General features: G+C 34.9%; 9 protein-coding genes across 14 annotated transcripts in view; 5 read left to right on the top strand and 4 right to left on the bottom strand.

Moving 5' to 3' along the window:
• Positions 1-1,231: 1,231 nt before the first annotated feature.
• Positions 1,232-14,337, top strand: LOC111449893 (THO complex subunit 1). Of its 2 annotated transcripts, none has more exons than XM_023089978.1 (23): positions 1,232-1,401; positions 2,059-2,142; positions 3,061-3,135; positions 4,142-4,235; positions 5,470-5,615; positions 5,732-5,803; positions 6,700-6,772; positions 6,874-6,939; positions 7,117-7,163; positions 7,606-7,677; positions 7,830-7,955; positions 8,075-8,140; positions 8,231-8,272; positions 8,874-8,990; positions 9,069-9,151; positions 10,211-10,277; positions 10,788-10,859; positions 11,075-11,125; positions 12,335-12,394; positions 12,478-12,627; positions 13,264-13,556; positions 13,891-13,966; positions 14,101-14,337. In XM_023089978.1, the coding sequence occupies exons 1-21, from the start codon at positions 1,399-1,401 to the stop codon at positions 13,522-13,524; spliced, it is 1,827 nt and encodes a 608-aa protein (XP_022945746.1). In that variant the 5' UTR covers positions 1,232-1,398; the 3' UTR covers positions 13,525-13,556; positions 13,891-13,966; positions 14,101-14,337. The 2 variants fall into 2 exon arrangements, with proteins under 2 accessions (XP_022945746.1, XP_022945747.1); XM_023089979.1 differs by having other exon boundaries at positions 14,059-14,337.
• Positions 14,338-14,753: 416 nt separating this feature from the next.
• LOC111449249 (cilia- and flagella-associated protein 20) lies at positions 14,754-17,730 on the bottom strand. Of its 3 annotated transcripts, none has more exons than XM_023089066.1 (6): positions 17,644-17,730; positions 17,279-17,359; positions 17,141-17,172; positions 16,069-16,310; positions 15,617-15,853; positions 14,754-15,207 (listed from the first exon to the last, which is right to left on the bottom strand). In XM_023089066.1, exons 2-6 carry the CDS (start codon positions 17,329-17,331, stop codon positions 15,199-15,201), a joined length of 573 nt encoding a protein of 190 aa, XP_022944834.1. In that variant the 5' UTR covers positions 17,332-17,359; positions 17,644-17,730; the 3' UTR covers positions 14,754-15,198. The 3 variants fall into 3 exon arrangements, with proteins under 3 accessions (XP_022944834.1, XP_022944835.1, XP_022944836.1); XM_023089067.1 differs by lacking the exon at positions 17,644-17,730 and adding an exon at positions 17,589-17,643; XM_023089068.1 differs by lacking the exon at positions 17,644-17,730 and adding an exon at positions 17,506-17,530.
• A 568-nt stretch (positions 17,731-18,298) lies between these two features.
• On the top strand, positions 18,299-22,789 carry LOC111450030 (probable choline kinase 2). 2 transcript variants are annotated; one of them, XM_023090169.1, is made up of 9 exons: positions 18,310-18,471; positions 18,649-18,723; positions 19,545-19,959; positions 20,475-20,596; positions 20,718-20,913; positions 21,517-21,634; positions 21,712-21,759; positions 22,097-22,197; positions 22,435-22,789. In XM_023090169.1, the coding sequence occupies exons 3-9, from the start codon at positions 19,609-19,611 to the stop codon at positions 22,531-22,533; spliced, it is 1,035 nt and encodes a 344-aa protein (XP_022945937.1). In that variant the 5' UTR covers positions 18,310-18,471; positions 18,649-18,723; positions 19,545-19,608; the 3' UTR covers positions 22,534-22,789. The 2 variants fall into 2 exon arrangements, with proteins under 2 accessions (XP_022945936.1, XP_022945937.1); XM_023090168.1 differs by lacking the exon at positions 18,649-18,723 and having other exon boundaries at positions 18,299-18,471.
• A 1,253-nt stretch (positions 22,790-24,042) lies between these two features.
• Positions 24,043-26,609, top strand: LOC111449899 (alpha-galactosidase 1-like). Its single transcript, XM_023089983.1, has 12 exons — positions 24,043-24,186; positions 24,261-24,319; positions 24,410-24,464; positions 25,097-25,165; positions 25,239-25,314; positions 25,396-25,466; positions 25,693-25,776; positions 25,853-25,905; positions 25,987-26,069; positions 26,158-26,248; positions 26,330-26,371; positions 26,449-26,609. The coding sequence occupies exons 1-12, from the start codon at positions 24,044-24,046 to the stop codon at positions 26,607-26,609; spliced, it is 987 nt and encodes a 328-aa protein (XP_022945751.1). The 5' UTR covers position 24,043.
• Positions 26,610-27,750: 1,141 nt separating this feature from the next.
• Positions 27,751-32,603, top strand: LOC111449362 (alpha-galactosidase-like). The gene is made up of 16 exons (XM_023089223.1): positions 27,751-27,914; positions 27,990-28,205; positions 28,385-28,443; positions 28,526-28,582; positions 28,681-28,715; positions 28,809-28,912; positions 29,086-29,161; positions 29,249-29,307; positions 29,575-29,640; positions 29,719-29,802; positions 29,973-30,037; positions 30,529-30,611; positions 30,856-30,946; positions 31,055-31,104; positions 31,192-31,332; positions 32,238-32,603. Exons 2-16 carry the CDS (start codon positions 28,006-28,008, stop codon positions 32,319-32,321), a joined length of 1,254 nt encoding a protein of 417 aa, XP_022944991.1. The 5' UTR covers positions 27,751-27,914; positions 27,990-28,005; the 3' UTR covers positions 32,322-32,603.
• A 1,253-nt stretch (positions 32,604-33,856) lies between these two features.
• On the top strand, positions 33,857-37,915 carry LOC111449363. Its single transcript, XM_023089224.1, has 8 exons — positions 33,857-34,293; positions 34,395-34,482; positions 35,288-35,373; positions 36,232-36,310; positions 36,488-36,547; positions 37,323-37,444; positions 37,530-37,601; positions 37,700-37,915. Exons 1-8 carry the CDS (start codon positions 33,857-33,859, stop codon positions 37,800-37,802), a joined length of 1,047 nt encoding a protein of 348 aa, XP_022944992.1. The 3' UTR covers positions 37,803-37,915.
• A 913-nt stretch (positions 37,916-38,828) lies between these two features.
• LOC111449361 (katanin p80 WD40 repeat-containing subunit B1 homolog) lies at positions 38,829-48,212 on the bottom strand. Of its 2 annotated transcripts, none has more exons than XM_023089220.1 (19): positions 47,927-48,212; positions 47,350-47,629; positions 46,967-47,097; positions 46,439-46,556; positions 46,070-46,296; positions 44,763-44,865; positions 43,952-44,022; positions 43,753-43,827; positions 43,521-43,664; positions 43,185-43,407; positions 42,173-42,997; positions 41,801-41,860; positions 41,600-41,718; positions 41,233-41,361; positions 40,753-40,827; positions 40,534-40,646; positions 40,168-40,284; positions 40,003-40,071; positions 38,829-39,574 (listed from the first exon to the last, which is right to left on the bottom strand). In XM_023089220.1, exons 2-19 carry the CDS (start codon positions 47,375-47,377, stop codon positions 39,511-39,513), a joined length of 2,691 nt encoding a protein of 896 aa, XP_022944988.1. In that variant the 5' UTR covers positions 47,378-47,629; positions 47,927-48,212; the 3' UTR covers positions 38,829-39,510. The 2 variants fall into 2 exon arrangements, with proteins under 2 accessions (XP_022944988.1, XP_022944989.1); XM_023089221.1 differs by lacking the exon at positions 47,927-48,212 and adding an exon at positions 47,737-47,907.
• An 8,660-nt stretch (positions 48,213-56,872) lies between these two features.
• On the bottom strand, positions 56,873-57,770 carry LOC111449500 (ferredoxin-thioredoxin reductase, variable chain-like). Its single transcript, XM_023089413.1, has one exon. It carries the CDS (start codon positions 57,682-57,684, stop codon positions 57,136-57,138), a length of 549 nt encoding a protein of 182 aa, XP_022945181.1. The 5' UTR covers positions 57,685-57,770; the 3' UTR covers positions 56,873-57,135.
• Positions 57,771-59,503: 1,733 nt separating this feature from the next.
• LOC111449496 (sphingoid long-chain bases kinase 1-like) overlaps positions 59,504-60,948 on the bottom strand; it is a 5,789-nt gene continuing 4,344 nt past the window's right edge. Inside the window, exons 8-9 of the mRNA XM_023089409.1 lie at positions 60,341-60,948; positions 59,504-60,165 (exon numbers count right to left, since the gene is read on the bottom strand). The exon at positions 60,341-60,948 is cut by the window's right edge and continues 324 nt beyond it. Coding sequence (XP_022945177.1) covers positions 60,016-60,165; positions 60,341-60,948 — 758 coding nt within the window. The 3' untranslated portion in view covers positions 59,504-60,015. The remainder of the gene's footprint in view (positions 60,166-60,340) is intronic.

Raw genomic sequence — 60,948 nt, 5'->3', positions numbered from 1 at the left:
TAAATTGTATTAAATTAGAGTTTTTATACTAAATTACTACCCGTGTTTAGGTATGTGGACTTGTTATAGTGCAGTGCTGCACCCTAAACAGCGAGAATTTAATAGCTAAAAGCATCATTAGCTTACGCTTCGACCTGAGTAGCATGGGGCATGTGGAATCCCGTGTGAATCAACAAGGACCACCTTGCAGGGCTAAATACTCATAAATGACCGATAGTGAAATAGTACCGTGAGTGAAGAGTGAAAAGAACCCCCATCAAAAAGTGAAATAGAGCATGAACCCGTAAACTTCTAAGCAGTGAGAAGAGACCAGGACTTTGACCATATACTTGTTGATGAAAGAGTCGACACTCATAGGTAGTGACTTGGTCAAGGGAACCCACCAGAGCCGTAGCGAAAACTAATCTTTGTGGGACCTTATAGACCCGAACTTGGGTGATCAATCCATGACCATAATGAAGTTTGGGTAAAAATAACCGACTGATGTTGAAGAATCAACGACAACGTGTGGTTATTTGGATGAATATTATTATTATTTTACATTTTGTTATATAAATAAGCCATTAGCATGCTCGAGTTACATCTTAATTTAAAATATTATTTTAAAAGTCAACGCTCTAATTATTTATAAAATTATCAAATTAAATTAATTAAATTATACCGATCACATTGAACAATAGCAGTTTTTAATTACTGTAGTAATTACTTACAAATAAATGTGTGTATAATTATATTCAAATAATTTATTTCAGAATAATTATTAATGTTGATGGTTAAACAAAGTAAATAACTTAAAATTATAAAAATTAAATTAAAGTTTAAGCTATATTATTATTTTATCAATAAATTATTATAATGTTATAAGATCTATAAACATCTCATTTAATATAATTTATTTCATGATGCAACATTTAATTTTTTTAAATATAAATTAGACTAAATATTTATTATTAAATGTTTTTATAATTTTATTAAAAAGATAATTATTAAAATTTATTATAAAATAAACTAGAAAACCTTATAAAACTAAAATTAATTTAAAAATCAAATAATTTAATAAAATAATAAAATAATAAAATTATATGGAGTTATAATAACATTTACCATACAATACACAGTTATTTAATTCTTAAATATTTTATTTAAATATTTTTTTCGACAACATATTTAAAAAATTTAAAATTTTAGAAACTATAATTTATGCTAAATTTATAAATAAATAAAAAAAAAAGAATAAGAAATTTGCGAAAGAACGCTTTCATCGCGTTCTCTTCGTTCATAGGAGAGGACTTCGAAGCTCGGCCGACACTGAGAGTCGACGTGTTTTCTGCCAGCTGATGATTCAGTCTCCAGAACGCATAGGAATCACTCGCCACTGCCAATTTCTGAATCTTCGTCATGGTAAACTTACATTTTACGAGCCTGGATTTGTTCTTAAGGTCTTTGTTCTAGTGTAAATTGTAGCGCGGGATTCTTCAGCCCTTTTAGCGGCCTGGATGGCAATGGTTATTGTTCAGAACGCATCACTCTCAAATTTTCTATGAAATTATTGTTTAGTAAGGCACGGAAATGTTTGTTTCAATTGATGATTTTGAGTGGAGGGTTTTCTGGTTCGGGAGAATGCATGTTATTAGCTGTTAGGATTATCTCGGACGGGTTTCGAACTGCTTTTATGGTTAACCGGAAATTTTTATTTTGAATGCGAGGGTGGAAGCATGACTTTCCATGTTTATACTGTTTGAAGTTCATAACCAGGCTGTAATCGATAAAATTTCAGTTGAAAAACTGAAGTTATAGATTCCTTTACTTTCAAATAGGGCAGTGTACTAAGGAAATTGAATAGTCAGGCTGTAATTGATTATATCAGCTGCAAACAATCAATTCTTTTAGCGGAACAATTCGATCCGTGTTTGGTGATATAGGAACTTAGATGAGTTTATTAGTATTTGGGCATTTTGATCCAGAAACTATTCAAATCAATTCTGGTCTTGTATATATATGTATATATTTTAATAGATTGTTCTCCAAGCATCATGCAGCTGTGTTCTTATTTTCCAGGAAGAGTTCCGGAAGGCCATATTACAAACGGGGCCACCAGAAAATTTTGCTCTGCAGACAGTTCAAGATGTTATCAAACCTCAGGTAGCTACACTAAAACGTCGGACTAATTGTATGGCATTAAAATAATACCTCACAAGTTCGTATAGAGTTCATTGAGTATTGAATGTTTTAAAGTCAGATGGAAAGTGCAAGTTCGACCATAAATTTAGAGTTGAAAAGTTTTTTGGTTTTTTTGGGGAGTGAGTGTTCTGTTCTAGTTTTTTTCTTCTCATTGCATCATTATTATCACTATATATAAGAGACTGAAAGGATTTAATGATCGAAAGAGTATATACACACACGAAAAAGAAGAGAAGGCTGTGGATAAGGCATCTCCTCTGGCCTCCCAGCACTCAAGAATTAGGGCTTACAAAAGGCCCATCCGCAATAAGGATACTCAAGAATGGTGACTTCCTTCCTTCCTTGCCATTTTCCTGCAAGAAATCATTTTTCTTTCTCCCAGCAAAATTCTTGTTAGAGTTGACTGACCCCCTGGGGGCATGAGGACCCTCTCCACTTGAATGGTTAATCTAAGGGCCCAATGACCTTGTTTTGAGCACCATTCTTTTGATCGATAGGTATCCTAAAAGTGAAGACTTAAGAATTTTTAAGCTTGACATCATAATTCCTAAATATCTAGAACAAAGTCTTTGACTTGAGAGAGCATGTTGGATGAAGTTTGGCCTTTGGCTAGGTTCAAGGCCTCTTTTTTGGTGCCTGTTTCTAAGGAGTTACTATCCGTTATCACTTATTCTTATCAACTTGGAGCTGTCGTTCATTACTAGTTTAAAGTTTTCGTGTAGCCTTATTTTGTTTTGGTTTTGTATTTGTAGGTCCCTCTATATATGTTCATTGATTTTAAATGAAGGCTTGGTTTATTGTTTGAAAAAAAAAAAAAAAAACTATTTCCCCTTAGATCTTTCTTTTACTTAGATTAATCCTTTATCTTTCATATGACAGAAGCTCACAAAATTGGCTCAAGATGAAAATCAGTTGCTGGAGAATATTCTAAGGCGATTACTTCAAGAATTGGTGGTAAGCTAAACTTTGGAGCTTGTTTAATTGAGTGGTTAAAGGAGATCTTGAAAGCTAGAACTATGCTCTGTTTTCTTGTTAATCTAACTATCTCGGGAGGTCCTACTATATAGAAATTGAAAATATGTAAATTACATACACAACAGTTTGACTCATAATCAAGACCCTTTTTTTTAATTTGTTATTTATTTTTTATGTTTATGTCTAGTGATTTAGACAAATTTCAAATCCTAAACCATGGGAGAGTCAACATAGAGGAGGTACAGAGAAGGTTTCTTAATACGGCTCTTAGCCTCTTGTGTTGTATTGTTTGCAATAAGAATGGAAAAGCCAGGACCATTTATTCATCCTTCGTCAATACAGTAATTTCTGCTGGATAGTCTTGTTTTGCGAATTAAACATGGTCAGATCAATCATATTATGCCCAAGAAAACTTGTAAGATTGTTTCGTGGCCACAAGTTGAGAAAGCAGGCAAAAGCATTTGGCTGAGCGCAGAAAAGTCTTTGGGAGCTGCTGTGGAATGGAGCAATCAGATTATTTGAGAAATTTAGAGATGGAAGGAAACTCTTTTTGTTTGTTTTGTGTGTGATTATATAGTTCTATAACGGACATTATTTGTTAAAAAAGGAAGGTTGATTAATTATTCTAGGTTTCTTCTAACATCTAGACATTAACACCAAGGAATAAAACCAATTTCTTTTACTTGGTACTTCAAGTTCAAACTTTAAAAAGAAACAGTTTTTGTTCATTATGGACACGTCTTTCTTGTCTCCATCCTTATATTAAATGGAATATTTATCAGTTTCTCTTGAAATAAAAGTGTATTAATTCAATGGGATAAAATGGAAATGATGAGAAGAATATTAGCGGAAAGTTATCCATTGGTCAGGATGAGTGTTTTATTCTGTTTCTAGATTTCAAATGTGGATACCATTCTTCTGCCTCACACTTATATTTTCTAGTATTGTTGGAGATAAGTCTATTTTCAATTGGATATTCGTGCAGTCATCTGCAGCTCAATCAGCGGAGCCAATAATGCAGTATGGGATGTCTATTGATGACAACGAAACTTCTCAGGGTCATATTCCGCGCCTTCTAGGTATTACATTATTATAGACTCAAACTTTTTGTTGTAACCTAAAGATCTAATTTTCATTTATTTTTCTGATAGGAAATAATATTTATAGATATGATTTTGATTTTTTTTATGATATGATTTATTAATTATTGTGTATTTAAAAGAAGTAGCAGATTTTAATTGCTGATTTTTTTCTATTCTAAAAGATTGATACCTGAGAATCACAAAAACAGATAGACGATGGCAAGGATGTGTTTTTTTTTTCTTCTTAAAAAACCACTTCACGATGAAGAAAAAAAAGTACAAGAAGACCATAAAAATGTAGAAGCGTGAAATGAAGGAGCCTCCAAAAAATAGTTGCAATGACAAGAATATGGCACAATCAATTCTTAACTTTTAAAGATAGTTAAGTCTTCAGATTTTTCCTTAAAAAAAGACACATATTTCAACCATAAATATGATATGATGCAAGTAATGAAACCAAGATTTCAAGATCTCAAGATCTTCAAACTGCAATTTAGAGTCCAAGAAGCCATGCAATGTTCGCCATTCCTTGGTTCATATCATGAATAAATGCTTATTATGTACTTTAACTTCCATTGGAACATGGGTTTATCAGTGCAAAACATCAGAGCTTAATGACATTTTTGTCCTCTAGGATTTTCCTTGCAGAAATTGTTAATGATGTTGTTTGCTAACAACACATCCTTCACAAACTTCACATGGTGCTTTCATCGGTAGAGGACCAAGCACCATAATTTTCCACCTCTTGAAGTTTAGATGATAATAGGAAAAATCCCAAGCCATTCAACATCCTTCCATTTTGTGTGGAAGCATGAATGAGTGATCTTATGTAGATAAATTGAGAACCTACCATGAGTCGTCGTGTTAGCTTGGCAATTAGCCCAATGTGCATCATGATTTCGACATACTCCACCCTTAACAAATCTTATATGTTTCTATCAGGAAAACATGATCTTATATGCTTGAGCACCTGGACTCCATATCTTGGATCCTGTTTCTTTAAATCCTTAATTTTCAAGACTGATAGCTGGATTGAGACGAGATTTTTGAACATTAATGGATGCATCTTTGTTTGGAATTGTCCACAATTATGTAGTTTTGACTATGTATTTTACTTGTAGTCTGAAGGTTTTACTGCATTGGAACTGCACTAATGATGAAAATGTTTGTATCTAATCCTTCAGCATTCGGGCACATTTTAATTACTTTAATGTTTTCATTCTTGCCTTAGACATTGTTCTGTATCTTTGTGAGAAAGAGCATGTCGAAGGAGGTATGATATTCCAGCTGTTGGAGGATCTGACTGAAATGTCAACATTGAGGAACTGCAAAGATATTTTTGGTTACATTGAGAGTAAACAAGATATATTGGGAAAGGTTTCCTCTTGTACTGAAATACAACTTTTCCATTTTTCTTTTAAGTAAATTTTAAACTCCCAGATATTCTTTGTCCCTTTATTTGCTTTGAAATGGCATGGCTCTTTTGTACACAGCAAGAGCTTTTTGCTCGTGGAAAACTTGTCATGTTGAGAACGTGCAATCAATTGCTTCGCCGTCTATCAAAGGTACTAAATTGTATTGCAATTGCATTATTTTTAATCTTTGAAGTCTCATTTTGAAAATTTTCTAGTGGTTCACATGCACAGAACTTGAGGAAGAAGTTCTTTTCTTTTCTCCTTTTCTCTCCTTTCCTTTTTAAGACGCAAGAACAAACATTTAATTGGTTTCTTGAGACTTCTCTACTCATCCCTCCCAACTAATCCGATTTGTGTGAACAAATTGTAAATTCAAAACCTGGAAACCGAACAAGTGCCATGAAACTTCGTTAATTTTAGCTTTCTCTGGGAGGGGGTTTCCTCTTTCCCCTGCCAGTTAGTTGTATCTTCTTTCCACGTATAAACTCTCAAGTTTCGTATTTAAAAAAAAAAAAAAAAACTTAGCTCATTTGAACACCTCCTACTAATATTTTGCCTATTTTTTAAAAATTCTGCTATTTCTTTCCAACCAAACACTCCACAAAGTAGTTTTGGCAGCATTGACACCTAGTTTTAGCACCTTGTTAAGTTAGTGATGAATGGTAGTGACAGTGCTCCGCTATCAGATATTAACTATAACATCCTTGTGGGATACAATCTGGGAAATGTGATTGGTTGCCATCAGAACAAGCGAACAGGATGATGATTAGACCAAAAAATGGAGCATGAACATATTTCAATACAAAATTAATTCTAGTCTATAGATTGTTAAACTTATCCTTTAGGTCAACTTATATTTATTTGCTCATAATTTTTTTTAAAAAAAAAAACTTTTATTTATATGTAGGAAAATTTCTGTTCTCTTTGATTAATGGTCACCGCTTCTTATCAGAAAAATACTTTTCCAATCAGCAGTATAGTTGAGCCATCTCTCTCTCTTTTACAAAAGAACTAATTATGGTACAAATTTTTCGATTTTAATTTAGGCAAGTGATGTGGTGTTTTGTGGACGCATTCTGATGTTTCTAGCACATTTTTTCCCTTTATCTGAACGTTCTGGTATGTATTTCAGAACCCATCTTCATTTTGTAATGTTATTTTTTTTTTAATATTTATTGAATATTTTTCATATATATTGTTCTCTGGATCTATTGTTGCAGCTGTGAATATAAAAGGAGTGTTCAACACCTCCAATGAAACAAAATATGAGAAAGAACCCCCAGATGGTATGCTATTGCAGCATTTAATCTTTTCTTTAATGGCAATATTCTTTCCATTCTAGAAAATCAAAGTACTAGAGTTTCTTTTTCTCCTTTCATGCTTTTATTTATTTATCTATTATTTTTATTATTTTAAATTTACATTAACATTCAAGCGTGTGATATTTCATTTCTTTGTTTCAGGCTTTTCTATTGATTTCAACTTTTACAAGACCTTTTGGAGTTTACAGGTAATGTTGGAACATAAAGTGCTGGTCTGTGGGTTTTTTTTTGTCATTTGTTTGAAGATTGCCTCTCATCTTTCAAGTAGAGTCTGGAAGTCCAATCCATATAGAATTTCTGACAACCTTTTGACTAAATGACTAATTGATAATCTTTTAAAGTTCTCTTGGTAAATACTAAGAGTATTGGCCTTGTAATGTTAGTTTATTTGTCCTTTGAATTTTGATTGAACCAACATCCTTTTTTTTAAACAAATTAAATAATTATGATTTCTTTTAAAGGTATATACATAATTCATAATGATCTAATTAATTTCATTCCGATAATATTACTATCTTACAGTTTCATCTTATTATAAAATTTCAGCTGATAATGCAATTATTTTTGTGAAATTTAACGGTCTCAATTCTTGGGTAATTGTAACAAAATTTGATGTGTATTCTTGTCCAGGAATACTTCTGTAATCCTGCCTCCCTTACTCTTGCTTCAACAAAGTGGCAAAAGTTCACATCGAGTTTAACGGTAAACCTTTTTGTTCTTGTCTATTTAGTTTCTTACTAATGTAGAATTAGCTCGTGTTTTTTGTTTTAAAAACTTGTGGATTGTGATACGTTTTAGTTTTCAAATACATATATCTGATAAAGTGCATTTATTTTGGATTTTGAAACATAAAGGTTGTGTTGAATACCTTTGATGCACAACCTTTGTCTGATGAAGAGGGAGATGCGAACATGTTGGAGGAGGAGTCAGCAACCTTCAGCATAAAATATCTTACTAGTAGTAAACTGATGGGTTTAGAAGTAAGTTTGATCTATAGATCATATGAATACTACACAAGTTTTAAAATTTTTACTTGTCAGACAACTAGCTTGGCTGTGTCTCCATTTGCTATTTCCCTTCTTTTTTGTGTGTGTTGCAGTTAAAGGATCCAAGTTTTCGACGCCATGTTCTTGTGCAGTGCCTTATATTGTTTGATTATCTAAAGGTAGTTTGTACAGTATGTTCTAAAATTCTTATGCAGAATTGGTTTTCGATAAGTTTGGAGTAGTCCTAATTAGTATTTTTCTTATTATAGGCCCCAGGAAAGAATGAGAAAGATGTTCCATCTGAAACCCTGGTTAGTAACATATGCTATTTTTAAGCAGTTCTACCCTTTCCACTATCTTGCAAACCTTACTTGAATCTTAAATTACAAATTTCTCTTGTTGATTCTAGCCTTCTGATCAATTTCTTGGATATTTAATTTAAAAAAAAAAAAAAAAATTAGAAACCATTCCAAGTTAAATGCTATTTTGTTTTGTTTTTCACCCCCATTTACCAGCCAACAAAATCTCTGATGAAGTGTGTATTTTTCCATGAGAACTTTTCAACATCAATGTCTGAGGCGTTGAGAAATATCAATTTTTTTTCCTTTTTTATAATTATTATGGTTAATGGAAAGGTGACAGCTAGATGCTGATACTGAATTGGTTAAAGGAACATCAAAATTTTTATTTTATTTTTTCCTTTTGATTCATTTCTTCTAACATAAAATGGTTGGATACTTTTCCTATACCTCCTGTTTATTCCCTGTCAAAATTTATTATTATTCCTTCTTAAATGTTTTTTCTAAATGCATTACTGTATGCCTTTTTTTTTTCTTTTTTTTTTTTTTTAATTTAGAGAGAAGAAATTAAATCTTGTGNTTTTTTTTTTTTTTTTTTTTTTTTTTAATTTAGAGAGAAGAAATTAAATCTTGTGAGGAGCGTGTGAAGAAGTTGCTTGAGGTGACACCGCCAAGAGGGAAAGAATTTCTTCAGAAGATTGAGCATATATTAGAACGTGAAAATAATTGGGTGAGTCCTGCTTATCATATTCTTGTTTTCCGCAATAACCATTTTATAGCTTAAACGTTATCCCAAATGTACTTGTAGGTGTGGTGGAAACGTGATGGCTGCCCTCCTTTTGAAAAGCAACCAATTGAAAAGAAAACCACCCATGATGCAACTAAAAAACGGTATGGCTTCTAGTCAATGGGCTTAATTCACTTAAATATTTGGAAGTAGCGGAACCAAGTCTTAATTATGTGCGGGCTAAATATTATACAATACTAAGGTTTCATTTTCAAAGCCAGATCAGTTGTCAGGGTTTGTAAGTCGAAATTACGAAACAGTTGAGGGGACAAAATATTGAAAGCTATTTGTTCAAAATAAGTTATTTATTCTCTGTTTTTCTATAAAACTTACTTGAACTGTCTCATAAAAATCAAATTATTTCTGTCGTGAAAGTTAGAAGGGTTGGTGTATGATCAAACCACAGCATGAGTCATGAAGGAAAAAATAAAAAATTGTTGCTTAGATGTAGATGACAGGAATAGTAATTTAGTTTAATTTTTCTATTTCTCTTCCCCAAGTTTTTTATTCTTTCATACAAGAGCGAATCATAGGGATTGCCTCTTTATTTTCTTAAACAATCGTGGGAGTCTAGGTTGACTTATTTGCATCTCAACAAATTTTGCAAGACCATTACACGACATTACAAATTTTGATGGTGAGAAACTTTTAGAAGTTCAATATTTTGTGGATGATCATTAAAGTTTGTAACACGACGTTGGATGCATTTCAATTTGATACTTGCTGGTTTAATTAGGAGGTTATATTGTTAGAGGTTTGTTTTGTTTTGTTTTGTTAAATGTTTCCATGACATTCCATATTTTTCAATTTACAAGATTGAATGTGCATTTGGAAGCGGAACAACTACGGGCTTTGCCTTTTGGATGTAGGATGTTCAGTCTTACTTATTGCTGTAAACGGTTCTTTACATGTATGTATACATGTTATGTTTGAATGAATAGGCTGGTTCTTGGTTGATCTTTTTCAAATGATAAAGAATGCTAAATATTAAGAATTGAGGTTGATTCTTGTTGTTTTCTTCTTATTCTTCTTTTATATGTTTTTTTGTTCTTTCCACTTTTGGCTTCCCCCCTTCTTCCTCCTCCAGGCCCATTCTGTTTCCTGTTTAAAATGATTCATGCCTATCTCTGTTACTCATCGTTTTGCCTTGAAACTTTTTTCAGTAGGCCAAGGTGGAGATTAGGGAATAAAGAACTCTCTCAATTGTGGAAGTGGGCTGATCAGAATCCGGTGAGCAGTTATCAGTTACCATTGGTTATTATTGCTCGGAATTAATATTTACTAAAATGATTTTGTTCAAGCCTTTGTTTTTTATTTGAGGAAAATTCTCCATAATTTAACATAATTAGCTATCAAAGGAAGAGGTTCTATTGTCCAAATATTAAGGCCTTAATTTTCAAAATCTAAGTCTGCACCTGGGGAATTATAAAGATTAATTAGGTTAATGCTAAAGGTTTGAGAGAATCATTATTTCTATTCTATCCACTAAAGAGATATATATACATACAAGCGTACACGATCAACTTAAGTAGGAGGGGGTAAAAAGACAATAAAGGACAACACAACTAATATTTTTACAATTATACTAACATAAGAACTCTAACAATAAATGAGCCCAAAATTACTATTCTAATTTAGTTATAAAAAACGTAAATTGTGGTCTGGTCAAAAGATTTACAAGGCCATTCACTTCACGTATCTATAGAGTATGAATACTGACATCATTTTTTATTTCCTCAGAATGCTTTGACTGATCCTCAACGTGTCCGCACTCCTGCAATTTCTGAGTATTGGAAACCCTTGGCAGAGGATGTAAGCATATTAAGAACATTGTTTTACCTGAGCTGAATGAACTATTCTTACCCATTCCTTATGGTTTGAAATAAAATTATATTGATATTAGTTTCAATTTTCTTTTTTCTGTGGCAAAAAGCTGTATATGTATATACACATATATGTACGTATATGAATATAAGTATATTTATATTTCTCCTAATAGGCTGAACTTCATTCTTTCTGTGTTAAAGATGGACGAGTCTGCTGGAATTGAAGCGGAATACCATCATAAAAGTAACCGAGTAAGTTTTGGTCCATACTATTAAATTTGTTACCTTTTGGTTCGCTTTTATATTTTTTATATGCCATGCATTTTTTTCCCTCAATGAACTTGTGAGATCCCATATCGGTTGGGGAGGAGAACGAAACACCATTTATAGGGGTGTGGAAACCTCTCCCTAGCAGACGTATTTTAAAAACCTTGAGCGGAAGCCCGAAAGGGAAAACCCAAAGAGGACATTTTTTGCCAGCGGTGGGTTTGGGCTGTTACAAATGTTACCAGAGCTAGACACCAAGCGATGTGCCAGCAAGGAGGTTGTTCCCCGAAGTGGGGTAGACACGAGGCGGTGTGCATTAAGGATGCTGGGTCCCGAAGGGGAGTGGATTTTGTGTGGTCCCACATCGATTGGAGAAAGGAACGAGTGCCAACAAGGACGCTGGGGCCTTAAAGGGGGTGGATTGTGAGATCCCACATCGGTTGGGGAGGAGAATGAAACACCCTTTATAAGGGCATGAAAACCTCTCCCTAGCAGGCGCGTTTTAAAGACTTTTAGGAGAAACCTGAGAAAACCCAAAGAGAACAATATCTGCCAGTGGTGGGCCTGAGCCTGGGCCTGGGCCGTTACAGAAATTTTAGAGTTTCATTAGAAAAAGAAAAATAATAGTAAAGTCATTATCTTTCTGTGCAGCTGATTGAATTTCTTAGGGTAGGTGGGTGTTAGAGGGGATAAAAAGACATCGGATTGTTTTAATTATTAGTTAAAAGAAAATACGGAATCATAGGACGAAGGGTTTTCAAATTGATTCTGGGTTTTCATTTAGGGAAGGCTAAAATGAAAAAGAAAGTGAAATTTGGATTAACACCATAAAGATAGATGCTAAAACTTTGTACGGAAATTGTATTGGTGATTCAGTAGAATATACCGTATAGGACAGAGATTTTCAAAACAATTTTGAGAATGTCATCTCAAATGTGCTCCAGGGGCTTCTTAACTTCTCAAAAAATGACTGTTCTGCTTTAAAACCGTTCTTTGTTGGATTGTCTGGACCTCTCAGCCTCAGTTTTTTGGCTTTTAATTTGTGTACTGGTATGTTTACTGTGTTTATTCGTTTCAAAAAGTTAAAGAAGTGCCAAGATTTTGTTTATTCCATAACTCTCAATTTTGTAATGCTTAAGATGCTAACTCGACCAATTGTATAACTGATCATTAAGATGTTTCTTCCTAACTCAGGTTTATTGCTGGAAAGGCCTTCGATTTTCAGCTCGGCAGGACTTGGAAGGATTTTCTCGAGTATGCTTTAAATTGCACAAAAATCGTTAGCATTTCATGTAATGAAGAAAATTTGATACTGAATATTTAACGTGGAATTACAGTTCACCGACCATGGCATTGAAGGAGTCGTGCCTTTGGAACTCCTGCCACCTGATGTACGATCCAAATACCAAGCTAAACCAAATGAGAGATCTAAACGTGCTAAGAAGGAAGAAACGAAAGGGGCCGTGCGTCAAGCTGAAGAAAATCAGGTAGAAATAAAATAATTTCATTTTAGTCCTACATATCGGGGTACAGGCCCTTCTGAGGTGATGTATGTTGATGAAAAACTTATGGTGTGAAAGAAATGATAGAATCTTTGGGGCCTCGTTCTCATCTTTCTTCTAATTTCTTGGATTTGATTCTACTCTTTCAACATTAATTTCCCATCAGAAAACTCCCTTTATTTCATTCACCAATGAAATTTGTCTCGTATCTAAAAACTTTATATGACGAGAGGGCTAGATAAATAAGGTGTTAAAAAAAAAGGAGTAAAATCCTTAACCTTGTCTTTGAAGACGCGATGGACGCCTGAACCGTATAGCTTAGAGGAGTGCCTTCTTGATGTAGACCACATAACATCCTTTTCTTTAGTGAAAGGATAATCCATAAAGATCATTGTGTCATTAGGAAGAGCAATGTGCACAATGAACGCCGAGAGGTTTTTCGTCCAATAACAACGAGAAAAGCGAAATAGTGAATAGATGCGTCATGGTTTCGTCACTAATGATTGTGGGTTTCTTGTGGATTTCAGTTCACTTTGATTTTTAGTTTTGATGTTTACTGTAGAAGTTGTTATTATTTTCTATTTTGTTTTAACATTTTTCATCAATGGATTTTGGCAAAAGATGGCAACACCAGCTAGTGAGAATGATGGTGAAGGAACCAGAAGTGACCCTGATGGACCATCAGTGGCGATGGATGCCGATACAACCGTTGCTGCTGGCAGTGTATCTCAAGGCGGTACTCCCACTCCAGAAGAAAATAAACAAAGCTCTGACACCGATATTGGTCAAGAGGCAGGCCAGTTGGAAGCCGATGCCGAGGTAGAGCCGGGTATGATCGATGGCGAGACAGATGCAGAGGTTGATTTGGATACTGCAGGTTGATTAGTGCGGCAGCCCTTCTAATATCTAGCAAGGTGCATATCCTTCTATTATATCTAGCAAATTGCATACCTTCCAAGTAACCATCGAAGAATTTAGGGTCCCATTTTCTGGTCTTCCTAACAAGCAAATTAATTATTTATGTTCTTCTTTCTGGTGGGTCTGAAATGTTGAAGTTTGAACTTCACTCATGAATAGGATTATAACTCCTGCCCTTGATATTGACATTATTTGCTGCTAAAATTTCATCCGTTACTTCATGGCAAGTAAGACAAAGTTTGTGGTTTCACTAATCCCTTCAATATGAAGTTTGCTGACACATTTTTACCCATTAACCCTATGGCTGATCTTTTCACGTTCACTTCCCAGTGATTCTTACGCGTAAAGTTGCTGTTTTGTTTGGCTGTTTCGGCTGCTACAAGACTGCTCATGCAGTCGAGTTGAGGTACGATTTTGACGTAAATTCACGTTAAGGAAAACGTTTAAATGTAAAGCCTCCAGTATGGCTTAATCTTGCATCCTCTGTTTGAAATGCAGGGCTCTCTTAATGTCTAACAATTGTATGTTAACAAATTTCAGGATTATTAATGACCAGGAAGAGTTGCAGGTTCTTTTGTTGCTTAGTTGAACAGTATGAGAGGCTTTGAGGCTCTGAGGCTCTTTGTAGACAGTAACATAATTTATTACGGCTAAAATTTTCAAAGTGATTCTTGCATGTATTTCTGCTGTATCATTTGTAGGTATTATGTTTCACCCTTATTTCTGTTAGCACATCACAACGATGAGTTAGATAAATCAATTTGTGATGGGAAAAAACATATGATGAGATGAATTGCTTAAATTTATCTTATAGTAAATTAAGTAGTTAAAAACCTAGTGAACATGTAGGAGCTCGTTCTCGCTGTGGTGTGTCCCAAAACTATCGTTATCTCTATGGGAAGAGTTTCACGATCTTTTAGGAGCTTTGGGTTTTGAGCTTATTGTACGTCATCATGAAAGCATATTTAGAGATCGATTACTCTAGTTTATAAGAACAACTTATGAAAGGCTTCTAGTAAGGAGTAGAGTACGTCAACTCGAGTTAACTCAATTAGTTAAGACATGTCTTCCACGAGGTTAGAGATTTGAACCTCTTATCTCACTTCAATTAACGAGAAGGAATAAGAGGCCTATGTTCCCCATTAATTATTAATTGTAATTGTATGAGAAAATAGTATCAAGTCGTAAAATCTCCCAATAACATGCAATGAATTGCAGAACTACATACTAATAAGTGCAGTGCATATAATGTTATGCTTACAAGTCATCAATTGAACCAAATTCTTAAAATGGATTCGAACGACCACGAGTGTATCCTTATCGTCAAAAGATCCGACAACCATTCAATTTAGACTAAGTCTCACAGTCCAGCCAAAAGAACAGGAACAAGCTCATGAACGTGTTACTAATTAGCCCTGTTCACGTTTGCATTATCATTTAAAACAGAGAGCTGCAATTAGCCCTGTTCACGTTTACATAAGTCCACAACTTCACTAAGCTCTATAGGAATTTAGATAGAACAAAACACTTGATGTTCATTTTTTTTTTCTTTTTGGTTGGGTGTAATTCGAGCGGAGAAAAGAGTTACAACTTCAAGATCCCCAAGATGCACTGATGCTTGCTACGACAGAAACCTTGTTAAGCTTTCTGCAAGAAAATAATGGAGGGAAAAGAGAAAAAAAATGGTTAAATTATAATATAGTCTATCAATTTCTTGTACTTTCAAAATTACAAATTTAATCAATGAACTTCCGTATTTTTAAAAACTTTAGTTTTGTCAAAGAGTTAATTAAACACAAAATTAAAAGTTCAAATACTCATTAGGCACGAACTTTGACTTATCAGACAAAAACTTGAATACTTATTAGACACAAACTTGGAAGTTGAGGAACCTATTAGACACTTAAAAAATTTAGGGTCCAAATACAAAAAAAAAAAAAAAAAAAAAAAAAAAAAAAAGTCAAGGAATTAAACTTGTAATTTATCCCAAAAAAACAACCCCTTAAATGGAGAAACAAAATGCTGGTTCAAGGGTTTGCATGGATTGAAAAATTACCTGTGTAGGAAGGTACAACTTAAACTCTGGCGGAAGCTCCTCCTCCGAATACAAGCGATCTGCAAAGTAAATCCTCCTCAAGCGGCAGTTTGCATGTACCTGAACTCGTAATGTCTCGACATAATTTGTGCCATATGCCCTCCGAGTTAAGTCAGCCAGATTTAATTGGATATGGTTCCACCCTTCATCCATCCTTAGAGGCATGGTGCAGATATATGGCTTAACTCTAGTGATAGCCTTCATAATAGAAGGGATATTGTCATCATCTTATACCAAACTCATAGAATTAAAAAGTTTAGTCAAGCAAAATGTCACTGCAAACAATATCCATATATAGAAGCAATGGTAACTAAAGCCATTCAATAATTGAATAGTTGTTATCTTTTAAGGGTGTGGTATTCGTGCACAAGTGTTTCAGTAACAGCAGCTAGATAAAGGTAAGACTTACACACTTGAAAATTAGAAGCCCGGAAGCGTCTTCTGACATTCTTATCATCAAGAACTTGAATCTCAAATGTAAAATATTTCTTGAGATTCTTCACGATTATAACCAAGAATGGCAATTTTATACCCAGTGTAGCAGCTGGGTCCGCTGGGCATGTTATATAGGTAGACTGAAGTTTTGATCCAACAATTTCAATAACGTTTGATTGGATGTCTTCATCCTGAGGGCGTTTGATGTGGCCATTAGAAACTGCCAAAAAAGAATACAAAAAATGCTTTCAAAAGTTGGTAACATTTCATGTTTCCTTTAGCTCTAGAAACTAGAAATTTCCACCAAAACATATCAGCCTTAAGCTTCATTAGCGTACTCAAAAAAAACTTTACAGTCCCACAACATCCCAGGTACAAGATCAAAGAACATCTACACCACAAGAACATGAATGGCACATGCCCCAAAATTGCTAAATTACGGAATACAAGTCCTAGATAGACTAGCAGAGTAACATTCTTCATCGCCCATTATTTAAACAAGTAGGCCAAAAATTGAAATGGTAGCGAACATACATATCCTGTTCTCTATTAGAACAGTTATATTGCAGAAACTGAAAACCTTTTTAACCCAATATGAAATGACATGTAGCAATTGAAGGGTTTCTACTATAATAAACATGGAAAACAAAAGGCTTCTCATTGATGCAAGCTGTCCACTTAATAGGATTTAAACCTCAGAAACAATCCATACCAATTCCCACATGGCATTCCAAAATTAATAGGAAAACTTAGAACCTCAACTTGAACTAACACCAATACCCCGAATTTTCTTTTAGAACAACAAAGTGGGAGTGAAAATTTGAACCTCCACTCGAGGTCGGAGTAGATGCTTTAAAGACCAAACTATGCTCTTATTGTCAACTAGCACAACTAAATTGCATAGTATTGTGAACAACTAGGCTTCATTGTTTCTTCAAATCACCCAATAAAACCACAGCAGAGTTCTCAAAACACCAAACAGACAAAAAACAAAAAAAACTTTAACCAAATGCAAATAAAAAACCACAGTCCGTAGATGAACAGATTCACCTTCTTTATCCCATATCTGAAGCGGTTTGCTCCTATAGAAAAGGATACATAAAATAAAACAAAGCATCAGTTCCTGGAATTCAAAAAACAAAACCCTTGACAGACTGTAAGCACTGACATTAAAACATCTAAACATACCCGAGGCTATATAAAATAGAGAGGAATCCGGATTGAAACGTATTTTTGAACATTTTAAGACAATCAGCAACACTCCGCAAGCTGCATTGAAACAGAACCATCTTAATATTAAAATATCCCTATAAAATATTGTCTTTCTTTTTCACCAAAAACCAGAAACTTCCATTGATATAAACAAGCAATAGAGAAACAGCATAAAATCCCCAGCAAAACCCTAGACGATAAACCTCAAATTTACAGTATCCAATCGCCGAACAACATAAATTAAAACATCATCGCCGTATAAACATGGAAAAAAAAGAGAGCCGACATTGGAATAATTCGATCCGCAGAGAGATTAAAGATACAAGATAAAGATCGCAGACCTGTTTAATTATCGGGAAATTCAATCGCGGTGAGAAGAAACCGCCGGAAAGAAGACGATAGCCGAAAAGCTAGATCATGGCTTGAATGGGCTTCCGTAATTTCCCGCTACATTTAGGCGCCTTCTGGACAATAGATTGGGCCTTAGTAAAAGCCCAATATCGGAGCCCAATATCGTAGCCCAATATCGGAGCCCAATATCGGAGCTCAATATCGGAGCCCAATGCCGGAGCCCAATATTGTGGTTTATTAGAAAATTACCCAAAACTAATTTTTTAAGTATATGTATTTCAAAAATATAAAATAATATTTTTAACTTTATAAATTAATGCATTAGTTAAATAAATAAAATTAATTTCAAATAAATTTAATTGTTAATATTTTCTTAATTTTTTTAACTTAATTTTTTTGTTAATAAATAAATGTTTACCTTTAAATATTTTTTAAAAAATCTAAAAATACATTTATTATTAATATTAATTGAGAAAAATATATTAATAAACTTTCACAACTGTGTCCGTAAGATCTAACGATGTAAAAATCCAACGGCTGACATTCTTCCACCGACGTGGAATTATTATTTAAATTGATTTAAGAAATAACAAATTAATCCAAAGTAAAAAATTTGTATAAAAAAAAAAAAAAAAATCCTCTCTTTGTTCATTGCCGCCTCACCGAGGGAAGCGCCATATAATAAGAGATATGCGGAACTTTTCGGTGGTGTTGCTCTGCAGAATCAGAACCTTGGGGGGATTTGCCTGGAACTTTTCGGATCTTTTTGCTGTTCTTCAACGTGTTGAGATTCCGTATCCGTTCATTTCTGATAAAAGGTTCGGAATCAACTTTTGCAGTTTTCGTTATTTGTCTTAATCATATATTTGTTGCAATGGCGCCAATTATATGGGAAGGGATTGGTTCTGGTTGTGCGGGTAGCTTGATTGGTTTGGCAGTTCTTCCGGTAGAATTGTTTTTGAATTTTATGGTTTTTTTCTTGTTGAATTTTGGAGATCTGAAATCGAGGGCGTGATGGTGGTTCTTGCACGATGATCTTTTTAGGAAAACTTTTCTGTTTCGTTTGATTGGTGAGATTCGGAATCTGTTTTCAATTTTACGAACCGGGATAGGTAAATGCGTAGAATGGGATGAATCTAGTTCTTAATTCTGTTCTTCGCTTTAATGTAAAAGGTTAGATTTTAGAATGTCCAGATTTTGTACGATTTCTTCTTTTCTTTTTGGATCTTAAAATTTTTGTAATGTGAGTGTAAATTACCGAGGATTCCTCTTTTAACTTTTTTCAGCCCTTCGATCTTTATTGGTGTATTTAAGACACGGTCATATTTTCTAGCATTTTCTCTAATCATGCTATGTTTTTTATTGTTTGGATCATATTCACTATACAGAATGTAATGTTCGAATAATTTGCATGTGATCATTCTCATTCTTCCTAAATTCGAGTCATTTCTTGCGTTAACTTGCTAGTGTAACTGTGTCACCCGTAAGTTTTGCTTACCTTAAAATCTTGTTCACTTATTGACTGATATTTTATGCATTGAAATGGAATGACTGTTGGTTGTAGCTTTAATTTTGTTGAATTATAAGGATATATGTATTGTGGCAACAGTGTTGATATAATTCTGATACTGCTTTAGATATCTCACAATAATATACTTGATAGGACATACGAGTATATGATATATGGTATTAGTGCGACGATATGCTGGGTTATTTTCGTCATCTGGATGTCACCTCTTTTGTCTGATTCCTACTTTCCAAAGAAGAAATATCTTTATACAATTACTTTACTTTAAAAAATCTGCTGAATAAGATTAGCTTTTATGTTGACCATGAACAGTTGTTTCTTTAAGATAATTGATTATCAATTATTGGTTTTAAAAAATTTCAGATCGGCTAATTTCACCTGAAGAAGTTTGTTGCCATAGTGATTTTCTTTAGAAATTGGTATAACTATGGTCACAATGGAGAATGCTAATAAGAAAGAAGATCGTCTACCGAGAGAAGCAAGGGAGATTTTGCAGCAGTTGGCTAGGAAATGGGGAGATGAAACTGATTCAAGTGCATGGCAAATGATTCCTTTGAAGGGAGCCATGACCAATGAGGTCTTCCAAATTAAGTGGCCCACTAAGACAGAGGATGTCTCTAGAAAGGTTTTAGTAAGGATTTATGGTGAAGGCGTGGATGTGTTTTTTAACCGACAAGATGAGATCAAGACATTTGAATTTATATCAAAGCATGGGCAGGGACCTCGCCTTCTAGGGCGGTTTTCAACTGGTCGAATTGAAGAGTTCATCCGTGCAAGGGTATGCAGGTTTTATTCTCTTAGTAATCATGTCTTCACTTTTATTTTAATTTTCAAGAATCAGATTAAAGGGATCTCAAAAGTAGATAAATTTATAAAATATTTTGAGATATGGTAAATTTGTGAGAAGATGATCCCTTTCTTTTTGTTTCTTTGCAACGGAGATTCATTTTTGCTCATCAAATTTCCACCTTGCTTAGTGTGGGATAGCAATTTGAAGATGGCTCTACCACAATGCTAACATATAGCCATGTTTCCAACTCCTATTTTCTACGTGGCTTGTTTTATCTCTATCTACCCGGTTTTTCCTAGCACCTTTTCGTAACATTGCATATTTTTTTAGGAACGGTATAGTAATGTTATGCCGGCTACTGAAACAGCCTTGGAGCATTTTATTGTGTTACTTGCATAGTTTATATCTGGCAATTTAATATAATATGAGCATTTTGTTGTGTTACTTGCATAGTTTTTTCTTCTTGTAGTGTTTAGTTTGTCTTGTTAATATGTGACTGTCAGACATTATCAGCAGAGGATCTACGTGATTCAGAAATATCTTCTCTCATAGCCTTTAAAATGAAGGAGTTCCATGATCTTGATATTCCGGGTCCAAAGAATGCGAGCTTGTGGAGTAGATTGCGGTATGACACTGTACTTTAGATTGATCTTGTTTTCCCTTAAACCTTTTCAGATATGATGATCTACACTTGCACTCGTTATTGTTCTTGTAGTCCTGACATAATTTTGCTTTCTAAACTTCAGAAATTGGCTTATTGCTGCCAAAAGAATTTCTCCACCTGAAGAAGCCAAAGCCTTTCGCTTGGATTCTATGGAAGACGAGATTTCTCTATTGGAAAAGAACCTCTTGTGGGATCGTCGAAGTATTGGTTTTTGCCACAATGATCTACAATACGGTAACATAATGCTAGACGAGGAGACCAGATCAATAACTATAATCGTAATATTCTCTTTCTGCTGCCTTAGAATTTATTTTTCTTGAAGTAGGGGGGAAAATCATGTCTATGTTTTTTTTTTTTTTTTCCAATTATACTGTTTGATGAACTGCATTACATAAATCTAGAAAACAGATTGCTCATTGTCATTTGTCAATTGAAAAATGAGAAAATGGTATCTGAGTGATGCAAAGTATATATGATGTGATCATGGGAGTGCCACTCTGTTAGCTGTAGTCAGGAAACAACCTAAACTACGACAACCTTCGGTTTTTAACCATGGAACATAGCACTTACAATAGCATCTGTCATGCCTCGCCACTAATTTTATGTTTGTTTTGATCTGATGAATATTTATATCCATGATTGGTACTTTGAAGTCGAATCATTCATGGAGACATGAACATATTGCCCTTGCTTGAACTATTGCTAATTTTGGTGTATTTATTATTATTATTCTTATTGTTCTTATTGTTATGTTATTCTTTTTTAACTGGAACCCATATACAAGTTTAGCCATTTAGGCAAGAGAATATCATGTCTTTTTTAGAAGAATTGAAATTCGAGTCATGTTACTCGTAATTGATTTTCATAACTCTCCTTCTCAGGATTATGAATATGCAAGTTATAATCCCATCGCCTTCGACATTGCAAATCACTTCTGTGAAATGACTGCTGATTATCATACAGACACTCCACATGTTTTGGACTACACCAAATATCCTGGTTTGTTTTGTATATATATATTTTTATGTATTTGGTGTTGATTGAGGCGCAGTATTGACTTCTTTTTTCCGTAACAGGTTTGGAGGAGCGTAAAAGATTCGTGCAAACATATATGAGCGCTTCGGGTAATTTTACGATCTTTACTATATAGACTAGGAACTATGAATGGTTGTCAAGGGATCGAATAATATGCATCCATGCCAGATCTTGTCTGTATGAGTACAATATAATGCTCATTCCCGAGATGCTTTGATTTTCTGTGCAAGTTTAAGTAGTTTTCGATTTTTGTCCGATCTTACTTCAGTACATATTGCATGCACTGAAGGAACCATCTATTTTTGGGACTTGGAAGTTCAAAATTTTCAGTGATGAGATAGATGGAGATAGATTTTCTGGAAGTTCAAAAGATGCATTTTTGAGCTACTTATTGATTTGGGCTCTCAAATTATGTTCATATGCCAGGTCAGCAGCCCCGCGATGCTGAGGTGGAGCAATTAGTCGAAGATGTTGAGAAGTATACTCTTGCTAGCCATCTTGTTTGGGGCCTCTGGGGAATAATATCGGTAATTTCACTCTTCCGACCCCGAACCATGCATTCTTTTCAATAAATTATACGCATTTTTCGGTTAGTATGTGTGCAAACTGCGAAAAAAAATCATTGTTCTGTTTCGTAGTAACATTTATGATATTATTTTTCTCATGTGTTGGAACAAGATAATGTATTGTTTGTGTTCTATGCCTCGAATTATGATATCGTAACTCTTAACTTGATCTCCTTGATTCGTTCCTTTCATTTTCAGGAGCATGTAAACGACATCGACTTCGATTACATCGAATATGCGAGGCAGAGGTTTGAACAATACTGGGCTCGTAAACATGTTCTACTAGGCAAGGAATAATAACTCGTGTTTAGTTGGTGAGTTTTCGTTTCGATGTGAAAAGCAGTAGGAAAATTCGTTTACAAGGTTCGATGTTTAGGATTCGATTAAACTGAATCAAGTGATGCACATAAGTATGATTCCTGTATTTGAGCTCCCATGTTGAAAAGTTGCTCCATATTATTGTTGTGTAATAATAGCAAACAAACAAAATAAAATTGTTTCATAAACCAAAAAACTGAAAAAGAAATTCAATAATATTAATTATTACAAGTTATTTATTGTTATTTTATTACTCATTATGCCTTTGTCTCATGAAATTTAAAACTTATCATGTCATGTGATATGTAGTCCACGTAGTGTAAAAGTATTTTTTTCTTATACAAAAATAATGTAAGTTAATTTAAATCTTAATATTGTTTGAAGATTAAATTATAAGTTTATTACTGAATTTGTAGTTTATAAATTTAGAAAGTGTTCCATTAAACTTTTAATTAGTTTGAATTTTATATTAAAATTTATAGTTTATAAACATACATATTCCATTCAAAACGAGAATTAAAATAATATAGTTTCTGAAAAATTACATTAAAAACACATAACAACTATTAATTAAATTAAAATAATATAGGTTTTGAATATTAAATTATAAGTTAATTACTGATAAATTTATAAAACTTTTGATTAATTTGAATCTTATATTAAAATTTATAGTTTATAAATTTATTTATAAAACTTTTAAATCTTATATTAAAATTTATAGTTGATAAATTTAACTGAACCATACAAGATACCAATCACAGGAATACCAGGACCACGTTACAGTATCTGTTATGAGAATGTCTCGACCATTTGTCCCATTTCTAGATAATTATGAGATGATAGCCTTCCGAGATAATTCATACTATTATGTAGTATTTTCACGGGTTTCTAGACAGAGAAATTGGCGATTGTGCAGTAGTCACTCTTAGGATTAAGTGAGTCAAGCCTACTTCTTACCTACAGTCCGACAATGTGAATACAAACCTCGAGTCTTGATTTCAAGAAAAGATTTTAGAAAACGGGAGAGAAAAGTTTCAAAAAGAGAGTTTTGAAAGCAAAACAGTGTATTATATAGCATACAAGCGGTAGCAAGAAAAAAAAATAATAAATAAACACAACTTAACTTCATATGAAATTACATATTATATTCAAAAACAAGAATTAAAATAACAACTATTAATTAAATTCAATGTTAGATCTATTCTAGCATTCATGATATTTTTAGCATTCAGTGTCGTTATAAGATAAAATTAAAAATTTATTTATACATATAAAAGATAAAATAAAAAAATTATGATAGAAATGAAATACGTGGCAGGATTATACAATATAATATAGGGAAAAAAAACTGCAACAAAAATTCTAATGAATCGGGACGGAACTAACCGAACCGATTTGTAGATGAAGAGAAAAGGTCTAGAAGCTCTCTATTTATACCTAAAACTCCACCGCTCCTTCTTCTCTCTCTCTCTCTCTCGCTTCGGATCAAATGGAGACACTGGCCGCCGCCATTGCTTCGATTCTGCTCTCCTTCCTTCTGATTCCGCCTTCCGCCGCCGCTTCTCGCAAGCTCCGCCCTCAAGACCGCCGGAATCTCCTCGCCAATGCTCTCGCCTCCACTCCTCCCATGGGGTTCCAACTCCCTTTCCTCCTCCTTTAATTTCTCTTTAATTTCTTTCTATTCATTTTTTCGCTTTGTTTTGTAGATGGAACAGTTGGAATCACTTCCGGTGCGGCATTAGCGAGACCATCGTCAAGCAAAACGGTGTCGTTTTCATTTACTCTCTTTATTTTCTAATATTTATTAATCGTTTTTTCTTTTTTTAATAATTAAATAAATAAAATAATTCTACAGCTCATCTTCTTGTTTCCACTGGCCTCTCCAAGCTTGGATACGTCTACGTTAACATAGGTAAAAATAAAATTTAAAATATTTTTATTTTTTTTTCTTAGTAATTGTAAATTTGTTTTTACCCGACTAAAACGCAGTCGTTTTTAGATGATTAAATAAACAAAGAATATTCTTTCCATTGATTTGAGGTCTTTTAGAGAAGCACAAAGCAAAACCATGAAAGTTTATGCTCAAAATAGACAATACATACTATTGTGGAGAGTCGTGTTCGTCTAACATGATCAAAACCATGTCCTAAACTTAGTTTATGCCAATAGAATGGAGTCGCCTCCTCGAAGGCCGTCAAAAAATGACTAGGGCTCCAAGGAGTCTAGCCTCGATTAAGGGGAGGTGTTTGGAGGTGTTACACGATGGAAATCCCACGTAGCTTACTCATTGTGGTGCGGAGAGTCTGTTAAACATAAATAATAAATAAATATATTTTTTTTTGCTTGGGATATTTTAAATATAAATTATATAAAAAATGGAAATTATTCATTAAAAATTTTAAAATATATATATTTTTTAACTGTAAATTTTTTTATTAAATTATTTGAAAAATTGCACCAAATAGTATTATTATTATTATTATTTTAATTTAATATAAATTTTGTAGGGATATTTGGTGCCAAAGAAGGCCACATTTCCATCTGGAATTAAATCCCTAGCAGATTACGTTCATAACAAGGGCTTAAAGCTTGGAATTTACTCTGATTCCGGGTAAATCCCACCCTCTTTCATCTTCCTTTTTTCCCTTTTTCCAATTTTAACCCCACGGTGAATTTCCCTCCAGCACATTTACCTGCAGTAAAACCATGCCCGGTTCACTATACCACGAAGAACAAGACGCCAAAACCTTCGCCAACTGGGTATATAAATTAAAACGCCTTTTTATTATAATTATTTATAAATTAATTGGAAATTCATTATTATTTGTTTTAAATTAATAGGGAGTTGACTATTTAAAGTATGATAACTGTAACAACGACAACATTAAGCCAACGGAGAGGTGGGCATTATGGTAATTTAGACACTTTTTTATTTTTAAAAACCCAAAACTCAAAATTTATTAATTTAATTTCCTCTCTTTTTAAAGATATCCCATAATGACAAGAGCTCTGATGAAGGCAGGACGGCCCATTTTCCTATCGCTATGCGAAGGGTAAATTAAATACTTTATTATATTATAACATTTATTTTATTTTATTTTTAATTATAATTAATTCCTAATCTTACGTTTAAAACAGTGGCGACATGCATCCTGCCATGTGGGGTGCTGACGTGGCAAACAGTTGGAGAACCACCAGTGACATCGAGGACAATTGGGACAGGTAGGATTATAGTTTTAATTTATATTAATTAATTAATTCTCATTTAATAATTTATTTTATTTTAACAGATGAGCAGAGCCGACTTGAACGATGCCTTTGCAGAGTATGCAAGGCCTGGTGGTTGGAATGGTCAGTTTTATTAATAAATAAATAATTAATTATATATGTGTATATATATTAAAAATATATATTTAATTATTTAATTATTAGATCCTGACATGCTTGAAGTTGGAAATGGAGGGATGACTAAGGAAGAGTACAGAGTCCACTTCAGCATATGGGCCATTTCTAAGGTCATTTCCTCAGGCCCAAAGCAATAAAAATAATAATTTTTTATTTTATTTTTTTAATTTTTATTTATTTTTACAAAATTGGCCTCAGGCTCCACTTCTCTTGGGTAATGATCTGAGGGAGATTTCCGAGGACCCAATGGAAATAATTGGGAATTCTGAGGTTATTTCTGTAAATCAAGGTAAATTTAATTCTATTATTATTATTTGGAATTATATTTAAAAAAAACATTTTTGGACTAAAATTGGTTACGTTTTGGTAGATCCTCTGGGTGTCCAAGCTAAGAAGGTTAGAAGCGGACACGTGGAGGTAATTAAAATAGACAAATTTATTAATTATTATTTTTTAAATTTAGAGATAATAAATTAAAAAAAGGGTAAAAAAAAAAAATGGAACAGGTTTGGGCTGGGCCTTTATCTGGATACAGAGTGGCGGTTCTGTTGGTGAACAGAAGGAAATGGAGGATGGCAGGTAGGGCCTATTGGGACGACATCGGCATTCCTAACGACACTGTCGTTCAGGCGAGAGATCTCCTATTATAGTTTTGTCGGGAGAGTTATCTCGTACCCTTAGGTATTTTCTACATACCCACCTGTGTCGGTTTTAGATACAGGTACCCTTTTGTTGAAAGTCGTTCGAGCTTTTCCTGAGAATATGGCATGAGTTACTTTAGCGAGCGCATGGTAATCAAACATTGGTGAGAGGTATTTTCTACATACCCACCTGTGTCGGTTTTATATACAGGTACCCTTTTGTTGAAGTCGTTCGAGCTTTTCCTGGGAATATGGCATGAGTTACTTTAGCGAGCGCATGGTAATCGAACATCGGTGAGAGGTATTTTCTCTACCCCTTCCTGCCCTAAAGAAACAGGGGAACCTTGCTCCTTGAACCGATAACCATCTTTCGGCTAACCTAGCCTCCTCTGTCCCTTGGACCAATAAGGGGTAGTATAGAAATGTTCACCTGTTGTCCATCGACTACGCCTTTCGGCCTGATCTTAGGCCCTGACTCACTCTTTGTGGACGAACCTTGCGGAGGAACTCTATAGATAGACTCTTATATAGAAAAGAACTCTTCCCGATGCCTTGTCTAGTAAATTTGAACTATTCTCCTTTGAACCTCGAACGTAGCTGTCAAGTCCTTGTTCAAGAATTTGAACTCGATTCTCCTTTGAAATTCGAATGTTGCCCTTAGCTGCTAAGTCCTTGTTCAAGAATTTGAACTCGATTCCCCTTTGAAGTTCAAACGTTGCCCTTAGCTGCCATGTCCCTGTTCAAGAATTTGAACTCGCTTCTCCTTTGAAGCTCGTTGCCCTTAGCTGCCACGTCCCTGTTCAAGAATTTGAACTCAATCCCCCCTTTGAAGCTCGTGCTATCAAACTGGTTTCCCATCTCTTAGAATCGACTACCTATTAAACGTAAAATTGTAATGTGAAATAAAATAGAAAAAATTGATATTAAATATATTAATATATATTATTGAATTTGCTATATAAAAATTAAAAACAAACATTCCTCCACAATTATCTTATTTTAAAACTATATCCATTTTGATTTTCTATTTTTCCTTCTTAATTTTTTTATTCGTCCATATCAACTATGTTGACTTCTAGCCTTCACCAAAATAATAATAATAAATAAATAAATAAATAAATAATAAATAAATAAAAATAATAAGTAATTCGATGGAATTATTGGGGGGTAACGCTGAGTTTGTTGTGTTCTTAATCATGGTGGAACCACCATTGATGGCCTGCATGGGCAGATCGCACTTTCTCCATAATTGCTTGTTTTTCAGTGAAGAAGCACTACCAAATCCTGTCTCCTTAGCGAATTCAATGCTCTGAGGTAACGAATCGTCCAGTTCTAATCTAAAACTAACTCTGTAAATAGTACATTCACCATTAATGCTCTCAATCACAGGCTACAGCCGTCGGCCATGGTTTCATCTCCAGCTTCGATTATGCTTTTCCTCTACTCCGTCCTTTTCTGGACCTTCTTGTTCAGTAGCAACGGCAATGGCGGTGCGATGGCTGGAGCAACTCGATCGAGACCTCTACGGTTTGCCGCTGAGTTTGATTATGATTCCCCCAGGAGAGTTCTCCTCAATAATGGCCTCGCTCTAACTCCTCCGATGGGGTGAGTATTACTCTCTGATCATGATTTTTGTTTCCGTCTCAGGAGGATGCATCAGATTGAATATAGTGTAGTTTGTTCGTTTAATTGTCGACCTTCTCGGTTTCGTTCAATAGTGTTTTATTCACATTTCGATAGGAATGGATTGCTGATTGCTTCTGTTTTTTTCGTAATGAGCTCAGATGGAATAGCTGGAACCACTTTCAATGTAATATAAACGAGAATTTAATCAAGGAAACAGGTGATATTTTGATCTTGAAGGCGTTTTTCTGTTTGGATCTGTGTACAGTGACTGAGATACCGATCCTATTTCTTTTGCTAAGCGGATGCAATGGTATCCAGCGGCCTTGCTGCATTAGGATATCAATACATCAATTTAGGTGATGATTATATTTCTTTCTTTCTACATTTCTTTGATTTTTCAGCTTCATGCTTTCTGTTTCTGACATTAATATGATCTTACTTCCATTCGAGTTAGATGATTGTTGGGCTGAACTGAATAGAGATGCTAAGGTAAAATTCAATGTTCTATTTCATGTCTTGGATGATGACGATGAAAATCTCAATATTTGCATTAGATGATGAAGACTCCATCGATTTTTTCAGGGTAATTTAGTTCCTAAATCTTCAACATTCCCTTCTGGTATTAAGGCCCTAGCAGATTACGTTCATAGAAAAGGGCTCAAGCTCGGAATTTACTCTGATGCTGGGTATGTTTATACACAAATCACATCAGCTTAAACAACTTCCTCGTTCATTTTCATTGTTGCACTTCATCAAAATGCTGCAGATAGTTTAATTTGCTGAAATATTTTGGGTTATAATTCCATTATCAGGCCCTGTTTTAGTTAGATCTTTACTGAAGTTAATACAATCTCTTCAGGATCCAGACTTGCAGTAAGAAGATGCCAGGCTCCCTGGGTCACGAAGAACAAGATGCAAAAACCTTTGCATCATGGGTAAATTGCAGCCTTGTTCTAGTCAGGAATAGAGATTATTTCGTTTTGTGTTTAATAGGAACTGATATGTATACTACTATTGTCTAGGGGATCGATTACTTGAAATATGATAACTGTGAAAATACTGGTACAAGCCCAAAAGAAAGGTAGGATTCGCTTTCTATGTCCTTTAGGTAAGGGAATAGTCCAACTTTCGACCCTATTTGGCCTCCAGTACTTTCTATTCCCGGTAACAAAGTGAAGCTCTTTTCCTAAAGCGCCATTGATGCGACAAAGACTTTTTCGGTTGTCAAGACGATAAAAGAAAGAAAGGGAGATTTGAACCAAAATGCATCTTTAGTAGCTTTTTCTCTTTCGTGCTTCTCGTGATCGAATTTTCCAAATAACTGCAACACAATTCCTTGGGGACATAGGTATCCGAAGATGACTAAAGCCTTGCAACAATCTGGGAGACCCATACTTTTTTCTTTATGTGAATGGTTAGCAATTTTTTTCTCTATTATTTCTCCATTCTAGAGTACAGAGGGAGTTCATTTCTTAAGTTTTTTCTCATTTAGGGGACAAGAAGACCCAGCTACTTGGGCAGTGAATGTAGGAAATAGTTGGAGAACAACATCAGATATTCAAGACAACTGGAACAGGTAGTAAGCATACATTCTTTCAAGCATATATTTTATGATCATTTCTGGAAACATGCAATAATTTCAAGAACTCTACCTTATTTGACTAGTTTCTTTTCTCCCCCATATGAATTTCAAGTCCCAAAAACTTCCTTTAGCAAGAAACTGATGCTGCTACTTAAATGGTACAGTATGACAACTATTGCTGATCAGAATGACAAATGGGCATCTTATGCTAAACCTGGAGGATGGAATGGTAAATTCAAGAATCGTAGTTCAATATGAAAAACGATTCTCTTGTATATAGAGAAATATTGGCTGGTTAGCTTGTTGGTTGGTCCCATTTCATATCTCTCAATACCGATTATCGATAACTGTTTAAACTCAACCTTGAACAATTTTGGGAAAACTATTTTTAAGGAGAAGTATAAAATTCTGAGTATTCATAGTTATCATTAAATAAGTTTTTGTTTTTTTAAATGATTATGAAATAACTTTGTTTGCGTGAGATCCCACGTTGGTTGGAGAGAAGAACGAAACACCCTTTATAAGAGTGTGGAAACCTCTCCCTAGCATATCCTTGAGGGGAAGCTTGAAAGGGAAAGTTCAAAGAGGACAATAACTACTAGTAGTGGGCTTGGGCCGTTACAGTTTGTGTATTCACAATTTTCCCCTTGGGCTAATACTGTACTACAATCTCAGAAATGTTAAAGAAAATAATCTTAGTTTAAAATTTCCTTTGTTCAGATCCTGACATGCTTGAAGTGGGGAACGGAGGGATGACAACAGCAGAATACCGTTCTCATTTTAGCATTTGGGCACTGGCAAAAGTAAGTACCATTGAGTAAAACTTTTCCAGAATCTACGTTTTAGTTTTAGATTGGTAATTTCTCAGATCTTATTAAGACATATTCGGGTTTCAATTTCATTAACCATTTAATAAAACCACATGAGGATAGGATTGAATATCTTTGCTTGATTTGAGGGTTGAGTATATGACTTTTTTGTGCTTCATTAAGTAGAAGTGTCTTGTTACTTTATTATTGATTCCTTTCTGTTCTTCATATGTGAAAGGCTCCTTTGCTGATTGGATGTGACATCAGATCAATGGACAACATCACCTTGAAATTGTTAAGTAATAAGTTGGTTATTGCAGTTAATCAGGGTAAGTAAAAACCAAGCATGATAATATTCTCTCTATAAAATGGAAAGATTAACCATTAACCACATATGACATTATTTACTCCCATCTAAAAGTGTTTTATCCATGTAGATAAGCTTGGAGTCCAAGGGAAGAAGGTTTACAAACTTGGAGATCTTGAGGTAAATGTTCATCACCAACACATTCTAAAAGGAAATGAAAAGATTGTCTACTTTCCTCTTTAACTTTTCTACACAAAAACAATACAGGTTTGGGCAGGGGCACTGAGTGGTAAAAGAGTCGCTGTGGTTCTATGGAACAGAGGCTTTTATAGAGCCAAAATCACTGCATCTTGGTCAGCTATTGGTTTGAGTCCATCAACTACTGTTACTGCTAGAGACTTATGGGAGGTAAGATCTAAATCATGTGTTAGGAATCACGATCCTCCACAATAGTTTGATATTGTCCACTTTGAGCATAAGCTCTTATAGCTTTGTTTTGGGCTTCCCCATCATCATTCCCTAAATTAGCCCATGTAGGACTCACTCCCAACAATGCTCAACAATCCTCCCCTCGAACAAAGTACACTATTGAGCCTCTCCCAAGGCCTATGAAGCCCTCAAACAGCCTCCCCTTAATCAAGGTTCGACTCCTTCTCTGGAGTCCTCGAACAAAGTACACCCTTTGTTCGACACATGAGTCACTTTTGACAACACCTTCGAGGCTCACAACTTCGTTGTTCAACATTTGAGAATTCTATTGACATGACTAAGTTAAGGGCATGGCTCTAATACCATGTTAGGAATCACGGGTCTCCACAATAGTATGATATTTGTCCACTTTGAGCACAAAGATCTCATGGCTTTATTTTGGGTTTCCCCAAAAGGCCTCATATCAATGGAGACATATTCCTTACTTATAAACCTTTGATCATTCCCTAAATTAGCCAACGTGGGACTCTCCCTCCCAACAATCCTCAACATCATGTAATTAAAAACACTTTTTCTCGAACTCAAGTAGCACTTTCACAATATCTAATAACACTTGAAACCAATGATGTCAGAAGTAAACATAATTACTCTTTTAGAAAGCGTTTTCACTTAAAATTCTCGAACTCAAGTAGCACTTTCACAATTTCTAATCACACTTGAAACCAATGATGTCAAAGTAAACATAATTAATACTCAACAAACATAATTAGTACTTTTTTAGGCAACGTTTTACTTAAACGTTACTGTTCTCAAACTCAAGTAGACTCTCGAGTAGAAAACGTTCGGTTTTGTGACTGATTATGAAATTCTCATTCCTGCAACAGCACTCCAGTCAGGTGGTTCAGCATCAAATTACTGCTCAAGTAGACCCTCATGACTGTAAGATGTATGTTCTCACTCCCCATTAAAGCCCAATGAGAAAAAACCGCTAATGTTCTTGTGATTGTTTATTGTTGTCTTCACTTCAGTCTCTATGCTGTGTTTCCTCGGATTTTACATGCTTATCTGTTTGAGATGTGGCCTTTCTTTCTTCAATGTGGATGAACAAATGCTGTCATATTCTTGGTTTTTATTATTTGCTAGGGACTTAATAGTTGTTGTTCTCTATTTGGAACATAGACATGAAATGCATTTGTGCTTCATTCCACTTCCTATTCTCAAGCTTATGTCATCGACCTTTTGATGTTGAACGATAAAATGCATTTGAATCAAAATTTGCTGATACATACCTGTTTTTGAATGTCGATTTGATGATGCTTGCTACATGATTTCAATACTTGGAAACAAAGTTTCAAGATTGTTGTTAGTTGTATTTAGAACAACTTTTGCACGTTCATATGCTTACTTCAAACACTTAAATGCTCCAAGCATACTGCTAGTAGATATTGTCTCTTTTAAACTTTCTCTTAAGATTTTTAAAACCCGTCTTGATTTAATGTGTTCAAGCTTTCGATGTTGAACGACAAAATGCATTTGAATCAAAATTTGATGATATGTACCTGTTTTTTTTAATGTCAATGTGATGATGCTTGCTACATGATTTCAATACTTAAAAGAATGTTTCAAGGTTGTCGAGTTGTATTTAGAACAATTTTTGGACGTTCATATGTTTACTTCAAGCACTTAATTGTAACAGTCCAAGCCCACCGCTAGCCGGTATTGTTATTTTCAGGCTTCCTCTCAAGGTTTTTAAAACTCGTTTCCTAGGGAGAGGTTTCCACAACCTTATAAAAATTGTTTCGTTTCCCACTCCAACCGATGTGGGATCTCACAATTCATCCCCTCTGGGGCCCAATGTTCTTGCTGACATTCGTTCCTCTCTCCAATCAATATGAGATCTCGCATAAATAACTCTCATGTAGAGGCATAAATTATTGAAAAGATTGATGACCGTTGGATTCAAGTTAATTTGATTGGCCTCTTCGAATCTTTTCAAACTGATAAAACACTTATTTTCATGCCGCTAAAAAGAACCATCAATGAAAATGGCTCCTTACCAAAATATGTTATTGCTAGGGGAGCATGTACAATTACAGGAGGGATGTTTAGTACCGATTCTTATAGTACTGTTCGGAGAGTCGATAAGTTAATTCCTATAAATGTGTATTTGTCGGGTTGTCCACCTAAACCCAAGGCTGTTATAGATGCAATAACAAAACTTGTAAGAAAATATCTCGGGAAATCTTAGAACAATAGCTATTTCTAGATAATGAATTAAACAAAATTTTAAAGGAAAAGTCAAATGAAGTAAAAATTGTAAAATTACAGTGTGGCCTCGCCAACAAATCGGTAATTCCATAAGCTATAGTGGCCTTGGAAAGGATAAACTGGTAATTTTATACGCTAATTCATTAAGATGTCCAAAATTTAGGTCATACACCACAAAGAAGAAAATAAATAAATAAGGAAATCGCAGGTGACAGGATATTTAAGAGCTTTTCGAATGGATAATAACCGTAATTTCCAAATTTGTTTGCTAACGAGGGATTCATCGTCGTTCGCAAGGAGAACTAGTGCGAGAGTTTCTGAAGAACAAGCTGGTAAAGGGAAGAACAAGAGAATGTCCGTGTTCGAGAGCATCGGACTAGGGTTGGCTTTTCGAAATGCTGCTTCCACTTGCAACTTTCTATCTAATCCAGGAATCTTCCTCAAATCTGTTGCTTCAAACCGTGAATTTCAGCAAATTTCACTTCGTTCTCGTGCTATGCTTTCTGAAAATGGCCATGAATCTATGTTCGATGCCAAGAGTGCTTCTACACCGACTGCAACCGACGCCCAGGGCTCTGGAACCACTGCTAGAAGTCGTCGATTGCTTAAGCTTCGTGAAGAGAAGCGAAAACGGGAGCATGATCGTCTCCACAATTATCCTGCCTGGGCGAAGTCTCTCTCTCTCTCTCTCTCTCTTTTCTGTATGATTGTGTGTTAGCATTTTTTTTTTTTAGTGTATTCGATTGATAATGAAATCGCCGGTAAAACGACAGAGTGTTAGAAGATGCCTGCAAAAACGATGCGGAATTACGCGCTGTTCTTGGCGATAGCATTGGCAATCCAGAGGAAATGAGGAAAAAGGTATATCGATTTGGCTGATATTCATCTTCTTCAAACATTTTCTGCTTCCAGCTTTTGATATTGTGTCAGTTTTTTTAATCTATTTTTCAGATTTCTTCACTTCATTTTGAGTGACAAGAAACCTTAAGAAAATGCTTAAAACTTGTTTGCAGTATATTCGCGATGTAGGATTTAATGTTTTCTTGATATATTCTTTATTCATCGGTATGATGTCTTAGAAGATAAGCTTGCGTCGAGTAGGACTATCATTATATCTTGTTGATATAGTTGAATATAATTTGGTTGGTCCAACATTTTCTGAGTATTGGTGCGTACTATCATGAACGGATGCAGATGATATCACGGAAGCTAGGAAAATGTTATTTCTGGATAATCAACAGGATTACTTTATTAGTTGCCGTTTCATAAGTTGCTCATTTGATTTATATTCTAGTATTGGCTCTTTATATTATATTCTTCCAAGATCAACTTAATTATCACACAACATTTTGCTGGAGAAGTTTCTCATATGACTAATAATTCATATACAAATGTGTTGTTCATCAACTTATTTCGCATCTATTGTCAGTCACGAGCCATTAGCTTCTTACTAGAGTTTCAAAACCAATCTGAATCTCATGTATTAAACACTTGTCCGTGTTGCCATTCACATAAGTGATAGAACTGATGAACAGAATAAGCTTGTTTCTCTGAGGTATCAGGCAGTAGAGATAAAACTTCTAAATCTTTTCCATGCAATTCCTGTTAAAAAATGGCATTTTCTTATTTTTGTGCTTGATTACATCTTACAATGTGATTGTGGCAGGTTGAAGAGAGAGTTCGGAGGAAGGGTAGAGATTTCACAAAGTCTAAAACGGGTTCCATCCTTGCCTTCAAAGTCAGCTTTAGAGAGTAATTTTTTTTTTATATAAACGCCCCTTACTTGTTTATCATCCTTTTTGGTCCTCACTAGTATTAGCTCATTTCCAGCGCCAAAATCAAATCCTAGTTCTCCATAATACAAGAAAAGATTTCACCACATTGCCAATTCCATTTTTTCTTGCAATGAACCGTTACTTATCAAATGTGAATTTGTTCTTCTCAATTGCTCAGGTTTCGAATCTCTTTTGAAAAAAAATGTTTAAAACCTGAAAGGTAGTGTTAATTCAACAAGTTCTCCTTTAAAGAAAGCTGTATCTTAATTAAATAAGTTTTTAGTATGGCTTCCTTACATGATAGGATTTTGTTTCAACTTTGGGTTTTCCAAATGTGCAAGTCATGAATTTTTTTGACGTGTTGGTTTACTTTTTTGAATATAGTTACTGCTTTATGGGTACTGGCAGTATCATGGTTAAATGATGCTTTTCTTACCTTATCAGCTGATATGAGGATGGGAATATGCATTCTCGTTATTTAGACCGTATTTGATTACCATTTGATTTTTGGTTTTTGAAAATTATGCTTGTTTTCCTATCATTTCTCTACAATCCCAGGATACAGTGATATTGGAGTTCTGCTAACTTCAAACATCCTCTGTGGCTGATTTTGTCCTCGTTTCTCGATTAACTGATTTTTAAGTTTAACCATGGTTTTTTCCACACTTAACGTTTATTTATACCTGTACGCTGTGTCTGGTGAATCTTTTAGGCATCCTTAAGCTGCTAATGAATTGAAAATTATGTTGATGTGGTGGCAAATTGTTCGTAAGACGTTCGAACTTTACCATTTTAAGTAACTAACCATCCTTTTTCCCTCTGTTTTTCTGCATAGCTTCAATCCTCTCGATTCCTACATATGGTTTGAGTTGATTGGATCACCATCTGATCGAGATGTTGATCTTATTGGCAGTGTAAGTTAATTCTTATTGCCATAGAATGGTTTTCTTTATCAGAATTTTTCTTTTCCTTGACCCGCTTAAACTTTGAAAATGACCATCTTCCACTTTCGCGCGACTCTCAGTGCATCCCTGAATGACTCTTAGCTTTCCTTGTATTCTGTATTACTTACATTCCAAGTAACCATGCAGGTTATCCAGTCATGGTACGTCATGGGTCGATTGGGGGCCTTCAACTCTTCAAATTTACAGGTTAATTCATATACCTTTTAACCTAATTGATTTATTCTTCATTAAAGTGTCCTACCCTTGTTAAATTACCAGTCAACCCAACATCTTAAACTCGTGTTAAATTTAATTATATCAACATTCCAACACCTCCCCTCACTTATAGGCTTGAAAATTTGTAGAAGGCCCAACAAGACCTCTCTAATAGTTAAATCATTAATCAACCCAAAAGCTTAAGCTTATGTATTATGGTAATTTAATTATATCAACCCTCCAACAACCCTAATGATCTGAAGCCAATTACATTTCCTTTTTTTTTTTTTTTTACCTATATCACAAATCAAAATTAATTCTCTTGTTAATTTCATTACTTATATATATATTCGAATGAGGGAAGGCCTTTTAGCCAGTGTTTTCATTATTTTCACTTGACTTTTTGACGTGTGGGGATAACATTTACATTATGAATGTATCACACAACTACTTAATTGTTTTATCAGCTTTATATGGATGAAAGTAGGTTCTCTAGATCTTTTCTCTAGATCTCACTATTTATTTATTTATTTGAAAAGGAAAAACACGTTCAATTGCATATGAAATTGGTTATTTAGAAGCCAATTCCTGATTCCTTTCCAAAGAAAAGGATAGCTCAACCAACCTGTTTAGGTGGCCTGTCTCTCACACCTCCCTCCTAAGACTTAATGGGACCAAATCTAGAGCTGCTGAGTGAATTGCTAAATAGTTGGAATAAAAACTTCATTGAATCATTATTCGAACTCACACGAGAAAGTAATTGCAGGTGGCGAATTCATCGATGGAGTACAATCCTGTGTATGACGCAGAAAAAGGGTTTAAAGTGATGCAGTCATCATTTCATGATATCAGTGATGTTGAGTTTCAGGACAACTGGGGCCGAGTTTGGTAAGAGTTCTTGGAATTAACTGTGTTTCCATTGTTCAATCTCAATGTGGAAAATTCAAACAAGTTGTGCAATAATGTGTGGCAGGGTCGACCTCGGTACGTCTGATTATTTGGCCATTGATGTACTTTTGAACTGTTTGACTGTTCTGAGCTCAGAGTAAGTTTGTTTTCTGGACGAATACTTGTAAAGATTATAAAGGTTATAGGTATGCATCTAATTAAGGAACTTGTTGACTTTCTCACTTTGAGCTACAGATATTTAGGCATCCAACAAGTCGTTTTCGGGGGACGTCGAATGGGCGATTGGGAAGAAGGAATGACAAGCCCCGAATTCGGGTACAAGTTTTTCAAAGTCTAACTTCTTTTCAATCAACATTTTCAAGCTACGTGTATATAATGCTCTAAATGGTAACTAACAATTTATGTCCTTAGCAGCTCTAAATTTCCAGGAATTAGTCCCTATTTTTCTAAGTTCCAATCCCAATAAGGAAAATGAATAATTTATAACAAAGTTTTAGTGTTATTGATTCTTAGGTAGACTAAATCTTCGTCTAAACTTATTGTCGTAAAAGTAGAAAATTTTTAGCCTTAAATTCCCTTAGGTTGAGAATGTCGAAAATTTGGCCTCAACGCTCACCCCCAAGAGAAAGGGACTTCTAAATTGGCCCCCTACCTATATCGCAGCTTTCCTAAAAATATGTCACATCCTCTAATAAATTATCTATCTTCTTTTTTCTATCCCATACCAATAATATTGATATTAATCCCATTTTTTATAACGATTGTTTAGATGAATCAAATAATTTCTAGCTGTAAAATATCAATACAAAAATAGTTAAAAAAAGGTCTACTTTTGTCACTATAGTTAAACTAAGACTTCTTTTATATATATATATATATTATTAAACACTAGATTGTTTTTTTCAAGTTTAAAATTAAAACTAACGGAACACTAGTTTACTTGTTAAGGCTTAACTAATCAGTACTCCATTATTGCCCACACCCTGTTAAGGAGCCATTTAGTTAAAGGTTGTCTAGAAAATAATTTGTGTTTAGTGTAATTTCAACAATTTTTCAAGGTTATGTAGTTTTAGATAATTTAATTTTTATTAATCTTTTAGTTTATTTTGTAATAAATTTTAATTTTTGAAAATCAAATAAGGGATATGATAGGAGTAAATTATATTAAATGAGATATACTATGGCCTTAAATTTTAATTCATTAATAAATATACTATAAATATATGTTTTTTTTTTTTTTTTTTGAAAGAATAATAATATAGTTCCTGGTAAAGTTTCTCAAGCCTATCCAAAAACAGACCATTTTTCGGATTTAATAGAATTAGTGTAACATAATACACGAGATCGATCTGTCTGCCAGATATTACAAGAAAGAAGGCTCTCGGTCTCGACAAAGACGTAAATAAACATAATACCAAAATACAGCACAACTAAAATATTGAGAAACAAGTTGGAGTTAGAAAGAAGATAGATATGGTGTGCACAACAATTAGGGTAAAAAGAAAAGAGAGGGTAAAATAGGTTAGCCATAAGAAAGAAAGAAAAATAGGTAAAACTCACTCAACTCCTTCACCACATATATAAGAAACGAGGTGGTTTATGAGATGACGGTTCTCCAAAACCCAAATCATCCAAATCCAAATCCAAATTCAAATCCAAACTCCTAATTCCTAACTCCTAACTCCTACTACATTAGCTTTTTTCTCTGTTTCGGTATGTGCAGAATTAGCCAGTCGTCAATAAAAATGCCCTGTACGTACTTTTTACTTCTATCGACCAAAGATGAAGGCGAAGCCAAAGGAGGAGGATGAAGGTAGGTTCGTTCGAACAGAAGAGATCATGTGCTATGGGAAAATGGCACATTCTCTCAAAGAACAGCAGCTCCCCTTTTACCTCTTTTACCCACCACCCTCACAGATTGTTGCATAGGAAAGAGTGTTTCAATCTTCAGTATGGGAACTCTCTCCCTCTCTCTCTCTCTCTCTTAAGGCAACCCATACGGAGAGGATACTAAAAGTCCTCTTACTCTCCTTTTTCCTCTTTTGTCACTGAAATTCCTGCAGTGCGAGATTCAACTCCTGTGCTGACTTTGCTACTGATCCCCTTTTTCTGTGCCAAAACAAAAATAAGGGTACCGCAATCGCATAATTGTCGCAAAAGTTCAGAGACCCATAAAGTTTTGGAAAAGGAAAAGGAAAAAAAAAAACATGCAGAAATGGCGTGCACTAACAGTGTTTTCTGACGTTCGCAAATAAAAAACGAGTAAAAGATAATTGTTTTGAAATATTAAGTTTCAGAAATAAAAGGGAAACTGTGTAATTACGACTACATTTGGGTTGGGTTGATTTTAAATAAATCATAAATTAATTTTTATTTAAAAGTACACTTTATTGTGAGTTTAGTGTGTAATTTTGGAAGGTTATATGAGTGTCCTTTTCTAAAAATGGCATGCTATTTAAGAGCATTTTAATTAGTGCTTCTAAAATTAGTTATAAAGTGCTTTTAGTTCAAGCTATATATTAGATGGAGTTGGATACCTTATGAGGGCTGGCAGGCAGCGCTTGACTTTTTCAAGCTCGATGAAGCAGAGATTGCATCGCTCCAACCTACAAACGTCCATTTTACACAACCGCTTTTAACACAATCAAGACTTGATATCTAAATAGTTCTAAACTATTAAAAAGAAAAAAGTTGTAAGATACCTTTGCTCTGCCTCAATATTTACGCCAACAGACGAAGTTGCCGATAACGTTGAATAAATCACCGAACCGAACGTCCTTACCAGCTTAAGAAGCATTTCCATAGCGATGTCCAAAAACCTATAGTTCCAGGAAATGAAATGAGTAATTCAACTTTTGTCTAAAAAAGAAAGCTTCAAATTCGAGTAAATGTCTGAAGTTCGCGAGTCTACAGCCTTAAAGTCACAATATAAGTTTTTCAAAACCGAAAACCATAGAAAAGATTTATCAAATATGGAAATTTGCAGGTGTAGCCCTTTTGTATGTGTGCGCATAGATAGAGAGAGAGAGAGAGAGAGAGAGAGAGAGAGAGAGAGAGAGAGATGAAACCTATCCAAGTCACTTTCAAGGAGGCTAGAAAGAACTGGCAGAATACAACTGCAGATATCCAGAGTGATGACTTCAATTTTGTCGGTCAAAATACTAATTACATCAGCAGCAACCTGCATCAACAGCAATCCGATCCGAGTTAAAGAAGCTAAAATCAGAAAATAGTAATTCAAAAAAAAAAAAACTTTCTTCCACTTCAAAGAACAAGATTATACTTACTGCATGATCAGCCATTTTCTCCATCGCAGACACCGCCCCTTTAATGTCATGTCTTTCCCAATATCTATAGACTGCCTATAAAAAGAATAAGATGCAAAAACGTGCACATCATCATCAAGCTTAAACTTCAACTGCAGCAAGCAACTGACAACAAGCGAACGGGCAGATGTCGAGAATCTCATGATTATATGTTACACGAATTGAGGAATAATGCTTTTTACGCTTTAACGAATACTACACTCTGATTCGACAATGCCAACTCATGTAACTTTCCAAGTGAAGTAAGGTATCAAAAAAGTTTCTTGAAAAACTCTATCCATTATGTTCTAAAATAATGCTAAGAATTTAACAAAAGTGTAATACAAATTTATTCATACTGGCAATTTAGGTGACTCATTTAACATGATAAATGTGTAAAATAAGAGTTAATTGTTTGCAAATGTAAGCATGTGTTGGTTTAGAATTGAAGGCTGTCATTACTTGCAATTTTGCTGAACGAGATTGCATCGAGTTGATGAATTGATCATGTTGTTGTAGAACATTTGCTATGATATCCTCTTCGCTTGTAGGTGCTACTGTTTCCTTCTCTGGAGATCGACGATAACCTCTCTGTAAAAAAGTTGGATTAAAGAAGAGAACAAAAGAGTAAGACCCCGTGAGAGTTCAAAATTTTTAATCAGTATGTCATTAACTTTTTAGTCACAATTATTTTCACAATCCACAATCAATCACATTTCAAGGAAGTTACAACTCGTCGTAATGTACCAGTTCTTGGCCATAGTACGGTCATGAAAAGGGATATACACTTACGAACAAGAAAAATAGTTCAATTCAAATTAGGTCATACCCCGTTATTTAGTGGAAGACTGTCCAATGCAGCTGCTCTTCCAGGGGAGGCATTAAATGTTGACCGGCTAAAATTAGCTCTTTCTCTTTTCTCCCAATCTACACGAGAACGCATTCTCCCTGAAACATAACCACTTTTTAAATGTAAGGCATCAGTTGTTGTCAAGAGGAAAAAAAAATCAATAACTAAATATGACAAAACCTCCTCTTGTAGCTTCTGGAAAAGCTCCATCTCTGCTTATTTTATGCCCTTGAGATTCATCTAGAAAAAAGAGAGAACACAAAGAAATATGACAAAAGTATGTTGATAGACTAAAACTAGCGAGCCAAAACAAAGACATGCAAATGACATCATGATCATAGCCCAAAAAACCTCCAAATAAACATGCAACATGGTTACCGCAACCTATCATAAACATGGTCAGTTGTTCCAATCAAATGAGTATGAACAATATGAAATCACATAAATCAAAAGACTAAATTAACAGATAATAGACTCATCAGTGAAGTAGCAACTGCCGTAAGTTGAAATGGATGATATAAAATGGTTACTACATAATGTAACAGATAATACCTTCGTGTTTGTAGCTTGCCGTTGACTCTTTTGTTTCTGTTTCATTCTTACCAGATCCAATATGTCTTTCTTCTTTTACAATCTTCTGTGGAGCAGATACTCCTTGAATTGAACCAATACCATGCAAGGAATTCCTATTATCTGCAATGTTGCTCATATCAGCAGCCTTCAAACCTCTGGATTCAGAAAGGATAGAGATAGTTGAATTATCAACTTCATCTCTACCACTTGGAAACCTCCTATTAGTATCAGTAGTTTTTGATAGCAATGGTGCTGGAACTGCTCTTCCAGCAACATCAAGTTCCTTTCTAGAGTCATCCTGCTCATGCCTTGAATTTGTCCTTGTAAGTGGCATTGCCCTTCCAGCAACATCCAATTCCTTCCTAGAATCATCCTGCTCATGCCTTGAATTTGTCCTGGGAAGTGGCATTGCTCTTCCAGCAACATCCAATTCCTTTCTAGAATCATCCTGCTCATGCCTTGAATTTGTCCTGGGTAGTGGCATTGCTCTTCCAGCAACATCAATTTCCTTCCTAGGATCATCCTGCTCATGCCTTGAATTTGTCCTGGGTAGTGGCATTGCTCTTCCAGCAACATCAAAATCCTTTCTAGAATCATCCTGCTCATGCCTTGAATTTGTCCGGGGTACAATTACAGGTATCACATCTGATTTATTGAAGATAGGGTTGTTGAATGTTGAAGTGGCCTTCACAGAGTTTCTCTTAGGTACCACTGCATTAGGTACTGCCACCGAGCTAACCGAATTAGCCTTTGGGCCAGCATTTGAACTGACCCTTTGGGGAGTACTTGGCCCATTTCCTGTGGCTTCAATCAGTACAAAAAAGAAAATCAATGATGTATACTCCAAGACTCCATGTTCTATAAATGGAGAGGTTGTGCCAATAAAAAAGGATAATTCAATACAACGGGTAGTTCTAAAAAGTAACAATAAGAAGTAATAGTGAAATCCTACAAATGACAACAAAAAAGACAAGATAAGGAAATTACTTACATGACAACGGTTTTGGATCCTTGACATCGGTATTTTGAGAAACTGACAATCTTCCCAATGTTTTAGTTTCCTTCAATAGTGGATCAGAAGTTTGTGATACTGATAATCCACCAAAATTAGCCTTGGGATTGTTCTCATTTTGCAGTGATAGATTACTGCTGGATTTAGGTTCTGAGCGACCATTTAATCTGTTAACGTTATTAATTGCATAGGGCTCTGTACGCTGTGCAAGAGGCAATGAAACAAAATTACATTGAGTTAAAAAGAAACGTAAACAACCTGGAAGAATAAAATGGCCTATCTCTATACAGAGTACGTATGGATAATGCATTGTACCGTAATGTCTACAACCCACACTCCAACACAGTTCTGATTGTATGAACAGCCAAGAAGTTTTCCCTCGTGAACATTAAGATCAGACAGCCTAGACCAACCAACTTCCACTCCATCATGACATCGTATTGGTTCCCATGAGAAAACCTATTACGTAGCACCATTGTGAAACAAAAATTGAAAACGATGTTGTTCTATAGAGATGAAAAACCATTTGCACAAAAAAGAAAGTTACCTTCAGACTTTCATGCAATCCACAAAGCAGTGTCCTCCCATCAGGATTAAAAGTTAAACAACGGACTCCACTGGTCTGATGCAGAAACAAGAATACGAGATGTCTCAAAAGAAAATAAAAGGCAGTCATCGACAAAAATGCTCTCCCTTACGTATAGTTATTCAAAAGCCAGAGAAATAAAAATTCATTTGACAAGTACCTCAGGTCCAGCTGAACCAATCAACTCGAAGGTTTCCAGGTCCCAAAATTTAACGGTTTTATCTGCTGAGCCTGATCAAGAAAAAGAAAATTAAGACGGGGTTTAATAACAAGCAGATCTAGTGTTTCATATATGCAAAATTAGTTTAAGTTTTCCACAATTGTTTTTCTTTCATATTAGTACACTGGCCAACTGCCAATGAAATTTAAATCTTCTTTCTGATACAGAATTAATTATTGTTCTCCTTGTATGGAATATCTCATCATCTTTTTGCACTTTCATATTCATACTTCGACAAAAAGCCGGTACATTAGAAAATTGGAAAACTTGAATTAAGACAAGTTGACCGTCTTTGACTAGTAAGGCTACATAAAACATCGTTTGATGAAAGTTCCCAGAAGGCCTTGGCAACCATCTCAATTCGGTGGCCAGATACCTCCTCTTTTATCTTGACCAAAATATAGAAAGAAAAAATGAAATAAAACAATAAGAGAAAAATATGTGTTTAAAAATACGAAAAAGGAGACTCATCTGCCCAACTGTAAATGAAAAAAATAAATAAATAAATAAATAAAAAATCAAAACTACAAACACTATTGTATCCCAGGGTAGAGAGAGAGGGAGGTATTAAGAAAACACACTTGTAGCTTGGTTGTCATTCAAACCGGTCGAGAACAAACATTTTTCTTTCCCTCTTTCTCGATGAGAAAGAAATATATAAGCATTTACACATTCTTTAAATATTGTTAATGATTCTATGGGCAAGAAAGAGAGAGGAGAAGAGAGACAAAGGCAAAAGTGCATAACAAACCTGTTGCCAGCAGAAACTCATGAGGGTGAAAGTCTATACACTGAACCTGACCCTCGTGGCACTTGAAATCATGCAACAACTTTCCAGCAGTCAGATCCCAGAGCTGTTAAAATAAGATATATTAGAAGGCTCTTTTTAATAGGAAATGATAATTCAATGAAAATAAAATAACAAATTTTGCATGAGAATAAAATGTCCAATTTTCTAGAAATTACATAATTAATATACAATTATTAATACAATTTATACAATAGAGAAAAAGAACTTCATCAAAATTGTATGCAACTCAAAAACTAAAAACTTAACTTAACAAGCAATAAGATAAGCACTATCAAATTTGCATTCAACTAATCTTTTACAGTTCCCCACCAACAAAACCCACAATTGAGCCAATTTGGCTGAAATCCACATAGGCCACAGAAACCAGTGAATAAGTCAAAAGGAAGATCCCACAACAAAAGAACTTACAGGAGATGGTTTAAACCAAACACACAATAAAAACTCAAAATCACCATCTATCAATAGTTTCATTCTTCTCCATCAAACACCATAAACAAGACCAATGTCTTTCCACACACAAGCTCCTTCATGGCTAGGTGTGTATGGTACAAAGTGATGTACAAACCTAATTGAACTAAAGCATCCGATATATATAAGAGATCAAACATATACCTGGAAGTCTAGGCATATCAATATTGTGATCTATACCATTTAAGTACATGAATATCACCTGCTGGTAAAATAAAGGAGAAAAACAGCTAAAGAGGACAAAGGCTAGAGAGCGGCAGGCATGTGAAAAAAAAAGAACTAAGAAAACAGTCAGAGTATTAAGCGACTTGTCCTTAGTGAGCACATCTAAGCAAATGATGAAACACTAGTACAAGACAGCTCACTTGGCTCCAAGCAATACATCAAAGTCGTTTGTGCCCAATGCTTAGACACTTCTAGGAAGATAATCGAGGGAAAAAATTCAAATAAACAAATTGTATAAACAACATTACTAGAGATTTATAAAAGAATGGGGACTAGATTCCTAGCTCCAAACTATCTCTATAACCAGGGGAAATACAGATACGAGAAAGCTCTCATTGTCAAAATGAAGGAAAGGTATTACGGACTCCTTTGTTAGTGAGGACCAAAAACAAATCACAAAATGGTTAATAAGGTCAATATTTTTTCTGGTATGAGAAATGAGACTAATATGGTTACACTTGCTCCATAGGTTTGATCAGGAAAAAACTTGTCGTTCTCTTCCAAAAAGGACAGTGATATCATGAAACTGAACTACAAGGAAAAGAATTTCTAACCTTCACCGTGTTGTCTTCTCCACCAGATACAACCCAACGACCATCTGGAGTAAATCTGATTGCATTGACCCCTCGAGTGTGACCTTTGTATGTGTGGATACATCCTTTCTTCCTGATATCCCATATCTTAAGATTTGTATCCAAGGATCCAGAAGCAAAGAATTCCCCAAAGGGATGAAAATCCACAGAAATGCAATTGGATCTATGACCAGTAAGTGTTCGAACAACTAGGAAATATCACAGGAGGAATCCAGAAAATGGAAGATATAAGTCAACTTCACAGTACAATTATCCAAGGAAATAAACATTACAATATTGGAAACTGTCAATAAAGATGAAGGAAATATGTTGAGGTAATTGAAAGCATACTTTTAGCCTCCTCCAAATCCCAAAGCTTAATTGTGCCACTAGCAGCCCCTGCAGCTACCAATACTTCTGATGAGTCAAAGCTTACAGAATCTATTCCACTCGTATGGCCAGTCAAACTCTGGATGTGAAAGTACAACTAAGCGTAAGTGCAATGAAAAATGATATTACGAACACCGCACCTTTAGGTACTTAGTTTAAGCGAGTCTGCATCAATATTCTTTGAATTTAAAATAGCCTAATCTGTATCTAGTAAATCCTATTTACCACAGTGCGCATGGAATTCTTATTCTTCTTCTTCTTCTTCTTTTTTTTTTTTTTGGACGTGGAGGGAGATAATTGTGAATAAAATTAATTGCATGTTGTTTTTATCACAAGAAATATTAGAAGTGCAAGAAAAATATCAAATAATTGGCTTGTCGAAGGATATTTTTGTTAACTTGAGAAGAAATTAATAGAGCACAACCTATGTACCCTACTGTAACCGAGGTGAAGAATAGGAAACCATTAATGGCAGAAAATGAAACATACCAGTATGGCGTTGGGTTTACCGATAGCCCAGAGATTGACTTTGAAATCTTCACCACCGGTGACAAGAACACGAGATGACTTCCTCCCAATCTTCAGGCAATTGACAGCGGAAGAATGAGCCACAAATTCTTCTGTATAAATAATTGTTAAGGCAAACTGGTAGGAGCGTTCCCCAGCCTCCAATTGTAAGGCAGGCCATTTCTAATTAGCAAGCCATGAACTCAAAATATTCGCACTCACACAGAGATCTGATGAGGATACGAAAATGAAAATCGCAAAGCGAAAATAACAAGGCAATACAAGCAGATCGAGTCGAAATAACAACACTTCATTTTGAGATTTTAAAATCCATAGATGAACCCTGGGACATTGAGAAAGGATACGTAGCTTGTACGCCCGTTTGGTAGTCATGGCATGTATAAGAAAGATTTTAGGTCCACAATTGCATCAGAGCGCGAAGAAAACCTAGAAATTGAAATTGCAACAGCGGCATTCCACTGCGCACATTCCCAAAAAATTTGAATCCGAGAATAGCGCAATAATTAGTGACACTGCTTCATCAACTACTTCCAAGAACCGACGATCTCCACTGCAACATCTTAGATCTCAAAAAGGAAACTCCACCTACTCTTCTACCACCGCTCCCAGCACCAAGCAACGTCACTGTAAACACAAATTTCCAAAGGAAAAAAAAAATTAATCAAGAAACCTCCAACATCCAGATCAAAGATAGAAAAAGAAAACACACACAAACAAGCAAAGAAGAAAACCAGAAAAGAAGACTCCTCAGTTTGCTTCAAGCAAGTCAAGAAAAAGCACAACACGCTACGCTTCCAACTCATGCTACCTCCATCTTCCTCCACACTCACACACATCAACAAAAACCGCAACAAAAAAAAAAAAAAAAAATCCAAAACCAAATTTCAAAACGCGAAAACAAACGAGATAGAAGAACAGTACAGTATTTGAGACGAGAAATTCTTAGTTACAGGCGTCGGCCAGAGTTCAAGAGACGGCGACGGAGACGACGTCGATAAACACTTCGCTTTCCTCCACCTACAACGGTACCGCCATGGCCATATATCCCGCCGAAGTAAAAAGCTCCTTGAGAGAGAGGCAGAGAAGGACAGAAACCCAAAACTCAATTTCAAAATGAAAATTAATAATAATGAAAAAACAAAAAAAAAAAAAAGAATTTGATAGAGAAGAGAGTGAGGCGCTTTCACGTTTCGTGTCCCCTCCCTCTCCCTCCCCCAACTAATAAATAAATAAATAAATAAATATTCATATTGTTTTTATTCAAATTATTAACAATTTTTAAAAATTAATTGTTATTTTCTTTTCTTTTTGTTTAATTAATTTTAGGAAACACTGAGAGGGAAATTGTAAAAATAAATAAATAATCATTTTTTTGAAAAATGAAGAAGCAGCGGTTTGGTCAGCGTGAAAGCGACGCGCCACGGACTGCTCCCTGCAGATGTTAATGGGCCAGCCCAAACCTTAATGGGCCACTTGTATCTAATGGCCCATTTAGTTTATTATTTTATTATTAAAATTTGAATTTTTTTAATAAGATATTATTTTCTTATAATGTGATTTTAAATATATATATATATACATATATTTATAAAAATTAAATTCAAATTATTAACTATCAAATTATAATTTAAGATTAAATAAATATTACAAAATTATCAGGCATTTAATAAACATAAAAGATATATTAGTACAAAATTAATAAAGTTTTAAAAAATTAAATTCGGTTAATTTATTAAAATTAACTAGTTTTAAGAGATTTTTACTGCAATTTTAATCTCATAAAAATTACCATATAAATTTAAATTTGGAGTTAAATTTTAGAGTTAAAAATGGATAAAAATTAATTAATTTCAGGGAAAATTGATTTTTTTTATTTTTTATTTATTTATTTTTACAAATAATTTAAATTGCAAAAGAACTATTCTCCCTCCTCTTCTAATTTAAAATTTATGAAAAGGCAATACCGTTAACCCACCACTTTGTTCCCAATGCCTTTTGACGCATTCATTAAACTTTATATATTAATTAATTAATTAATATTATTATATTTGTTACAATTAAACTTTACTAAAACTTTGCATTTTTTTTTATTTCTTAATTACTCATTTATTCAAATTCTTCTTTACTTTATTTATAATAATTTTTAATCATATTTTTTTTAAAGAAAATAATTCGATAATTTTATAATTTTACTGTAATGTCCCACGTTGGTTGGGAAGGAGAACAAATCACGATTTAATGACGCGTTTTAAAGCCTTGAGGGGAAGCCCGAGAGGGAAAGCTCATAAAGGACAATATCTGCTAGCGGTGGATCAAGGTCGTTACAAATCGTATTAAAGCCAGACACCGGACTATGTGTCAGGAAGGAGTTTGTTCTTCAAAGGGGGCTAGACACGAGACAGTGTGTCAGTAATGACGCTGGGCCTAAAGAGGGTGGATTTGGTGACAGTCCCACATCGATTGGAGAAAGGAACGAGTGCTAGCGAGGACACTGGACTCCGAAGGAAAGTGAAGTGTGATATTCCACGTTGGTTGGGAGGAGAACAAAACACCCTTTATAAGGGTTTGGAAACCTTCTCGTATTCTCGACTTCTCCTATATAACTATAGGGATCGTTGTTACGAGCACGTGAGATAATCATTTCTAAACTTGCAAGTACGTGAATTTAAAACCGTTAAAAATAATATAATTATATAAAATAAAAAATAAAAAAAGTCAACTTACCAATTTTATTTTTTAAAAAAAATATATTTCAACTTTATTTATGTTTATCCACCCACTATTCTTAAAATTAAATTAAAATTAAACAAAAACATCTCACCATCTTCCTCTGTGGACCCCACACAAATGCCACTTTTTTTTTTCTCTTTTTTTGAATTTCAAAATAATTTCTTTTTTTATATTAAAAAATATATATAATGTCGGTGATTGGAAACTCTAATAATTAGTGGGGAAAATCACAACAACTTTGGAAAATTAATATTGAGCCTTTTATTTTATTTTTATTTTTATTTTTATTTTTATTTTTATTATATGTTATGGTTTATTATAATGTTTAAATAAGCACCACATAAAAGCGCTTTCCAGAGATATTGTTTGAATGTGACAAATGAATAATTGAAACCATATAACAAACATTCAATAATTAAGTTAATTATTAGTGTATTATAAGATTTAATCTAATTTAATTTAATTTAAAGTATGATTTGATTAAATAGATATAAATAAAGGTGTTCGAGGATTTAAATTCCTTGCTCGAACCAATAAAATAAGTGTTCAAATATTGATATTTATTTTTGTGGAGATCGAGACGGAGATTTCTCGCGAGAAATTTGCAGATGTCGGGTTTCTCGTAAATAATTTTTTTCAGTTTATTAATCTTTAAAAAAATAATTATTTTATGTTCATTTTTCAATATAAGATCTATTTAAATTTTTTTTAAAATCTAATTTTGATATCAAAATTAATTTTTTATTTAATATAACCAAATAGCGTATATTTTGTTAATATACATTGAAAATATGTTTTTATTAGGCAGAAAAGAGGAATATAATCCTGTCCCTAGCCCGGAAAAAAATGTTTCTCACTCCCTCCCCTATTCCCCATTAAAACAGGGAATCCACTCACTGTTTAGGGATGGTCCTCGACCCCACAGGTAAAATGGACATTTCTAGATACCCTCGCCTAACGTCATTCCTAGACCTGTTAGACGAGCTTAATTGCTTTCGTGACAAGAATGATTCATTTAGATTGACATTAGAATCCACATTAGAATGAGAAATTCAATTCAGTACTTTTCGAAGTTTAAGTTCATAAAAACGCTTTCAAAAAGTCAATACATAGATTGAACTTGTAAATACTCTATACTTAAAAATAAAAAATAAAAAAAAAAAGAAATTGGGTCTATTGACTTTACAAATTACATAAACTCCCGCTAAAAAAAATTCTCCAATTAGATCAAACTTTAACTTGTTACACAAGTTTGTTTGGTTTGCTCGACACTCAAAATATTTAATGCTAAATTATTATAAAAAAGTTAAACCTATATTGACAACAATTTGAAGGGTCGCTAAAGTGGTCACCCAAAACGGTACTCTAAGATGCCGCTAGTTACAAAAGATGGATCATTAGTTACTCTAGTGGTCGGCTGCAACAGTAGTTGCACGACAACCATTGGTTACCGACAACAATAGCACAAGGGTATTTTAGTCATTTTCAAATATCATAAAATTTTGCGTTGATTTCAGTTCTCAAACACTAAAACGACGTTTTTTTCTCTCAAAATTAAACGCTTAAAGGGTAAATGACACGGATCTAATCCGTACCAAACGAGACAAATTGGTTGGTTCATTCATTTCATAAGGGACCTCTTTCATGAAAGTGCAAAAACATAACATTATTTCTTCATAAAAGGTGGTGGACGATATTTGGTACAGGTTTGGACATTTTGTACCAACTGACAGCCAAGAATCTCGCCCAACCCTAAGTGTTATAAATCATTTTGTATAATGTAATAATATTTAATTTTAAGATCAAATTTATTTATTGGACTGCTTTAATGTCATATTTTGAAAATAATTTTGTCCTAATTAATTATTTTATATAATTATCTGATTCTATGTTTTTAATAAAAAGTATTTTAATTATAACAAATTTGGTAGAATTCTTTATATAAGTGTGGAAATCTCTCCCTAACAAACGCGTTTTAAAATCGTGAGGTTGACAGCAATACGTATTAAGCTAAAGCGGACAATATTTGTTAGCGATGGGCTTGGACTGTTACAAATGGTATCAGAGCTAGACACTAAACAATGTGTCAGCGAGGACACTTGGGCTTATAAGGGGTGGATTGTAAGATCCCACCTCGGTTGGATAGAAGAACGAAACATCTCTTAGAAGGATGTGGAAACCTCTCCCTAACAGACGCAATTTAAAATTGTGAAGCTGATAACGATACATATCAGGACAAAATTGACAATATCTGTTAGTGGTAGTCTTGGACTGTTACAAATGATATCAGAGCCAGACATTGAGCATGTGACAGCGAAGACGCTGAGTCACCAAGGTAGGTGGATTATGAGATCTCACATTTGTTGGAGAGGAGAATGAAACATTCCTTATAAGAATGTGGAAACCTCTCCCTAACAGACACGATATAAAATCGTGAGGCTGACGACGATACACGTCGAGCCAAAGCGAACAATAGTTGCTAACAGTGGGCTTGGACTATTACAAATGGTATCAAAGCCAGACACTGAGCGGTGTGTCTGCGAGGATGTTGGGTTCCCAAGGGGGGTGGATTGTGAGATTCTACATTAGTTGGAGAGGAGAACGAAACATTCCTTATAACAATGTGAAAATCTCTCCTTAACCGACACAATTTAAAATCGTGAGGATGACGACAATACGCATCAAACCAAAGCAGACAATATCTGCTAGCGGTGGGCTTGGACTGTTACACTTTTGGTAATTATATCATCTCCTCCATTGTTTATCGGGTTTCGTTGTTGGAGTTTCTATCTAGCCTCATGGGTACATTATTATCCTAAACGTTGATTATATTCATGAAGGTCGTCTCTATATCGATCTCCGATTCTCATGTACGAGATCGTGCATGAAGACAAAAAACTAATTTTCGAGGAGAGCTTAGCAACAATAAGAGCCGACCTTCATGAATATGATTTAGGTGTTGAGGGAGGTTAAAGGTCTTCATTGGGGAAATGAATTGATATTGAAGCAAGAAATTTACCCAACTCACATCAGTTAAAATCAAACTAACCAATCTGACAATCCAAATGATTTCTAACCCATGTCAGATGAAGTGGTTAAACTTGTCAGACAAAGGTTATTTTCCTTATAAACATGGTAAAATCAACAAAACGAACCATGGTAAATAACACCATATGCTCCTACTGCTACAAATTAAGGCAATAATCAGAGGAAAAACAGATATTTCTCTCAAGTATTGACTGTTCTTCATTGTCTCAACTCAACTATGCAGGCATTCATACGACATCCGCTAAGCTCGAGGTTAAATTACGCTACTACGCTATGGAATGTACCTCTATAACTTACCCTTTGACAACCTTGTGAGTTTCATTTTTTGTCTGTCATCAATTTCATGCTTAGTGTCATAATCGCACTCTTGCGATAGTGAGAGAGCGATTGTGTGGCACTTGTTCTAACTCAGCGAACAAGTCAGCCGTGAGAAATTCGAATTTCGCGGACAATGTTGGCGCATGCTCAACTTCAGATCCCGTTTGTGAAAAATGTTTTAGAAAACATGAGCGAGGAAATACATTTGAAAAGAGGTTGAAAGAATAGAAGAAAGCAACGTTATATGGCTATAAGCAAATAAAGAAACACCACAACTTAAATAGCATATAACTCAGGATAGGAAGAATTGACGACTAATCTATCCCCCTATAGTACATTTTGGGGCATTTTAGCCCTGACGAGTATAGACATGATTTTGGTGAATGGTCATACACCCCCATATTGACACAACACGAAATAGTAAAGACCTATCTAAGATGAAAGCATGTAAAAGGGGTTTGGAACAGGCATGCGGCTATGGGCACAACGTCTTGGACAAGCATGATCGGGACATCCGACATGCAACCATAGACAACACGCCTTGGACAAGCATGACCGTGAGATAATATAGATAGCATTTGTAAATGCAATCACAGATCAAGGACGCTCTCGAGGATTGAAAACTCGATACTTCATATAACAAATGTGACGATTTTCAACAATCCATGTTGAAGAAAACTTATTAAATGTGTCCTGCTGGTAGAGAACTAACAATTACTTTTCTAATGTAATGCAGCAAGTTCAAAGCATGCAAAGATGCATAAAATTCTACACCCATCTCATTGCACTCGAAAACATATAAAGCTTTCAACAAGCAAACAACAAATTTGTTCTTGTCTGCTTTTCAGCAATCTTAGGGGCTTTGTCCAAGGAAAAAGGTTTGGCCCTCAAACTTTGTAATGAGATTCATTCTTAAACTCCTCTAACTTTAGAACTCGGGTCCATAGTTGTCGAACCTATAGAACAAATCGTCTTCAAGTAAGGTCGTTAAAACACCTCTAACTCTCCCCACTCTTATCTGCAGAATGCATTTTTCCATCTCATCTAGAGTCATTCATGTTCATCAGTTAAGCTCTTTTGAGCTATGGCAGAGGTCATCATGTAGAGTTATTAAATAAAATAACGTGCACAATATACAAATTGCAATTACTTCCATGATACAGATCATCCATGTAACAATCCAAGATCATCCATGTAACAATCCAAGCCCACCGCTAGTAGATATTGTCCTTTTTGGGCTTTCCTTTCCAAGTTTTTCCTCAAGGTTTTAAAACGCGTCTATTAAGAAGATGTTTCCACACCCTTATAAGAAATGCTTCATTCTCCTCTCCAACCAACGTGGAATCTCACAATCCACCGTGGGGGCCCAGCATCCCCGTTAGTACACCGCCCAGTGTCTGGCTATAATACCATTTGTAACAGCCCAACCCCACTGTTAGCAAATATTGTCCTCTTTGGATTTTTCCTTCCAGGCTTCCTCTCAAGGTTTTAAAACGCGTCTATTAGGAAAAGGTTTCCACACCCTTATACGGAATGCTTCAATCCACACTCCAATCGATGTGTGATCTCACAATCCAATTTTTCAATAAAGATGACATGGGCATTCATTGTTAAGTTTCTACTTTGGTGAGTACTACAGAATAGCAACAAACTGGCACTAGACAGAAATCTGAAGTTTTCGAACTTTAAACGACTTATAACCTTCTTTTTCATAAATAGAAACATATTGTTTAATTTGGATCACCTTTAAGCATAGGTTAACCGTAGCGTTTTCGAAGAAGTCTCATGTATTGACCTAAAACTAGAACTCTAGTTTCTTCTAAACTGGCAACTCAGGAACAGAACAAGATTTGGTGTTCAATATTCCCCCTTAATTGATTATGCAATGGACTATTTTAATATTCTACACCAAAGTAAATCAACAGTATGCTGTATAGAGCTCGTGTGGCCTTTCGACCTGCGAGTTCTAGACACGTAGGTACCCATTCAAAGATGTAAGAATGAAAATACACTAACATTCATCTCGGAAGCCAAGTCAACCAAATCCTTAGTAAAGAAGCCCATGTTGATCAGAAACAATTGACTTCTTCATATTAAATGTATGTATGATGTAACGATAAGCATATTATACACCTTACGAGGCTAACTATCGGTACAATTCAATTGGTTTTTGTGAAACTCTTCACAAAATTCGTTCAGAACGGCCCAAGTCCACCGCAAGCAGATATTGTCCTCTTTGGGCATTCCCTTCTTGGCTTCCCCTCAAGGTTTTAAAACACGTCTACTAGAGAGAGGTTTCCACACCCTTATAAGTAATGTTTCGTTCCTCTTTCCAACCAATGTGGGATCTAACAATCCACCCCCCTTGGAGGACCAGTGTCCTAGCTAGCACACCTTCGGTGTCAGACTCTAATACCATTTGTAACCGCCCAAGCCCACCGCTAACAGATATTGTCCTCTTTGGGCTTTCCCTTCCGAGCTTCCTCTCAAGATTTTAAAACACGTCTACTCGGAAAAGGTTCCACACCCTTATAAGAAATGCTTCGTTCTCCTCTCCAACCAAGGTGGTATCTCACAGTTCAATTTGGACCAAGCCAACTCAAAACTACCTAATCAGCCATCCATTAAAACCAGAATGCAAGAAGTAGCTACAACAATTTTTACAATAATCATATTAACAAATAACCCAGTATTTAAGAACCATGTTTCTGGCACTCTTACACTTATTCGACTTGTTAGTACAATAGCGTACAAAGTCAATATGGGTCCAACATTTGTTAGACACGTATTTGAACACCTTTTAAGCATACTAAATAGACACATAACAATATACCACAAAAATAATAAATTTGAGAGCAAAAGAAATCAAACTAATTTTTTAAGCATATAATTGAATCAACTCATTGACACAATTTCCTTCTTGTAACAAAATGATATTCATTTTAATAAACGTGTCTTTCTGTGTCCATGTCGTGTAGTGTCTGTGTCTCGTACCTATATCTATTTGTGCTTCTTTGCCATGTATGATCCATCAAATAGATACTCACTCCCTAACTCAAGTCTATACTCCCTTAATAATCATCTAAAGTAAGGCTTCCTATTTCCTCCCACTAATTCTTATCCTCATCAGTAATTAGTCACTGAAATTTCTTATTCAAAGCAAAATATGAACTGCAGCAGTCACAAGAATCAAGTAGGCATTTATCTTCACACTAGAGGTTGAAATGGTTAGACGAACACGACTCTCCACAATGGAATGATATTATCCACTTTGAACATAAGCTCTCGTGGCTTTGCTTTGGGCTTCCCCAAAAGGTCTCATACCAATGGAGAGAGTATTCTTTGTTTATAAACCCATGATCATTCCCTATGATCATTCCCTAAATTAGCCGATGTGGGACTTTCATCATCCAACACCTCCCCTCGAACAAAGCACACCTCCCCTTAATCGAGGCTTGACTCCTTTGGAGTCTTAGTCATTTTTTGACAGCCTTCATGTCTTCGAGGAGGCTTGACTCCTTTTTCTTTTTGGAGTCCTTTGTTCGACATTTGAGGATTTACCAATCTATTGGCACGACTAAGTTTAGGGCATGGCTCTAATACCATGTTAGACGAACACGACTCTCCACGATGGTATGATATTATCCACTTTGAGCATACATACCAATGGAGAGAGTATTCTTTGTTTATAAACCCATGATCATCCCCTAAATTAGCCGACGTGGGACTTTCATCATCCAACAGAAACAACAGCCCTACCGGAGTAACCCATTTTGAAACCATTTGATTTGACATGTATTGGATGACTAAATTTCCCTCTTGGTTCAATTATTTTACAGAGCCACATAGAAAATCGAGAAAGTTAAGCAGCTCAAAGGAAAAACATTCGAGCATTTTCTACATTACAAGGCAAAAGAGTAAATGGTGTAAATGGAAGATGATCGAACCTTGAAAGGTTGATAATAATACTGCACAAAGGAGTTCGGAATCGGAAAAACAGTAATTGCCTTGGTCTGGAGATTCAATCAGCCTGATTAAACGTATTCAAATTCATCCTCCTTCAGATGAGCGACGAATTTGACCGGAGGCCGGCCTTCAACCGGAACAACAAACTCCACCTTATACGGAAGATTAGCAGAAACATGTTTTCCCTTCCAAACGCGTACATAGTCCTTCAGCACTCCTTCCATCCCCTCAAGATTCGCCTCCGGCAACTTCGCTACATGATACACCTTCAAAGGTACCTTAACCCTAACTTTCGCTCCAATTCTAGTAGCAGCCGCTTCGCCAGTCTCCTCCTCAGACAATGACGTCGCCGCCGCCGAAACAACAGTAGCAGAAGAGGAACCTCTGGAATCTGATTTGACTGTAACCTCGCTACAAATTCTCCTCCCTCTTCTAATCAAGCAGTTGAAAGGATTAGCAACAACTGACGATAGAGAACTAACGGACGAGGAATAGGACGATTTGACATCAACACTAGTGGATACCGTCGTAATAGAACAGGCGGGACGAGCGGCCGCCGACGCTGACGCCGTCACCGGCGATGGTATCACGCCGACACTGCTTGCAATACTGATCATCTCTGCGTCGCCGGTGGAGTCGCGCGCCGAAGAAGGAATTATATATATTATTGAGAGTTTTTAATATTTTTCAGAAATTTCCTCTGCCTTTAATTTTATGGTATTGATTTATTTATTGGATATTTTCCAATAAATATCCAATAAATATTTATTGGATAAATATTTAATTTTTCAGAAATTCCCAGTCCACAGTCCACACGACCTTATTGGATATTTTCCACTTTAAAATTATATAATAACCAATTTTAATTATTTAATTATTTTTGGAAAAATTAAATTAAATATAAAAGAGAGTGTTTTTTTTTTCTTTATTTTTTATTTTTTTCCTTCTTATCTGGAACAAGAGAATCAGAATGATGCCACGTGTACTTTTCCTTATCTGGTGGATATGTGAATGTGTGATTACCGCGCTGTCGTTCTCCGCTTCATCGTTTTACGACACATCGTCCGAAATTAGAATTTTCGATAAATTATTCACTCCACATTTTTTTTAGTTTCGTGTTTATTTAGTCATAAATTTAAAATTATCAAATATGTAATTAAATGAAAATTGAATTTTTATATTTTGTGTTTATTTAATAAGAAATATGTACTTAGTTAAAAATTCAATTTCTTTTTAATTTTAAATAAAATATTTTACGTATATTAAACATGAAATTTAATTAAATTTGAATTTTTATATAGAATTATTAAACACAAAATTAAAAATTTATAAATCTATTAAACATTTTTAAAGTTTAAACACAATTTAAACAGAATTATAATATTAAACACAAAATTATACCAAAAATGAAAGCTTATAAATTTATTAAATATTTTTAAAGTTTAGAGAAGCATGGACAGGTTTAAAGACTAAACGTCCAATTTAACTAATTTTTTAATATTTTTCCATTTATAACGATTTTAAAAATGAGATCGATGTTATTTATCTAATTCTTAAAAAATGAAAAATAATTAACTCAGTAATATATAAAAATGATGTCAAATCCTACCATAATATGCATGATGAAATTCACTTGATAAATACCAGCCTAAGTCAAAATATTCAATTGCTAATAACTCAATTAGAAACGCTCTTACCAGGATTATAATATAAACATAGCCAAGAATATCAAAGGGAAGAGGAAAAACCAGCTAAGCAAATGATAATAATAACTCGTACCTACCAAGAAATGTCTCAACCAAATTTCAACGAGACAATCGATAAGCTACTTGAACCTGTTCAATCGCTAACAACTTATTTAGTAACGCTCTTACTAGGATTATAATATAAACATGGCCACAAATATCAAAGGGAGGGGGGGAAACCAGCTGAGCAAATGATAATAATAACTCGTACCTACCCAGAAATGTCTCACCCAAATTTCGACGAGATAATCGATAAGCTACTTGAACCTGTTCAATCGCTAACAACTTAATTAGTAACACTCTTACTAGGATTATAATATAAACATAGCCAAGGAAATCAAAGAGAAAGGGGAAAACCAGCTAAGCAAATATATTAATAACTCATCATACCTACTAAGAAATGTCTAAACCAAATTTCAACTACTGACGAGTTCATCGATAAGCAACTCGAACCTGTTCAATCGCTAATAACTTATTTAGAAACGCTCTTACTAGGATTATAATATAAACATAGCCAAGAATATCAAAGGGAAGGGAGGAAAACCAGCTAAGCAAATGATATTAATAACTCATACCTACCAAGAAATGTCTCAACCAAATTTCAACTATCCACAAGATAAGCTACTCGAACCTGTTCAATCCCTAATAACTTATTTAGAAACGCTCATACTAGGATTATAATATAAACATATCAAAGGAAAGGGGGTAAACTTGGAGAGGAGGGCAGACCAAAAGCTCACAGTCACGTATATACAATAAAAGTATCTCCAGAAAACTTGTGAAGAATGTAAATAGGAAGGAACTAAATCGAGTTGACCAGGGAGTTGAGTGTGCAGCTTATGTCGGCTTATACAATGATACTGATATGATATGGGTACAAAATACACAACAGGGGAATTCAAGAGGCGGGATATAACTGATGGACAAAAGGCGGCACGTTTTCTGAACGAAAGATTTACAGTGGTTTCGATTTGTTCGGAGGTAGAGCAGATCTGTGAGATGGGAAATATGTAGGAAATAATGCACAAAGATTCTCTATTATGGTATAAGGCTTGCTCCGCATGTTACACGACCACACGACGAAAAAATGCGCAAATGTTGACACCATTATCCATCAAGGATGGTTGAAGATGACGACGTTAAACGAAATGTGATCATCAGTCAGTGACGCATCAAAATATTTCAGATATAAGGATTACTTGGTTATACGTGATGGCCATGATATCGACCGATAAGTCTGCATTGTTCTGGAAGCAAAGAAGAAACGACTTGGCCAGTGAGGGGGAAAAGCTCACCATCAATGCCGCAGCCATTGTGTGTATGCTTACCAGGTTTAATCTTCACTGACTTCACCTGTATCGAGAACAAATAACGTTATAGGTAACGACGCTCGACTGTCTAAAATCTTTACCATTCTGCATATTTTTACTGAAAATGTAGCTGGATGGAACTTTACAATCTTTATCACTTCCACCGTTTTACAAAGACCTAATTGCAAGGATAAATGGGAAGGTAAGAGTATGCAAACCTTGACATATTCAACAAATGGCAACGAAAGGTGTCGACCCATCTGAAGCAGCAAAAAAAATCGCAACAGCCTTAGTCGTCCACTCCCATGAACCAGAAGCAAGTCGAGAGTATTGTCGTCGTGCTCAGATCTTGGGGCCACTACCTGAGAACTCTGAACAGTTCTACAAGCATGGTTACAAACTATGATTCCAAGAAATTTCCCCTTCTTAGTAACCCATTTATCTTCAACAGGAACTTGCTCTGTTGGACCTTCTTCTGCATCATTTGTTGGACCTGGCAATTCAATAGGATGTTCAACAACCCAATTGGACTCGGGATCCCACTTCGGTTCTGCATCCCAAATCGGACCCGGATCAGATAGTGTTGAAGATATATCCTCTCTGTCATTATTTGCAGCATTGCCCCAGGAACATCTAGTGGTGTCTTGTGTTGTAATCAACCCAGTCCACCCCTTGTCTGTCCTAGACTTTGACCTGGTCCTTGGCCAGTTGGGAGTAGCTGAAAAGGGTGGCTGTGGATGGATAACTTCGGGCTCCGCAGTTACATTGCTCCTTCCTGATGAAAGGCGCTTTGATTTAGGATCGAGACCACGTACATAATCGGATG

This window comes from Cucurbita moschata, unplaced genomic scaffold (assembly GCF_002738365.1).
Source record: "Cucurbita moschata cultivar Rifu unplaced genomic scaffold, Cmos_1.0 Cmo_Scf00011, whole genome shotgun sequence".
NCBI classification, from domain to species: Eukaryota; Viridiplantae; Streptophyta; class Magnoliopsida; order Cucurbitales; family Cucurbitaceae; genus Cucurbita; species Cucurbita moschata.
This window is presented reverse-complemented; position numbering and strand designations above follow the sequence as displayed.

What these genes read in the sequence shown, in the direction of transcription:
- LOC111449899 (XM_023089983.1), top strand. Translation starts at nt 24,044, where the DNA reads ATGGAGACACTGGCCGCCGCCATTGCTTCGATTCTGCTCTCCTTCCTT. An exon ending in ACGGAGAGGTGGGCATTATG is followed by an intron (nt 25,467 to 25,692) that starts GTAATTTAGACA and finishes CGTTTAAAACAG; the next exon opens with TGGCGACATGCATCCTGCCA. An exon ending in GGTTATTTCTGTAAATCAAG is followed by an intron (nt 26,249 to 26,329) that starts GTAAATTTAATT and finishes ACGTTTTGGTAG; the next exon opens with ATCCTCTGGGTGTCCAAGCT.
- LOC111450030 (XM_023090168.1), top strand. Translation starts at nt 19,609, where the DNA reads ATGGTCACAATGGAGAATGCTAATAAGAAAGAAGATCGTCTACCGAGA. An exon ending in GGACTACACCAAATATCCTG is followed by an intron (nt 21,635 to 21,711) that starts GTTTGTTTTGTA and finishes TTTCCGTAACAG; the next exon opens with GTTTGGAGGAGCGTAAAAGA. An exon ending in AACATATATGAGCGCTTCGG is followed by an intron (nt 21,760 to 22,096) that starts GTAATTTTACGA and finishes TTCATATGCCAG; the next exon opens with GTCAGCAGCCCCGCGATGCT.
- LOC111449363 (XM_023089224.1), top strand. Translation starts at nt 33,857, where the DNA reads ATGGATAATAACCGTAATTTCCAAATTTGTTTGCTAACGAGGGATTCA. An exon ending in GACAACTGGGGCCGAGTTTG is followed by an intron (nt 37,445 to 37,529) that starts GTAAGAGTTCTT and finishes AATGTGTGGCAG; the next exon opens with GGTCGACCTCGGTACGTCTG. An exon ending in TTGACTGTTCTGAGCTCAGA is followed by an intron (nt 37,602 to 37,699) that starts GTAAGTTTGTTT and finishes TTTGAGCTACAG; the next exon opens with ATATTTAGGCATCCAACAAG.
- LOC111449249 (XM_023089066.1), bottom strand. Translation starts at nt 17,331, where the DNA reads ATGTTCAAAAATACGTTTCAATCCGGATTCCTCTCTATTTTATATAGC. An exon ending in TCAGATATGGGATAAAGAAG is followed by an intron (nt 16,311 to 17,140) that starts GTGAATCTGTTC and finishes CTTTTTTGGCAG; the next exon opens with TTTCTAATGGCCACATCAAA. An exon ending in TCCGGGCTTCTAATTTTCAA is followed by an intron (nt 15,854 to 16,068) that starts GTGTGTAAGTCT and finishes TCTATTATGAAG; the next exon opens with GCTATCACTAGAGTTAAGCC.
- LOC111449362 (XM_023089223.1), top strand. Translation starts at nt 28,006, where the DNA reads ATGGTTTCATCTCCAGCTTCGATTATGCTTTTCCTCTACTCCGTCCTT. An exon ending in GCATTTGGGCACTGGCAAAA is followed by an intron (nt 30,612 to 30,855) that starts GTAAGTACCATT and finishes CATATGTGAAAG; the next exon opens with GCTCCTTTGCTGATTGGATG. An exon ending in GGTTATTGCAGTTAATCAGG is followed by an intron (nt 30,947 to 31,054) that starts GTAAGTAAAAAC and finishes TTATCCATGTAG; the next exon opens with ATAAGCTTGGAGTCCAAGGG.
- LOC111449500 (XM_023089413.1), bottom strand. Translation starts at nt 57,684, where the DNA reads ATGATCAGTATTGCAAGCAGTGTCGGCGTGATACCATCGCCGGTGACG.
- LOC111449361 (XM_023089220.1), bottom strand. Translation starts at nt 47,377, where the DNA reads ATGACTACCAAACGGGCGTACAAGCTAC. An exon ending in TGAGTTTCTGCTGGCAACAG is followed by an intron (nt 44,023 to 44,762) that starts GTTTGTTATGCA and finishes TTTCTTGATCAG; the next exon opens with GCTCAGCAGATAAAACCGTT. An exon ending in TGCCTGCCAGCCCTCATAAG is followed by an intron (nt 39,575 to 40,002) that starts GTATCCAACTCC and finishes GTTTTGGCACAG; the next exon opens with AAAAAGGGGATCAGTAGCAA.
- LOC111449893 (XM_023089978.1), top strand. An exon ending in TATTGTTTGATTATCTAAAG is followed by an intron (nt 8,141 to 8,230) that starts GTAGTTTGTACA and finishes TTCTTATTATAG; the next exon opens with GCCCCAGGAAAGAATGAGAA. An exon ending in AGTGGGCTGATCAGAATCCG is followed by an intron (nt 10,278 to 10,787) that starts GTGAGCAGTTAT and finishes TTATTTCCTCAG; the next exon opens with AATGCTTTGACTGATCCTCA.